Here is a 72,089-nt window from a genome sequence, read left to right as displayed (position 1 = left end):
GATAAGCTACGATTAAGTAGCGGCTGTACAGTGGGTGAGGGTAAAAAAAAAGTTACCAGGTAGCTGACGACGGGCTATAGACTGCAATTAAACCAAGTACCTGCTTGGTAAGAACTAATACGCGAGACAGTAATAATATGAATCATCGTTAACTTTCTATAAACTGTTATTTTAGGATCAGACAGATCGATTATGGAAAAGTGGGAGATACAGCCCTTCAAGTTCAAGACTTTCCCTCGTAACACTGTTCGTAATGAGTGGGTTAAGTTTAAACGAAACTTTGAGTATATAGTTGCGGCATCGGGGGAGACAGATAAAACACGCATCAAGAATCTTTTCCTAGCTAGAGCTGGGCCGGACCTTCAGGAGGTGTTTACTTCAATTCCCGGCGCGGATGTGACTGCAGATAAGGAGAAGAATATAGATCCGTACGCTGTCGCTATACAGAAGCTAGACGGTTACTTTTCACTTAAGCAGCACGAAACGTTCGAACGGAACGTTTTCTGGACGCTTAAACCGAATCATGAAGAGCCATTGGAGAAATTCATGTTGCGTTGCCAGGATCAGGCCAGTAAGTGCAATTTCGGAAGTACTGCGCAGGAGAGCAGGGCAATAAGTGTTATTGATAAGGTCATCTTATTTGCCCCGAGCGATTTGAAAGAGCAGCTTTTGCAAAAGGATTCTCTCAACATAGATGAAGTCGCGAAAATCGTTAGTTCGTACGAATCTGTGAAACACCAGGCACAGCTGATGAATCTTCCATTAACTGGGTTTTCGGAGTCTTTTGATATCAATGCTGGCGAAAGAAATAACGTCAACAAAATTCGAAACATCCCGATCAGAGAATGCATGAGATGCGGAAAAAGGGATCATTTTGCCAATGATCCGAACTGTCCTGCACGTGGTAGAGAGTGCATAAAGTGCAAACGGATTGGTCATTTTGCAGCACGATGTCGAACCCCTGCAGGAAAACGAAAGTATGCTGAAGAACCTAGACCCGGCCCTAGCAAAGGATTCAAGCGACAACGCATACATGAGATCGAAACCGAAGAGGAAAGGAAAGATCGGAGTTTCATATTTAGCATAAACGATGGAGGAGAATTTCTGTGGCTTAAGCTTGGGGGAGTGACGTTGCAACTATTGATTGACTCTGGCTGTAAGAAGAATATTATCAATGAAAAGGCCTGGGTGTACATGAAGAACAATGGAGCAAAGGTTTGGAACCAGGAGAAGCACTGCACCGAAGTTTTTCTACCATATGGCAAGGAAGCAAAACCGTTGTCCGTTCTTGGCAAATTTGACGCAAATATCTCCGTAGACGATGGAGGAAAAACCATCGAACAGGTTGCGACATTCTACGTTGTGGTTGGAGGTCAGCAATGCTTACTGGGTCGTGCCACAGCCATGAGTCTGGGTGTTTTGGTGATTGGATTACCGAGTACACACGGAGTTAGTATGGTTGAGTACACACAAAAACACCCGTTTCCCAAGATAAAAGGCGTTCAAGTTGAGATTCCTATTGATAAGTCTGTCGTTCCGGTGTGTCAACATCCTCGCCGTCCTCCTATTGCTCTTTTATCAAAAATTGAAGAGAAACTGACGTCTTTGCTTATTAGTGATATTATCGAACCTGTTCAAGGTGGATGTCAGTGGGTTTCACCTTTGGTAACTGTGGTTAAAGATAATGGGGATCTTCGGCTATGTGTCGATATGCGACGAGCGAACGTTGCGATCTTGCGTGAGCGCCATATCATGCCAACAATTGAGGACTTTTTGCCACGGTTCACGTCAGCAAGATATTTTAGCCGGTTAGATATCAAGGAGGCTTTCCATCAAGTGGAGTTGAAGGAAAAGAGTCGTTACATAACAACCTTCATAACCCACATGGATCTTTTCCGATACAAGCGGCTGATGTACGGAATTGTTATTGCTCCAGAAATATTCCAACGAATCATGGAACAAATTTTGAGCAGCTGTAAGCAAACGGTAAATTTTATTGATGACATCCTTGTTTTCGGCAGCACCGAGGAAGAGCACGATGTGGAACTAAAATTAGTGTTATCGGTTTTGAACGAACATGGAATTCTCCTGAACCAGGAGAAATGTTTGTTTAAGGTGGACCGCTTAGACTTTCTCGGACACACAATTTCTTCAGATGGTATCAAACCCTCGAACAGTAAGGTTGAAGCGCTTCAATGCTTTCGTACACCAATCACCTCAGAAGAAGTCCGAAGTTTCCTCGGATTAGTTACGTATGTCGGACGATTCCTTCCAAATCTAGCAACAATAACGGCTCCTCTTCGGGAATTGATCCGATCCGGCATTAAGTTCTCGTGGGGTAAAGACCAAGAGGAATCTTTCGTTAAACTTAAGGATATGATTGGTAACGTTCAGCAACTGTACTTTTTCGATAATACACTCCGAACAAGACTAATTGCGGATGCATCACCAGTGGCTCTTGGAGCTGTGTTGATTCAATTTGAAGGTCCAACGGATTGCCAGCCTCGTCCGATCGCCTACGCTAGCAAAAGTTTAACATCCACGGAGCGCAGATATTGCCAGACCGAGAAAGAGGCGTTGGCCTTGGTTTGGTCGGTTGAGCGGTTTTCAATATACCTGTACGGAAGAACATTTGAGCTGGAAACGGACCATAAACCATTGGAAGCGATTTTTCAACCAACTTCTCGGCCATGTGCTCGAATTGAAAGATGGGTGCTGCGTCTCCAATCCTTTTCTTTTGTAGTAAAGTACCGCAAAGGATCGTCCAACTTGGCTGATCCCTTGTCTCGTCTCGTTGAAAACCCGTCTTCCGAGACCTTTGACGCTGAGAGTAAATTCATGGTGTTGGCAGTTATGGAGTCCGCAGCAATTGACATTCAGGAGCTTGAAGATGCGACTAATACTGATGTAATCCTGGGCATTGTTAAGGAGTGTTTGCGTTCTGGAAGCTGGGAAAAAAAAGAAGTCAAACCGTTTTTACCGTTCAAGGATGAACTTGGGTTTGTTGGAGATTTGTTGGTCCGTGGGAACAAACTCGTCGTGCCGAGTAAATTGAAGGCAAGGATGCTTGATATCGCCCATGAAGGACACCCGGGAGAGTCTATTATGAAACGTCGTCTTCGTGATCGTGTTTGGTGGCCGGGTATGGACAATGAGGCTGTGACTCGAGTGAAGACCTGTGATGGCTGTCGTTTGGTAGGATTACCTAGCAGACCCGAACCAATGAGTCGCCGTCCGCTACCATCTGGTCCATGGATCGACACCGCGATAGATTTCCTCGGCCCATTGCCTTGTGGTTCGTACCTGTTGGTAATTATCGACTATTATAGTCGTTATAAAGAAGTGGAAATAATGTCCAAAATAACGGCCAAAGAGACAATAAGCAGGCTTGACAGGATTTTCACTCGCTTGGGATATCCTCAGACTATAACGCTGGACAATGCCAAGCAGTTTGTCAGCACGGAGCTAGAGACATACAGCAAACTACACGGAATCACTTTGAATCATTCGACGCCGTATTGGCCACAAGAAAACGGCCTCGTCGAACGTCAAAACAGATCTCTCGTGAAACGACTTCAGATCAGCGCTGCGCTTGGTAGAGATTGGAAACAGGACTTGCATGATTACCTTATCATGTACTATACAACGCCCCACTCGACTACTGGTAAAACACCAACCGAGCTTATGTATGGACACACGATTCGTTCGAAGCTACCTACGATCGGAGACATCGAGACAGCCCCACAGAACACAGAATTCCGTGATCGAGACCAAGAATCGAAGGGAAAAGGGAAGGGGGCAGAAGATACCCGTCGTCGAGCTAGAAGATCTTCTATCGATTCGGGTGATACTGTTCTGATGCAGAATTTAACGCCAAGTAACAAGCTTTCCACGACCTTCAACCCAAAGCAGTATACAGTTATCTCACGATCAGGCCCTCGTGTAACAGTTGAAGACCCTCAGAACGGAAAATCTTATGACAGGAATGTTGCACATCTCAAAAAGGCTGTGGACCTTGAGGCTGAAACCTTGGCTGAGCCAAATGTAGCATCCGATGACAACCATCAAGATCAGGCGCAGTTGCAAGCATCATCAGAAGAAGATTTCTTTGGCTTTGAGTCAGAAGAAGTGACTGAAGCACCAAGACTGACCATATCAAGCCGACAGCGTAGATCAAAGAAGAAACCGGCCCGACTCAACGATTACTACATGTAACTTCTTAAATTTAAACAAAGGGAGATGTGGTGCCGAGTGCGGCCCTGTTTTATGGTTCCTAATAAAAAGAGTATAAATGTAAAAATGATTAATTAGTAAAGTACGGGCCTGGGTGAGTAAATAGCGGGCAGTGAAGGTACGCGAGGAGTGTAGTGAAAACGTCGAGAATAAACACTTTGTAAAGCGTATGTAAATTGAAGTCCCTTTATTATTTATCACAACATCTCGATTATTACAGACATGAACAAAAATCTTGGTTTTACCATAGTAATTCCCTTACAAACTTCAAATGGTTTGTGCCATCTCAGTTTCTCACCAAATGGGTTCAATTTTGAGAGGTTAGTCAGGATTCGATTTGGAATCGTTTAAGTATTGTGGAGCGAAAAAGTCAAATTTTGCATCAGTCTAATGTGCATATAAAACATGGGGTGACACCCAAAAAATCCGCCCCGGGTGTCACCAGGGCACGCTACGCCACTGGATTGAACTATTCCACAAATGGTTTGGATGATACCCCGAACACGTCGTTAAGCATATTAACCATAACATTTTTATTAGAGAATGCAGCACATGTTTGAAACGATGGGTGATGATCCTCTGGAGAAGTTAATGCTTATAATGCATCGCCAGCATGATAATATAACCGATTACAAATATTTTACGAAAAGTTCGAATGAAAATCGGCCATCACTAGATGAATGTGAAAAGTCATTTAAAATTTAAGGCCGTACATAAATAATGATACAATTTGAAAGGGACCGGGGCTAATCACAAATTACGTCCCCATGGCAACTGAAATAAACACGAGTGGCCATACGTAGATTCGTGGCACGTAGAGGAGTACCAGAGTCCTTCTATTCTGGCAATGGTACTAATTTTGTCGGTGCAGCTTCGGAAGATCAACGAATACTGCGCGGCGTCATTTACCAATGCTAGAACGAATTGGCAGTTCAATCCCCCCTCCGCACCGCACATGGGTGGTGCCTAGGAGCGTTTGGTACGCTCGGTCAAAACGGCCATGGCAACTATCAGTGATCATCCCCATCATCCCAGCGACGAGGTGCTGGAAGACGTTGTACTGGAAGCTGAAGCGGTGGTCAACCCGTGGTATCAATCAACCCCCGACACCTTTGACCGGAGGAGTAGCAACGCTTCTGAACAGCTGGAAGCTAGCAAAGAATCTGGTCGAACAGTTCTGGAGAAGATTTTACATATTCTGCACAAACGATACTTTCCGTCCCGCCCCATTCATATAATTCGGAAGGAAATCCTGTGAGGGGTGAATTGAATACACTTTAATACCAAAATGCACAAAACTTAAAAATTCATAAATAACAAAAAAAAAATCAAAATACACCTTTTAAAGTCGGGTAGATGAATCGAAAATACTCAAGTTGACAGTCCCTTGGAATCTCTTCATCAACTTTCTCTTTGAAATAAATACTACAAATTTGATATGCTTACAAATAAAAAACGGAAAGAGTTAAGATAATTGATGATTGATCAATTAAAAGAACTAAATGTTCACATTTGTTCCGTCCACTAGCGGTCCTACGTCAAGCTTTCGTTCGTGCCCCTAGGCACAGACCCTTCTACTTTTGATCTAACAAATCATTCCATTTTCGTTTTTTTTACAAAAAATTTGTGATGATATCTGTATCAATAATTTATTAATTAAATAAATATGTTCATACAAAAGTGATAGAGGTATGTTTTATTGCACTATGCTTTTGATAAACATAAAACTAAAAAAATAGAAATTAACATGGACATAGCAAAAGAGAATTTGTCTTTGACAGTTTTCATAATCCTTTTCCATACCAAGGCTATTAAAATAGTTAGATAAGAAAAATTTTCTGAAGCAAACACAAAGCTGTTAATTAAGTATTATTTTTTTAATGTTTAATCACAATAAAAAGCTTAAACTCATAATTAAAAAAAAATTATGTATAATCTGTGTTAAACCTAGAAATCTGATCTGTGATCTGTTATTACAGATTCTTGGTTCTACAGACATTAAAACAATCTTTAGAAATACAGATTAATCTGTAGTTTTGGCAACCCTGCTCTGCAGTATTTTAGTGTGGGCGAGCTGTCAATTTGATAGATTTGTGTCAAAAAGTGAAATAAATGAAAGTCTATGAGATAGAAAAAAAAATATGACTTGTGCTGAAGATCTTTCAAATCAATACATTTTTTAACATTAAAGAACCCATTAACGGAAGATGCACTATTAATTTGGATTTACTTAGGACATTTATATATAACAACCATGCAACAAGTTCATCTACTGGGATAACTGATATAACTCAACGAATTGTTCCAGTTCGTCAAAGAAACCTGTCATTAGATTTTCTCATTGTCCAGAATCAATATTCAGAAGAAGAGTTTAAGGGCATCTAACGACATACTGGGACTAGTAAACTATCAACGATGATAAAAGAAGTTCATTTAGAAAGAGCTTTCTCTTAATGAGTTGATTAGAGGGTTGCCACGACACAAGGCTTGTTCGGATCAATTATAGAATATGACTAAATTTTTGCAGCAACTTTTCAAGCAGCTCAACTGTAATATATTTTTTAATAAAGAACTATTTCACCTTGAATTAATTACTAAATTACTTACAAGAAATAGTCCCCTCTAATCCCTCGTGCTACGACACTGGTTATGCTGCTGTTTTCAGTTCCAACACTAGTCCTAAATAGGTAAGTTTAGTTTCTAATTGTTTTGCTTCTAATCTTATTATTTATAGGTACTCACAATCAATCACTTAATTCAACTTGTTTACGGAACTATTCTGATAGTATCTTCAGCTTCTGGCAGGTAATCATCCGATTTAGAAAGTCAACCCTAATATTGAAATAGTTTATGTCACATCTAGTAAGTATAGTGCATTTCATTTTGTTTACTTACGGAATATTTAGCACTAAACTAAGAAAATACCACCTCCACAGAAAACTGATTTAAACTTTAGATTTGTTTGTGATTTTACAACTTTATTAAACAAAACTGAGCTCCTCCACTATCTCTTGGGTTTGTTTTTGTTTGTATCCTCCGTTCTACTTCTCCACGAATCGATGTAAACAATCAACGACGGTCCTACCGCTGTGGACCGGTGACGCATACATCTCGCTTCTCACATCTCACTTCACGGCAGGCCGGTCGCGAGTACAGCTGCAGCCCAGTGGTGTCAACACACCCCAGCCCATAACTCCGGTACCCGTTCATCAGTGGTTCCGGATTTACCATCAAGAACTTCCAGCACTGCAAGGTTGGCTACTCCACGCCGGAATACGCCTTTGCCTGTCCGTACGTCCGCCTGCCTAACTCTGCCGTCTGATCCTACGAAGACTTCCTCGACAATACCTCTAACCCAGCTTTTCCGGTTCTGTCCATCTACTACAAACACGAGATCTCCCTTCTTCAATGACTTCCTCTCAGCAAACCACTTGGTACGCTTGTTGATCGTTGGCAAGTACTCCTTGTACCAACGCTGCCACATCTGGTCCGCCAAGTACTGCGATCGCTTGTAAATGTCGCGCAACGCTTCTGCTAAGTCCACCGAACCATCTACGTGAACATCGACGGACTTGACCGTACCTCGAAGAAAATGGTTCGGTGTTAGCGCTTCGGAATCTGCTGATTCCTGGGGTACGTACGTTAGCGGACGACTATTTACCATATCTTCCGCTTCAGCCAGGGTAGTTAATAGAATTTCGTCCGTCAGACGTCTGCCATCGTCGAGTGCCTTCATCGCCTCCTTTACAGATCGAACCATCCTCTCCCAAATACCACCCATGTGTGGCGTACCAGGAGGATTAAAGTTCCACTTCGTTGTGCTACTCGTCACTGAATCCGCACATTCACTGTCAATTCGCTTCACCCAAGCAATCAACTCCTTGCTGGCTCCCTTGAAATTTGTCCCGTTGTCGGAGAAGATTTCGTCTGGAACTCCTCGTTTGCAGATGAATCTGTGAATGGCCATGAGACATGCTTGCGTTGTCAATCCATGCACTACTTCCAAGTGCACCGCACGTACAGCAAGGCACGTGAACAGGGCGATCCACCGCTTCTCCTTTCTTCTACCAACCGTCACTTCCACAGGTCCTAGATAATCGACTCCAACAGCACTGAAAGGTCGAAGCTGTCGGGTGATTCGCTGAACCGGAAGTGGAGCCATCATCGGGACCTCAGCATAACAGCGATTCACTCTACACCAGACACACTTTCTCATCACTTGCTGGATTTCCGTTCGCAACTTCGGAATATAAAACTTCTGTCGAAGCTCGTTGAAGACCGTTTCCCGATTTGCATGTCCAAACTTTTCATGGTAATATTGTACCAATCGTTTCGTCACTGCGTGTCCTTTCGGAAGGATAATCGGGAACTTCATATCGAACGGGATTTCGTCTGACTTCGCCATCCTACCATTCATTCGAATCACGCCACACTCGTCTACGATCGGGGTGAGTTTGTATAATGGGCTCCTCTTCCCGATCTGCTCTGGCTTCTGATTCGCTTTGAGTGATCCATTTCCCAGGAGTACCATTACTTCATCTGGGAACGCCTCCAACTGCGCCTGCCTCCACAAAATCACTTCCGCTCTCGAAAATTCGTCCTGCTGCAGTGGTCGCTGTACAACATTGTATTCCGCCTTAAGTAGCTGTTGTTGCCTCTCGTTCGCCACCATCGTTCGTAACGGAAAGCCCTTTACCTTGCGTCGAAGATTTGTAATGAATCTGATTACGCAAGCTGTGATTCGCAACAACTTACGCCAGCGCCATGTCACTTCTGCATCGATCACGGGTTCTGGAAACTCCTTCACTTCATGGTGCAGCAAGTATGCTTTCATTTCCTGCTCAGTGTTTGCATCCGGCAACCCCTCGGTCGGCCAGCAATCTTCTGGTTGGTGCAGGAAATTTGGACCATTAAACCACTCTCCTTCTGAATCCAATGGAGGACCTTGTCCCCACTACGTTAGTGCATCAGCCAGGTTCATCCGAGATCTAATCCATCGCCAATCCGTTGAGCTGGTTGTCTCCAAAATTTCTCCAACCCTGAATGCAACGAACTGCTTGTATTTTCGTTGATCCGAACGCAACCAACTCATAACTGTTTGCGAATCTGTCCAAAGAAAACAACGGTTTATGGAAAGCGAATGGTTGGATTTGATCGTTTGTAACATTCTTGCACCGAGGACAGCTCCCATCAGTTCCAACCGCGGAATGGATTGTAACTTAAGAGGGGCTACTTTTGATCGAGACATCACCAACAGGCATTTAATTTCACCGTCTACCATTGCACGAAAGTAGGCCACGCAGCCATATGCCTGTATACTAGCGTCTGTGAAGATGTGCAGCTCAAGCCTGTTAATTTCGGATGACCGCGTCTGTCCAAAATATGAGCGCGGAATGCGAACCCTCTCCACTAACGGCAAGAGATCCGTCCATTGCTTCCACTTGACCAAGCATGCATCGTCGACTTCTTCATCCCACTCGCAGCCCGTTCGCCATAAGTCCTGAACCAAGATCTTTCCATGTACGGTGAAGCATGAGAGTAGTCCCAACGGATCGAAGAACCCCATGACACAACTCAGTACAATGCGCTTCGTTGGTGTCTTATGACCCTGCAGGTACTCTTGTAGATCTTCGCGGTGTTCAGTCGAGAAGGAGAAAACGTCTTGACCTGGATTCCAAATTATACCGAGTACGCGTTCATTTCCAGTCTCTTTGTCCTGGTTGAAATGAATCGTCTGGACGGGTTTCGGTTCCCCAAGACTGACTAGGACTTCCTCCGAATTGGATACCCAGTTTCTTATCTCGAATCCCCCTTTCGAATGTATAAATCTCACCTGCTTTGCCCGCTGTATCGCTTCTTCGATGGTATCAACGCTGTCGAAGTAGTCGTCGACGTAGTGTTTCTTCACGATTGCTGCGGCGGCTTCCGGATACTGTACTGCAAACTCCATCGCGTTCTTGTTCTTTACGAACTGGGCGGAACATGGAGAACTTTTCGATCCGAAAGTAGCTACGTCCATAACGTAAATACTAGGTGCTTCTCTGGGATTCGATCGGAAGACGAATCGCTGTACTCGTCTGTCGGCTGGACGAATCAGCATCTGGTGGTACATTTCGCGGATGTCTCCACCGAAAGCGATCGGTCGTTCGCGAAATTGGCAAAATACGGTGAGTATACATACCAGCAAATCAGGTCCTGTGAGAAGTAAGGAATTGAGGGATATTCCTTTCACACTTGCTGCTGCATCCCACACGAGTCGTACTTTTCCCGGTTTCTTTGGGTTAAGGACGACGTTGAGTGGAAGATACCAAACTTTTCCCGGTTCGGCTTCTTCTAATTCTTCGGCACTTGCCAGATGCGCATAGCCCTTCTGCTGATACTCCTTGATCTGCTTGCAAACGTTTTCGAACAGCGCTGGTGACTTCAGCAGTCGTTGCTCCAAACATTTCATCCTGCGCGTGGCCATCGGATAACTATCTGGAAGTTCTGGCTCTCCTTCCTTCCACAGTAGGCCGGTCTCGAATCGATCGCCCACTCTTCTGGTGGTCCGCTCCAAGATTTCACGAGCTCTTCTATCATCTTCCGATTCTGTCAGCTTCACCACTACGGAGTCCTCTAAAGCGTACTGACTTTTCAGCAGATCATGCAGCTCCTGATTGCTTACTTCATCGTGATGTCCCAGATACACTTCCGCATTTGATAGCTGCACCTCATTTGGACCGTACACTGCCCATCCTAGCTTGGACCGCACCGCTATTGGCTCACCAGGCTTACCAACCTTTGCTTCAGTCGGTGCAAGCAAGTGGAGATTGTTCAGACCGATCAATAACCCCGGGCGTTGGTTTTCGTACGAAGCAATCGGTAGCCCTTGCAGTTTCTTCATCCGCTGACAGAGCACCGACGCACTTAGGGATTGCTTCGGTAGTAGCAGCTCGTCAACAGTTCGAACCGTGCCGAGTTGATGTTTCTCCTTCCCATCTCGTCCGGAAATGAACAAGTCCATTCGTCGGGATCCCTTCTCCACGCGCGTGATATCGGCTGTCCATTTGATGGTCAACTGTTCCTTCGTTCCTTGAACACCTAGCTGATCCGCCAGGGAACTTTCTATCAGAGTCACTGATGCGCCCTCGTCCAGAAACGCTAACGTATTAACCGACCGCTTACCGAAATACAATGTCACTGGTATCATACGGAACATGATGGTACTGGTGGTTCGAAAGTGTGCGTTGATTACCACGGATCCGGTGGCGGAATGCAATAGAGGATTGTGACGTTCCCGACATTCGTCGATGTTGCACCGGATCTTGAATTTGCACGGAGCGTTACCGTGATCATTGAGGCAGACAACGCAGAGTTTCCACTTTTCGACCAACTTCAAACGGTCCCGAAGTGTCCAAGCCTTGAAATCCTGGCAGAATCGCAGACGATGATCGGTCCGCTTGCACACTTTGCACGGTCTCGGATGATTCTCGCCGACGCCGGGGTTGGCCCTCTCAACTGCACTGTGATTGTAAAAATGAGCTCCCTTTTCCTTCGCTTTGCTCTTTCCGGCGTGCTCGTTGCAAACTGGCTTCGATTCTGCTCTGAAATCCATCTTCACGTTGGCCTCGCAAGCTTCTGCAACAATCTTCGACACAAAATCGGTGAAAGTACGCAGGTTCACCTTCCTTTTCCGATTTTTGTAGCGAACCCATTCACGCTTATCATGGGCCGGAAGCTTATCGACAAGATCCTGGATAAGAAGAGGATTAACCAGGTGCTGCTCTAAACCCGCTGCCTCTAGATGCTCGCATAATTGCTCCACAGCATTACCGAATGGAATGTATGACGCCAATTTGTCTGACTTCGGAGGATCCAATCGCCGCACTTTCTCAAGGTGACACTGTAGCAACTGTTCCGGGCGTCCATACAGCTGACGAAGTTTGCTTATGACTTTCGGCACCGATTTTGGAAACAGTAGCTGTCCTCGAACGTTTTCCAACGCCTGACCCTTTAAGCTCTCCTGCAGCCGAACAAGATTCTCAACGTCGGAAAACCCACAAGCATCGTTGGAGGCTTGATAGCTTCCAATGAACAGCGGCCATTCTTCAGGCTTTCCAGTAAATAGTGGAAGTCTCTTGCTGATTCCACTCCGGGCCGCCATTTGCGCTTTAGAAGGTGCCGCATTAGACTGTCCCAGCCCGTGAGATCTAACTTTTCCTGACTTATTTTTCTCTTTGCTCGTCTTCTTGGGTTCTTCTTCCTCGTCTTCTTCTTCGGTGGCCTCATCCGAGTCGCTTTCAGACTGCTCCTCACTTTCATCGTCACTGCTAGATTCATCAGACTCTTCATCTTCCTCTTCCTCCTCTTCTTCATCCGATTCGACCTTCTTGGTTTTCTCCGATCGCTTTTGGCTACGTATTTCCGGATTCTTCAACGATGTTCCCGCGGTCGACTGTTTCACGGCATCAGAAACTTTGTTCACCGATTCCTTTTTGTCATCTTCACCAGCGTTTAGCTTGGACAACTCTTGCTGGACTTGATTCATCCTTGCATTGAACGACTCCCGCATCTTCTTCATCCGGTCCAAATGATCTTGCTTGTCCTTCAGCGTCTTCTCCAACAACTGTTTTTGCTGCTGTAATTCCTTAGCCCGAAACTCGTTCTCCATTTCGATCCGCTGTTCTTGAAGGATTCGGTCGATTTCCATCCGCTTTTCCATCAGAACGCGTTCGTTCTTCAGCTCTTGCTCTTTCTTTTTCCGTTCCTTTTCAAGAGCTTTGTGCTGACGTTCCATCGACGAGCCAGACCTTCCGTCGGATTTCACGCTGGACTTATCCGAGTTGTCGTCGGTCGTTTTCTTCTTCTTTTTGGCACAAGTTTTGGAAGATTCTGCGTCCAGTTTCTTCTGGCTTTGGCAGTCTTCCTCAGGACAATACCACTTTGCGTCACTTTCGACTTCCTCCGTGACTCCCACGCACCGGTAATGGTACCAAACGTTGCACTTGTCACAACATACCATACCTTCATCCTCATCGGACACCGATCCGCAGCCTCCACAGGCGGTCTTGGTGAAATTCGCATCTCCCGGCATCATGTTTGAGGTTAGATCCTTTTCTCAATATTTCTTTTGAGTTTGTTCGGATCAATTATAGAATATGACTAAATTTTTGCAGCAACTTTTCAAGCAGCTCAACTGTAATATATTTTTTAATAAAGAACTATTTCACCTTGAATTAATTACTAAATTACTTACAAGAAATAGTCCCCTCTAATCCCTCGTGCTACGACACTGGTTATGCTGCTGTTTTCAGTTCCAACACTAGTCCTAAATAGGTAAGTTTAGTTTCTAATTGTTTTGCTTCTAATCTTATTATTTATAGGTACTCACAATCAATCACTTAATTCAACTTGTTTACGGAACTATTCTGATAGTATCTTCAGCTTCTGGCAGGTAATCATCCGATTTAGAAAGTCAACCCTAATATTGAAATAGTTTATGTCACATCTAGTAAGTATAGTGCATTTCATTTTGTTTACTTACGGAATATTTAGCACTAAACTAAGAAAATACCACCTCCACAGAAAACTGATTTAAACTTTAGATTTGTTTGTGATTTTACAACTTTATTAAACAAAACTGAGCTCCTCCACTATCTCTTGGGTTTGTTTTTGTTTGTATCCTCCGTTCTACTTCTCCACGAATCGATGTAAACAATCAACGACGGTCCTACCGCTGTAGACCGGTGACGCATACATCTCGCTTCTCACATCTCACTTCACGGCAGGCCGGTCGCGAGTACAGCTGCAGCCCAGTGGTGTCAACAAGGCTATCGTTAACGGATAGTAAGAGAATTAATTTCATCGGGCATTTGCTCTAAAATGAGAACACTGCACTCCGGTAAGTGCATAAATATTGCTTCTAAAAATCTTGTTATAAGAAAACTTACTACTAAAAACAAACAAATTACAATTCATATGTATTGAAACTCTTTCTCAAACTTTGAAAATGAATACACTGAAGTCTTTTTTTACACGGTTTTTTTTACGCGGTTTTTTTTTACACGCTTTTTTTTACACGGTTTTCCACGATTTACACGGTACGTTTTTAACGATTTCTCGACAACGATACAACCTATCGACTTGATTCCAATCACATTATCCGTTTCAAGCTATAGGTAATCGAATGGCATACTTAAAAAAAAATCACAATTTTTGGTGTAAATACAGAAATTTTTAAAATATGTCTATATGGACCATATCATGCTTTAATTACAAATGGCATCAAAATCCGATTTTTTAAATACATTTAAGCATGCGAAAAATCAAAATCTCGTAGGTTTTTTTTTACACGGTACGTATCCCCCGTGTAAAAAAAGGCCTGAGTGTAAACGCATTTTTTTTTTTGTAAATTTAGTTAGTTTTAAAAGCGTCTTGATTTTTTTTCCCGAGAGTCGAAAAATATCATCCCGAATTCCGGGATTTTTTCAAACCCGAGAAACATGAAATGAAATCCCCGGATTTTTTCGATCACTGTTCGAGCGTATTTTACCGAGAGTATCACATATTTCTTCACCGTTTGGACCGAGTTCTATGAGAAGCAGTTCTCCACGATTTGACACCGAAAATAAGTAAAAAAAATCCAGAAAATAGCTGATGTTTATAATTCTATAATAAAATGGAGCCTGGGATTGAATCCATCATCTTCTACTCAGTAATCAAAAATGGTCGCATCTTCTAGACTCCTTGCTTTAAACAAACCACTATGACTGATGATCGTTCAAGTCCTGAGTCATTTAGCTATTCAAATGGAACCTATCCACTGGGTAAATCCAAAACATCAATGTTAAAAACTTGAATAATAAAAAAAATACTTCTTTTAATAGTTAATAATATTACTTATTGAATATTTATTTATTTTTATTAAAAAGGCATTATTTTCTTAAAATGTTAAAATGGATGCCTAAAACCTGGCAAAAATCGTAGAACAGAACAACATGAGGTGAAATTTTAAAACTGCAATTTTTGCGATTCTGCGAGTCTTTATAGACGTTTTCGTGCTAAGTACAAGAGTCAAAATGGCCGAATAGCAGTATAAATTAGAATGATAAGTGATTACCCTAGCTTATGGAAAATGGAGACTGTCGAGTCTAATGTATTTTTTTCCAGTATGTCCTGGAAATGCTTAGTCGATGATGACATGAGGCCTTCATCTTGCACGTTGGTCCTATGCACACTATGAGCTTAATGGAAAAGAATGCTGCAATCAGCGTAGATTCAACGGATTATAGCCATCAAATATCGAGGGCTATGCTATTCATCATGGACTTTTAAGAGGGTGTAATAGAATGCTTTGTTCACTCCAAACAGTTTAATTTAAAATGCCGCAAACTACATGGTTACATTTTTATTAAATTCAACAAACGGCTTTAACCTAGGTGTTACATTGCAATTCATTTTCACCTTTGTTATTGCGTATACTGCGGTGAATTCATGGTTTCGCAGTAATAGAAAACAAAAAAAAAGAACAATTCAAAGCAATTCTACTGCTTTTCATTAAAAAGTATCAAATGAAAAAAAAAATAATAATACGGTTTGAGATATTCGGAGATCTTTGCGGAATAAAGTGAGAACATACTTCAAATGCCGAAATTACTGATGCTTGGAAAACTTGTGCAACCTCTTGTGAGTTGGCCAGTCTTTCTCTTGGCACTCTCGGGAACAGTACGACGTATTCCAGCAACAGTGCAGTATGGACTCGTGATCACAGCTTCTGCACTGTAAAAGAAAAATAATAACATTCAACCAAAAATTAACTAACAGGAATTTCCATTTCCTTGATTCCTACCCATTGCTTATGCTTCACGTCGATGATACGCATTTGGTACTCAGTTACTAGAGTACGGAGCTTTTGCTGCCAACGGTTAATGTCCTCTTGGAGCGCATCCGCGGCCAGCTGCTTAACCTTCTCGATATCATCCATCTTATCCATCAACGATTTGAGCTGTAAATGAATATTGCATTTGCAATTCATATAATGAGCTAAGTCTAACACGAGCAGTGGTTTTGCCTACCTTTACCACGTCATCCGAGTACTGTCGCTTCAACTGAGCTTTGATGCGAGGGCTTCGCTGTTTCAGTGATTCTTCAGATGGACCAGATTCAATAGAAATGCTTTCATTGCTTTGAACCGGCGTCATTACAGTTGAACTCGATCCAATCAATGGGACAATGTCGCTGCAATTTTCACACATAGGGTTTGATTGAAAAAAAATCTCGACCTTAGACATGTAATAAGAACTTTACTTACTGCTCAAGACGAAGACTCTTTGATGATGTGGGGGAGTTTTCATTGTTCTCAATCACTTCAATTGGTCGTTTCTCCTTCTGTCGAGTTGTTCGTTTCTCAACGCTCCTCTGAACGGTGTTTGGTGTTCGCTGCTGCGGAGTGCCAGGGCTAAAAGCATAAAAAATAATGCATTATAGTAAGAATTACAGGCTTGACTAACAACTAGTTGAGGCATTTCGATATCTCAAGTAACATTGTAAGTTTTACTGACGTCTTCAAAACTATGATAAAACCAAAAACCACGTAATCCCATATTTGGGACCAGGTCAAGGAATTTTCGGGTAGTAAAATTTCCCGACTTACTTGCGCATAGATATAATACCATTGTGCTTCTTGCAATACACGTACATGGCACTGTTATGACGCACAGGACAGTAAAGAACCCTGAACTTTTCTGAGGTTCGAGTACTCTAAATTTCTTCTAACTACTTTCTATGAGGCTCTTTAATTTTAATAAAGGTTTCCAATGCTGTTTTAACCTAATATGAAGCAATCAAAGCCTGAACCACCGGTAATGAACCAGCGTCAAATTAGACCGGAAACATGGGGCCAAGAAACGCTGGAGATGAAGTTTTTGCTGAAATTCATCCACGCAACGAGAAGCATTGGGCCAAAGGTGTCATTATCGAGCGTAAAGGAAACGTGTTGTATTGGTCCCGACCCATGTCTGTTTTAATGGGTGCGATATCCTACGCAGGTGTGGAAGCTGCCTTCCTGCACATTCGATTGCCGTCAATGGATGGGAATCGATGTCCGTCGGTGATTGGCACTAGATTGCGGAACAGAAACCGACGTTTAATAAAGGGAAAAAAAGAGAAAAAAAAAGAAACGTGGTGTACAATGTGCTACTGGACGATCCAAGACGCCGAGGACTTATTCGATCGCATGCAAATCAATTGCGAACCAACTGAGTACCAGCTGACGAACCAGAAGTTCAAGCCGATCCGATTTTACTGCTATATGTGCTGTTGGACTAATTTGGCATGAAAAAGCAGATATTGGCCCATTAGAAGAAGTACTACCTGTACCACCAACGGGTCCACCTTCAATTTTAGACGTCCCAGGCCCATCAGGGCTATCTCGAAGCGTTGCTGAGCATGAGCGGATTGTTCGAAAAAGACGACTACGACAAGCCCGAGAACCATCTGACAGGAAACGACATCTATTAAGGGGGAGACATGGGGCGACTCTATCTAAGATACAGGAAAAAAATTGCTTTGCTGTTGTAAGATGCTCGCACGCTTAGTAGATAGAAAGTAGTTTGATGAAGATGTTGAAGATTTCCTGCAAAAAGGTGGAGAGCGATGCAAGTAGATGGATTTATACACAAGAGATGAAAAAAGATCTTTCGTAGTTTCGTAGATAGTGTTTATAGTTAATAGTGTTTCGCTGAATACCTCTGAAATCCATCAGTAGTTTTTGAAATTCTCCGGACGAGTATAAACATCTTAATTGTTATCCATGGAACTAATAAGGTCGTGCAAGTTCTGAGAAGTTTTTTAGAGCTTTCCGAGTTTTGAGGGCTTCAGTTACTCAAATACGTTCTGATAACTAATAGAAACAATCTGAAAATGGACTCCCAGGAGGACTCCATCAAACACTGTGATCCTAAAAACGAGAGCTTTTAATGATTTCAGTTGTAGATATGCGTGACAAAATGACGGATGAAGTCATCGTGTACATTGGAAATTTGGCCTTAAAATGATCGGAACGAAATCATCAAATAGTTAAAACTGAAAGTTAGTTGAATTCGGACAGAGTGTTTCAGCGTTATATGGAGAGAAAAAAGTCAAAGTATTAATGGAATGGCAGTTTGTGGGGTCAGAAAAACCCTGCCAAAATTTGAAGTCATTTGGTTAACGGAAAAACCTCGCTCAAAGGGCATGGGAAATGTTGACTAAATGTATAGGGAACGAGCCACTTTCACATTCGCGGCTCTAGGTGGCGCTGTAGTTGGTCGATTTTCTTCGTGCATCAAATGTAGATTCTTTGGAGTATTGGGAACATCTTTGTTGAAGACCGGATGTCAATCTGAGATAACCCTGAAAAGTTATTAGCGATTCAAATGAACACCACCTGCCTTGCTTTCGGTGAGGGCCTAACGTGCTTTGTGTGGTTTTCATTTTCGTACAGGCATACGAATAGCAATGTTTGCATGGGTATAACCTTTTTGTTTCGCCACAAAATTGACAGTAAGTAGAAAAATGTGAAAATTATGGTATACTGAAAATTGGAACAGATTGGCCAAGAGGTTCCGGTATTATTCCGGGTTTCCGAGAGGCCATCCGGGGGGAAAAGTTAGCAGTCGTCTAGAACCAGGTGATGCTGGCAAACCACAGCAACAGGCATCTATGGGTAGTGCTGATTGATATTTTAGCAAAACCAACCCACAACCTGGTTCTAGATACTAAGTGTCCACCGGTACAACTGTAATTTTGATTATTATGTATTTTTGGTTAAAGTATGCCTTGATTTTTCGCTGTAACTGTATTAAATGTAGCAAAATTGTGATTTTTTATGTATTAGCTGGTCATTGGCTCCAAGTGGGCATCAGATGACTTGCCGAAAGATCCGGAACATCCGTAAAATTGATTGCTGCATAAATTTTATCAAAATATGTCTTGATTTTTACCTGTATCTATATGCGATGTGGGAAAAATCGTTATTGTTATTGGCTCCCAGTGATCCCCAGATGGAATGCCGGAAGATCCGGTACATCCAGAAAATTGATTACTACGTAAATTTAATCAAAGTTTGTCCTGATTTGACTTTGCAACTAGCTAATAGGTCATTGGCTCCCATTGGTCACTAAACAGCAAGGGCGTAGCCAGGTTTCGAATTAAAGTGGGGGGGGGGGGGGCAACAACATATTATGGGGAATTAGGTTAGACGCCGATAAGCTGATCACCAGTATACCGAACGCTATTATACCGTATGGATTACTAGGTCGATCGTCGTTTAACCGAAACTGAATTTTCTGTCATACTCCGGCATTTGTCATCGGTATTTTATGATTTTTTTTATAGAAATACAACATTTTCATTTTCATTTTGCAGCGTTTGGTGGGGCAATGGGAGCGCAAGTCATTCCACAGCCGAGGATAAAGGAAGGGTAATGGCTGAATAGTCTATGCGGACCACTTGAACGCCATGGGTAAAGGAAGGGATTGAAGAGGTCGGTTATTAAGGGGTTTTGAGGAAATGACACATAGTACTAGATTTGTGTTGCAAAATGTAAAGAAACCGAAAATCCATCTTGATATTTTAAAGCAACCATCAAAATAAACAGACAATATATGAAAAGGCTAGTTGCCTCCCTAAGCGGACCCCCGCATCCTAACTCTTTTGTTAATCTACTTAATGTTATTAGGCTGTCTAAATTTTCTTATTTGAGTTCTTTTGATAATTATGATATCTCATTAGTCTAATTTAATAAATAATTGAAATCTCTAATTTACCTAATCAATCATAACTCGTGCTAAACTGCTATGTAATCTAAAATTTAACGTGTTTCAAATAATTTTGACTTTGACTTTGATTTATGTTTATTATATCTTAGATCGACCCAGGTGACACCTTCAAGTGACTAAAATGCTTCACTTTGAAATTAGTTTCCTAGCTGATTTTAAAATTATATAAGGTATATGCTCCAACTACACTCACACGTTTCCACTATGTCGTCCCACAAAATTACGTATCGATATGTCACAATAGAAGCACGCCACCGTGGAAATCCCGAGCCATAGTTCAAACATTTATCCCAAACCAAAATGAAGCATATATGTTGGCACCACGGATCAGCACGTTCAGCATCACCCGTGAAAAGTTACCAAAGGGACGTAGATGAGTGACTTGCGAAGCGTTTACTCCGATAGGGCAGAGAAAGGTAAAATTTATTCCGATAGGGCCGCTCAATTGTATTCAATAGTAAACAGTGACAAGAGATAATTACGACTTGTGCATTGAAATTTCCTGAATTTGTGCTAAAATAATTAATAGAACCTACTGTAAGTACCCTGAATATGTTTCCATAACATACCTTACATCTAAATATTAAACTATACAACAGATACACAAATTGGAACAAAAAGCTGTTTAAGTACGGTGGATTCACTAAAGTAGAGGACAATAATTGTAGGTTAACCTAAGAATGTAAAATTTATCAACAAAAAAGTAAAACATAAAATTGAATTTCAGCTTAAAGCTAACTCACAACAACAATAACGAGTTTGACTCGAAGAGGTCCGAACACAGAATCCACTGCTGCAACAACAAACTTTAAGAATTATTTCTTGAAAGTAATTTCGACTTCTCAACCCTGAACTATTATGCCTGGAGTTCCACTGATGCCGGATGAAGTCCCAGCCGATGCTCAATGCATTTTATGCAAGCGACCGAATACGGCGGATGCGAAGATGGTCCAGTGCGATGGATGCAGCCGATGGTACCACTTTTCGTGCGCTGGTGTAGGTGATAGCATCGAGGCTGATGACCAAAGCTACCAATGTGTGTTATGCCGGCCAAGGGGTTCCCGTGCACCGTCGTTGGTAGGATCATCACCATCGACGACTGCAAGTGCAAGAGAGGCAAAACTTCAATTGGAAATGCAGCAATTGGCCGAGGAAAAAGAACTTCAAGCCAAGCTGATGGCAGAAAAGGCGAAACACGACCAGGAGATGCAGGAAAAGGCTTTGCAATTGGAAAAGGACAGGAGGGAAAAGATGATGGAGGATCTGATGAAACTGGAGAAGGAGTTCCTGGAACGGAAATTCAAGTTGCTTCACGCGCGATTGGATGAGGATGCTAAGGCAAATTCAAGAGCGAGTATGTGTAGCGGTGACAGTGCAGCCGATAGCGTCGATAAAGTTCGATGCTGGATCGACAACCACCAAGTGATCCTGAGTGCCAAATCTGGAAAAGTTATTTCCACTGGGCTCACATCGCAAGCGGGTGGCCACATCCTACCAACAGAATCGATGCCGGTAGCAAGCACAGCGCAAAACAGCTCGAATGTAGTTCCAGTTTCAGCAGTTACCAGCCAAGAAGTGGGATCGAAACCGGTTAGCACACAAGGTGTGTTTTCGAAAAACTTTGATGACGTCATCTCACCTATTGCGACCGTACACCAGGGAGGTTTCACTAGTGTCGCAGATCCAGCCCTATCACTTCCAACATTGCTTCAATCAACGCCCCGGGCAGCACCTGTGTCGCTGACGAGTATTCCAACTGTGCAGCCGACATTAACGTGGCAGGCGAATACCAATCTGATTCCGCCTGCAGTCAACCAGCTGGTTCCGGATTTAGGAACAACAGTCGGTGGCAGTACGATGTTTCCTCAGATTCCTGTACCGGTATCATATGGCGGACACAATCAACCACGAGAGGACAGACCTTATTGGATGGATCCTCGAGTTGGTCAGTACAATCCGTATGTAGTACCTACTTCGGACATGGTGAGTACTACCAGCTCAGAAGTTTTCACAAGAAGAACTGTAGAACCAACCAATCAAAACTATGTCCAACCATCACATACTTTCCAGCCAACACTAGGGCAGTTAGGGCACTCCGAAATACCTAGAAACGTATCGCACTTCGATTCCGATAGCTATTTCTTAAATAGGAACCAGCCTTTAAATTTTTCAAATCCTCTGGTGTCACAAAATGCTCCTTTCGCTGCTTCTCACACACAAACCGTACCCATGCTCTCGCAAACATGGGGTAATTCTCGACCGCCACTTCGTCCTCCTGTAGTGAGTGTCTCGAGTTATCAAACACCTATACCAGCTGTACCAAACCCACAGTTGCAGTATGGGGTGTTTCAGCCATCGTACGGCCCGAATGCGCAGCAGTTGGCAGCACGCCACGTTGTTCCCAAAGACCTTCCGTGTTTTACTGGGGATCCAACAGAGTGGCCGATGTTCTGGAGCAGCTATGATACGTCTACGCAGATGTGTGGGTACAACGATTCGGAGAACCTGATGCGACTGCAACGAAGCTTGAAAGGGGACGCGAAGAAAGCAGTGAGCAGTTTTCTTCTTCATCCGTCAAACGTTCCGGAGATAATCAACACGTTGCGAGTTCTCTATGGACGACCGGAAGCAATCATCAACTCTCTTCTGGCTGAGGTGCGAGCAACACCGACACCGCGACCAGAAAAACTGGGGACTATAATCAGTTTCGGCCTGGCTGTTCGCAATTTCTGTACGCATCTAGTTTCGACTGGACAACAGGTACATTTGACTAACCCGATCTTGATCGATGAGCTAGTCGAAAAGCTTCCAGCCAACATTAAGCTGGATTGGGCGATGCATAAGCAACGAGTGCAGAACGTGGACTTGAGGACATTTTCGGATTACATGAACGTGATCGTAACGGCAGCTAGTAGTGTTACACCAGTCACTGCCAAATCCGAAAAGTCGAAAGGGAAAGCCGAGATACACACGGTGAACGTCCGGAACGACAAGGCAACCAACAAGAAACCAGAAGCTTCCATCCAAACGGGAAGCGAACGTCCTTGTGTGGTTTGTCAAACAGCCGGCCATAAACCAAAAGACTGCAGTAGCTTCAAGTCGAAGACGTTGGAAGACAAATGGAAGGTGGCCCAAGAAGTTCATCTGTGTAGACGCTGCTTGTATCCGCATGGTAAATGGCCGTGCAAAGCATCAAACTGCGGGGTCAACGGTTGCCAACAACGCCATCACCGATTGCTCCATCCGGGCGATCCACGAGAAGGCAAAGCAGAGGGTTCGACTCCGGTGTCTGGCGTAATCTCCGTTCATCAGCAACATCACCAAATTCTCTTCCGTATTGTCCCTGTAGTTCTTCACGCTAATGGTCGATCGGTTCAAACCTTCGCTTTCCTGGATGGTGGTTCCGATTCTACTTTAATGGAGCGGTCTTTGGCAGAGCAGTTGGGTGTACAAGGTCCGACTTCTCCTCTGTGTATGCAGTGGACTAACGGGGTCAAGCGTGTGGAAGAAGAATCCCAGCAAATTCAGCTGAATATTTCTGGAGTTACTACTGGCAAGCAGTTCACCCTATAAAAGGTGCAAACCATCGATGGGCTAGAACTACCGCGACAGTCTATACATTTTGAAGAGCTGAGGAACAAATATCCGTACATGAGAGGTTTACCTGTTCGAAGCTACAACGACGCTGTTCCAGGTATCCTGATAGGTTTGGACAACACAAGGTTGAAGACAACGCTAAAGTTGCGAGAGGGCCGTGAACACGAGCCAGTAGTTGCCAAAACTAGGCTAGGCTGGGTTTTATATGGTCACTCTGGAAATGAAGTCAGAAGTTTATCACAGCGAGTTCTTCATATTCGTACCAAGTCCCAAGACAACGAATTACACGAGCTAGTGAAGAGTTTCTTCTCTATGGAGAGCGTTGGGGTTTCGGTGACACAGGCGAAGGAATCAGCAGACGACAAGCGAGCTAAAGAGATTCTACAAGCAACCACAACCAGGACTGAAACCGGCAGATTCGAAACCGGACTTCTGTGGAAGTTCGACAACGTTGAGTTTCCCAACAGTAGGTCCATGGCCGAGCAGAGACTGAAGTGTTTAGAACGTCGTCTTCATAAATCACCAACCTTGTACGACAACGTTAGGCAGCAAATCGCAGACTACGTATCTAAGGGCTATGCACACAAGGCAACTCCACGTGAACTGGATGAGATGGATCCGAAGCGGACGTGGTTTTTACCTCTGGGTGTCGTAGTGAATCCCAAAAAGCCCGATAAAGTCAGGGTCGTCTGGGATGCCGCTGCATCGGTGGAAGGCGTTTCCTTGAACTCCGTTCTTCTAAAAGGACCTGACCTGCTGACAGCATTGCAAGCAGTCTTATGTCGTTATCGACAGAAGGAGACCGCCATTAGCGGAGACATAATGGAAATGTTCCATCAAGTACTCATCATACTCCAAGATCGTACAGCTCAGTGGTTCCTGTGGCGGGACAATCCATCCGATCCGTTTCAAGTATACGTCATGGACGTCGCAATTTTCGGATCAACGTGTTCTCCTAGTTCAACGCAATTTGTAAAGAACCTGAATGCGGATGAGTATGCTGCGGAATTCCCGGAGGCGTCAGAGGCGATAAAGAAAAATCACTATGTAGACGATTACCTTGACAGCGTTGATTCTGTCGAAGAAGCAGTTCAGCTGGCATTGGACGTTAAGGAAGTGCACGAAAAAGCAGGATTCCTTATTCGGCATTGGATGTCGAACTCTCCAGAGGTGCTGCAGCGGATTGGGGAGAAGAACACGAAGTCGGTGAGGAGTTTCACCATGGACAAGGGTAGCAACCTGGAACGGGTATTGGGGATGGTGTGGCGACCACAAGAGGATGTCTTCGTATTCTCGATGACTTTCTGGGAGGATCTGCAACGTCTAATGGATGGATCCGTTGTGCCGACCAAACGCCAAGTCCTGAGCTTAGTCATGAGTGTGTTCGATCCATTAGGGATGATCGCTCCCTTCGTAGTTCATGGAAAGACGATAGTTCAGGAAGCGTGGCGATCCGGAATTGGCTGGGATGAGCCGCTACCTGCAGATATCGTACCCCGGTGGGAAAAGTATGTAAAATTACTTGGAACACTGGATATGGTTAAGATACCCAGATGCTACTTTCCCGGCTACAGCGCTGGAGCCTACGATTCGCTCGAATTGCACGTTTTCGTTGATGCTAGCAGTACTGCATACGCCGCCGCAGCCTACTTCCGGATAGTAGATGGCGGTAAAATACGCTGCAGTCTCGTGTCTGCAAAAACCAAGGTGGCGCCGATTAAGTTACTTTCAGTGCCACGGTTGGAGCTACAAGCAGCCGTAATTGGAACACGACTTATGAAGTCCATCATAGCAAATCACACGTTGCAGATCAAGCGCAAAGTATTGTGGAGCGATTCTTCCACGGTCTTGAACTGGCTTCGGTCAGACCCGCGAAAGTACAAGCAGTATGTAGCGTTCCGGGTAACAGAAATTCTGGATGAAACGGAAGTCAGCGATTGGAAGAAGGTGCCCACGAGAATGAACGTAGCCGATGAAGCCACCAAGTGGGGTCATGGACCATGTTTCGAAGAACAGAGCAGGTGGTTCAAGGCCCCAGAGTTCCTGTATAAGCCGGAGTGTAGCTGGCCAGAGGAAGCGGTAGAGTCGACAACAGCCGAAGAATTAAGGATGGTCCATGTGCACCAGCTGCCACCGACGCAGCCAGTCATCGAGTTCAAACGGTTTTCAAAGTGGGAAAGGTTAACCCGCACAGTAGCATTCGTTCTACGGTTTGGCTGCAGGCAGAAGGGCAAGGACGAATCAAAGAAGGACGGAGAAGTAACCTTGAGCAGTGAGGAGTGTAAACTAGCGGAGTCGACCGTGTTTAAGCTGATCCAAGCGAGTGAATACCCGGACGAATGTAAAATTCTGCGGAAAAATCACCAAGTGCAGCTAGAGCAACGTAAGCGAATCCAGAAGAGCAGTCGGATATTCAAACTATCTCCGTTTCTAGACCCAACCGAAGTCATGCGAATGGGATCACGCATCGCTGCCGCGGAGTGCGTTTCAGATGAAGCCAAGTTTCCTGTGATCTTGCCGAAGGATCACTACGTCACGCAGCTAGTGATTAACTGGTATCATAAGAAGTATAGACACGCGAACAACGAAACGGTGGTGAACGAAATGCGGCAGAAGTTCCACGTCTCAGAACTGCGAACAGCCGTCAAGAAGGTGGCAAGTTGCTGTAACTGGTGTAGAGTCTACAAATCGAAACCACAAGTCCCACCGATGGCTCCACTGCCTCCGGCTCGCCTTACGCCGTATGTCAGGGCTTTCACCTTTACGGGACTGGACTATTTCGGTCCGATCACTGTTCGCTTTGGCCGTGGTGGTGTTAAAAGGTGGGTTGCGCTCTTCACCTGCCTAGGAACCCGAGCAGTCCACTTAGAAGTCGCCTACACTCTGTCCTCCGAATCCTGCAAGATGGCAATACGTAGGTTCATTGCCCGCCGAGGTACGCCACAGGAAATCTACTCAGATCAAGGCACCAATTTCCAAGGTGCTAGTACGGAGCTAAGGCAGCAAATCGGTGCCATCAATCGGGATCTAGCGGGGACGTTCACAAACGTAGACACGCAGTGGAAGCTCAACCCTCCTTACGCACCCCATATGGGAGGCATATGGGAAAGGCTGGTGCGCTCAGTCAAGACTGGACTGGCATACATGGAGTTGTCAAAGAATCCGAATGAGGAGACCTTGGTAACTGCTCTAGCAGAGGTGGAATCCATGGTGAACTCGCGACCCTTAACCTATCTACCAATCGACAGCGAGGAATGCGCAGCCTTGACACCGAACCACTTTCTACTGTTGAGTTCAAGCGGAGTGGTTCAACCGGCGGTTCAGCCAATCGAGGAGAATATGGCATTGTGGTCGAACTGGAAGCAGGTTCAGGTAATGCTGGATCGATTTTGGGTGCGGTGGATCAGGGAATACCTGCCTGTCATCTCCCGACAACCAAAGTGGTTTGGAGAGGTCACTTCAATCAACATTGGAGATTTGGTTGTCGTTGTGAACGAGAGTGTAAGGAACAGCTGGATCAGAGGAAGAGTCACTCGGGTGTATCCTGGGCGAGATGGACGAGTCCGCAGCGCGGATGTTCAGACCTCAGCGGGTATCATGCGCCGACCGGCAACGAAGCTCGCTATCCTGGATGTAGCCAGAGAAGGAAGTATAGCTTAAGAGCACTTGAAGCAATACGGTCGGGGGCATGTTGGCACCACGGATCAGCACGTTCAGCATCACCCGTGAAAAGTTACCAAAGGGACGTAGATGAGTGACTTGCGAAGCGTTTACTCCGATAGGGCAGAGAAAGGTAAAATTTATTCCGATAGGGCCGCTCAATTGTATTCAATAGTAAACAGTGACAAGAGATAATTACGACTTGTGCATTGAAATTTCCTGAATTTGAGCTAAAATAATTAATAGAACCTACTGTAAGTACCCTGAATATGTTTCCATAACATACCTTACATCTAAATATTAAACTATACAACAGATACACAAATTGGAACAAAAAGCTGTTTAAGTACGGTGGATTCACTAAAGTAGAGGACAATAATTGTAGGTTAACCTAAGAATGTAAAATTTATCAACAAAAAAGTAAAACATAAAATTGAATTTCAGCTTAAAGCTAACTCACAACAACAATAACGAGTTTGACTCGAAGAGGTCCGAACACAGAATCCACTGCTGCAACAACAATATATAAGATTAGTTACAATACCATGGTGGTGTTTAATATTGTTCCCTGAGTAATACCACCTCAATGAAAACAACAACGAAAGCTTGTCACGCAAGTAGAAGGAGCACTGTTGGGCACTTTCTGAAATATTTCAATAGTATAATTCCCTTGCAAACCCAAATAAATCTATCTGCGTAAAAATAAATAAAATAAGAGTGATTTGCGGCAAAACCCACCAGTATCGCACCCAACGTCAGTGCCTATACGTAAGCGTACTACAACGCGGCTTTCAAATAAAGGAGTAACAAGTGTGATACTATCACTTCAGGCTAGAACTTTGGTTCTCTTATGCAATGGTTCATCAGAGAGGGGAAGCTCAGTAATCCTCATCGCATGCTCATGACGCTATTCTATCACGGCATGAGCCAACGATGCCAGACCTAAACCAACCGTCTTCAACGCTCCACTATGAAGCATAAGATTAGGCCCGCCCACCAACGTCCAGGTTAAAAACTAGCCAAGGGGAGGGATTTTTTTTTATAGAAATACAACATGTTTATAAATAATGTATCTTTTTAATTTCCATAGAAACCCCAAACAACATATTTTTTTATTTTTCCCTAGAATTTTCTTAGTAACAAGATTTTGTTTATCTCATTCAAATTATTGATAAAGATGACGGGAATCATGCCCAATAAAATTAGGAAGAAAACCAAAATTAATAATTAATCAGGATGGAAAAGCGATAAACTGGTTACGCATTGTTTAAGGAATCTAAAGCTTGCAAAACATTAAGATTAAAAGAATTGATTTTTTAAGGTTACGAACTCTTGTTTTGCTCGATATCTGAATTTTATTTTGCCTAGACAGTGACAGATTTTTAAAATTCGGAGTCTGATATAATTTTGAAATTTTGCATGCTTCGGTAAATGTTGAGCATTTCGAACATATTTTTTTTAAACGAAGACTTATAAAAGGATCATCTACATTACACTCAATGCAATAATAGTCCTTTTAATGTTGTCCATAAAATCAACTCTTAACTATTAGCATTTAGACAATTTTACAATATTTTGTGACTCCGACAATTAAGCAAAGCAAAATGATATAACATCTTTAGTATCCCTAATTTATTAATATTTTCAATAAACGCATAATTATAAAGATGTTGCGCGTTTTTTTTTTTTTTTTTTTTTTTGATGAAAAGGGTTTAATATTCCACAATTTGGTGAACGTTAAATACTTAAAGATTTCTTATTTTATCGAAGATATTCCCAAAACCTCATCTCATCTATTTATTTTTAACAATTCAGTGCTAACATTTGAAAACGGCACAAAAGCCATTTGTAAACAAATGGTTTGTGGGCCCTTTACTCACTACTTGAAGTACACCCACGCGACACAACAGCAACATCGGGTAGGAGAAATTTTCCCCTTCCTGACGATGCTGTTGGTTTGCGTGGGCGTTCTTCGGGTAGCGAGTAAAGGGCCCACAAACCATTTGTTTACAAATGGCTTTTGCGCCGTTTTCAAATGTTAGCACTGAATTTACCTACAAAAATTTTTATTTAGATTATTTCACAGATTTCTAAGAAATTTACCGAAATCTCAACAGCTGAACGTTCGGTAAAAAGTTTTACAGTTTTCCTGTAATTTTTTACAGATATCTGTGAAAAATTCACAGATATTTGTGAAAAATTACAGGAAATCTGTGAAACTGTTTACCGAACGTTCAGCTGTTGAGATTTCGGTAAAATTTTACAGATTTCTGTAAATTTTTTTAAGTGTGTACGTAAATTTGAACAAAGACCTTGATTTTTCTTTGCAACTGTATGGAATAAATAAAATTGTGATTTTTGATATAAGTTATCGTAGTGGGAACAACGGCAAAATTGCTGTTTGCCCCTTGCGAGTGAAAAATAATAGTTTTTTTTTATTATTATTTTGATGATTTTTGATACTACACCGAATATAATTATTTGTGGTTTGTATCCCTAATGTCAGCCAAAGTTTCCCTAATATTGGGCCCATGCATAAATTTCGAAGGAAATCATGTTTTGCCAATTTTTCACTAGCAACCACCATTTGTATTGTCCAGATGACGCATTGTTCTAAGACAAATTGAAGAACAGGAGATTTTCATCGATGGGATCAATGTTTAGATCCAAATACCAACATTAGAGCCCTCCACACTACGCGCGGCCGCCGAAACGACCGGCGCACCCAGTCTTATAGTCGCAACAATCCAGTTCCCCTATGCGATATAAAATTGATTGATTCCAAGTAATATTGCAAGTTTTATAAAGATTTAAAGAATCCTTCAAGACCAAATTAGGGCCTACAAGACTATGATAAAACCAAAATTGGTACTTGGGTTGGGTATATATGATCTTTCCCGGTTTGATGGACACCCCTGCAAGTGAAAGGGAAGATAATCTTTTGAAAACCGTTATGCGAGTCCCAGTGCATTTCTTTTGACGTGACTCTAGTCACTTGTTGATCAAACTAAGCCGTGATTTGTCTCTGCCTCTATATGCAATGTGGGAAACTGGAGTTTTTAATATGGCCAAAAGTGAAAATAAAATTTTTAACGGCTTAAACTTCAAATTGATACATCAACCGAATCGCACTTCATTGGTATACGAACCATAAGCGAAGATCAACAATAAAATAATGAAATCAGTAACAAAAGAGTCCATAATACAGTAGGGTGTTTCATTTTGGAAAAACAAAGTGTCTAAGTATATGAGCCACCCTCCAGTTTGATTCATAACCATAAAATATAAGTCTGTGCAAAAAATGGTAAAGATTGATGAAGGTTTTAGAGGTTGCGCAAATGGTTTGAAATTTGTATGGGAATTACAGTCAACTCGATATTCTATAACGCAATGGATTCAGCGGTTCCTTTATTATATCATGTATTCTTGTCTCCATAAGTCGATATTTCCACAAGTAGATCCTTTGGTCGATGTTGTATGTAATGTTATTTTGATTTTATAAATCGATACTTCAAAGGCACAGTTTCTGAATTCTATGATATTGATGTTAAAATCAAAGGAAGTTTGTAAACATGATGGGCCTTATTACGGGTGTCACTACACGGTGATAATGAAGTGATACACAAAATAAGAGCCGTGATTGCCGTACAAATCAAATGGGAATCGCTTCACCGTGACGACAAGTGACAAGTTTTCACCGTGAAGTGACTTCCGTAATAAGCCCCGATAACTGGAGGGCACAGACAAATGATTGTTCATACACTGGACTTCGTTGCACTAATTGCAACGACATTTAATCAAATATTTAACTACACGGTCAACCAGGCCAACTCAGCAACTGAATTCAATTGACTCAGAGCATTTTCTTTCCATACGAAATTTACACATATTAGGACAAACAGTTACTTAAACCCTACAGTAAAAGTATGGACGACTGTCACCACAAAACTGAAAAAAAAGCTGTTCCAATCGAGCAAAGCGGTGCATTTTGACGGTTCGATTGGAACAACTTTTGACAGACGTCCATACTTTTACTGTAGGGCTTTTGCAGTTACTTATAGCTAATGAATGATTGTGCTACATTTCCCCGAATGTCACTTCCCCGAACGTCATTTCCAGAACAACATGTGAAAAGGGCATACAATTTTTTTTTTTTTTAATACTTTATTATAGAGATTTTTAGCCATAGGCTAGTTCATCTCTAAAGGGCATACAAGCTTTTTGTAAACAAACCTTCTTATGCCCTTTTCTCGCCACACATATGACACCAACGCAAACCTTCAACATCACCGGGTAGGGGACACTTTCCCCTTCCCGATGATATTGCTGGTTTGCGTGGGCGACCCTCAGTTGGTGAGAAAAGGGCCTACAAAGGTTTGTTTACAAAAAGCTTGTATGCCCTTTTCACATGTTGTTCTGGAATTTTCCCGAACGCCATTTCCCCGAATCCCAGACAAACATATACCCCATTTCCCCGAATTCCATTTCCCGAATGTAATTTCCTCGAATGAAATCCAAAAATTTATAAAATATTTTGACTGTATTACATTTCTAAGGTTGGTTTCGCGAGCATTAAGAAGACATCTTTGAATATTGCAACAATTAACCTTAAAAGAACAGCTCATGATTAAAAGAAGGGAAAATCTCTGTTCAAAGTAAAACAATGGGGCGAGAGTTTTAGTGAGGCGGCGGCAGTACCAGAAATGGATGTGTAAAAATTGGTAATATATTTTTAGGACATTTTCCCTTCTTTTATACATCAGCAGTTCTTTCGAGAACTTTGGCAAAACTAATATCGATGATTTGACAGATTGGTAATACATTTTTAGGAGATTTTCCCTTCTTTTTAAATTTATTTAGGAGATTTACAGCCGTAGACTTTTTTTTATCCTTCTTTTATAAATGTTTTTTTCGAAAACTTTCTCAAAACTTGTGAGATTGACGGTTTGAAAAATTGGTAATGTATTTTGACGAAATTTTTCCTTCTTTTATAAACGAGCAGTTCTTCCGAGAACTTAGACAATGTGAGGTCGATGGATTTAAAAAGTGATAACATAGTTTTACGAGATTTTTTCTTTTATAAATTCAAATCGAGGAATTTGGCAAAACTTGTGAGATATATGATTTGACAAATGAATCGAGGAATGCTGTGAGTTTTACACTCACAACTACTGACAGCATAGCGCCACCTTCTATGGACGAAAAATAATGTATGCAGATTTTAACATTTTTATTAAATTTTCGTTTGTGGAGGCAAAACGAGAAAAAATATTTGGTAGGGGTGTTGCGCCATAACATAAGTCACCTTTTGTACCAATATTATTTTTTTTTTTTTGAAAGGGCCAAGAAAAAGACTCTAATTTAATAAAATAAACATTTTCCGGTTTTCTGCGTACAAAACAAATCGCCATAACTTCTGTTTATTACTGTCACCTGTTGAAATTTGGTTGCAATAATTTCCGAAACAAGTTTTGCTAAATTTCCCGATGAACTGCTTATGTAAAAAAGTAGGAATAAAAATATTTTACCATTTTGTCAAACCATCGGTCTCTCATGTTTTTCCAAAGTTCTCGAAAGAATTGCTCGTAAATAAAAGAAGGCAAAATCTCCTTAAAATGTATAACCAATTTGTCAAACCCACGATATTTTGCCAAATTTTTCGTGCTCTTTGGTTTTGGTCTGTCTTTTTGGTTTAGGATTATTATTCTATACATAAAAATGAAAATGCTTTTAACGGCTCAATACATTAATATAGGGGAAAGAGGGGCATAGTGAGCATCATGTGCTTTGGCAATGCGTTTCTAGCTACTCGAAGCAAATTTATTGGTAGTTGGGTTAATCTCATAAACCTTCCATTTGCATGGCTTGAAATTTAATCTGGTTTGCAATCTGCTCACTACGCTCATAATATAGTAAGAAAATTGCCAGCAATAACGGTTGGAAATTTCCTAACTTTATTTTCGGGGATATGGCATTTGGGGAAATGGCACATTCGGGGAAATGGGTATTCGGGGAAATGTCGTTCGGGGAAGTGACATTCGGGGAAATGTAGCACAATCCTAATGAATAACTGCAGGTTTTTCCAAATATGAGTAAATTTCGTATGGAAACAAAATGCTCTCAGTCAATTGAATTTAGTCGCTGTGTTGGCCGTATACCTATGCTTCAATGGTAGTACAAAGTACACTTTTACTAGTTGTATACCATAGGTACTGTAACAGCAGTAGTAAAGTAAATATGTACCAACCTTGCCACTATTTGCTCAAACGACTCCGATGCTGAGCTTAGAACGTCACTAGCTGTAGAAGCATTATGTCCTTTAGGTTTTCGGCCACGTTTCTTCGGAATTTTGATAGCCGAACCCGAAGCACCCGAATATATGATTGGTCCTATGCCTGCATTTTGCAGCATAACGCTGATGGGCTTAGCGGGCTTACTTCCGTACGCGTAGTAATCCTTAGGAAGATTTATCAAAGCCTGGTGTTTGTGCAGTTCATCCATAGCTTTCTGGAATCCTGGCTTTTTTGGGTTTATTTTCAACGCATCGAAATCGCTGTCAATAGGCTTGACATAGGCCGCATCTACTACGGCACGGGAATGCTTGTCGCCAAAAAAGCGAACATCGTACTTGTTATTAACCACTCGAATGACTTTCGCCGGCCAGTACTGATAGCCCTTATGCTTAGCATACACCAACTCATGGCGTGTAATGCATGGTCGGGCAAACCAATCCGGTTCAGCCTTTTCATTCGAGTGTCGGAAACAGTCCGCGCACTGATGGATTTCATACAAATCGTAAACGCAGTCCGTCTCCAGATACATCACAGCATTGTACTCCATGGAGTTGGCTAAAAAAAACAAACGTAATGAATACGATATTAGTCGAGACACTTTTTTCGACATTCGTTACCTCCATGAATGATTCCGATGTTGTGAGCTATGTCCAAAATATCCACACCAAATTCTTCCAGGCGCTCGTACTTTTTATCTTCGATTTTCTGCTGAATTGTGTCCATGGAAATAGGATTACGTAGCAGCAGCTTTTTGCATAGATCCATGTTGTCCACTACTTCCGAAACACGCGGTCGGTTGTTGAACAATCGAGTTGGAGCGTAAGTATCGTGGGGAAGCTAAATAGAACTCAGTTAATTGGAATGCTATAAGTATGGTTATCAGTACTTTTTACATACCCAAGATTTGTACTCCTGGAACACAAACTGAAGCAAATAGTTCAGTTCCCCTTGGCTCATGTTCGGCGGTGTGTTGTACACATTGTTACGCATCTGCCGACATGGGTAACAATACCTCTGGATAAACTCTTCAGTATCCATTATATGGCTGCCATTGTCCTCCGGTTTGATTGTCGGAGTGTTCAAGCGTTCTTCCAGTCGGCGATCAGGTGGTCGCACAACACCTACATAAACCAGCTCATCGATTTGCTGCTTACAGTCTTCCTGTTTGATGTCCAGCTCGTCGATTTCGTCTTTGACTTTTGAGTTATCTGGCATTTCAATATCCACCGAGACTGTATGATTCTCGTTGGCATCAACCTGAGGCGATGTCGGTACCGGCGAAGGTTCCGTAGCAACCGTTATCGGAGAGCTGACCGAGTACGCATCCTTATTGGAAAGATGAGGAAGACCGAAGTCGGATATGTTGACTCGTTTGTATTTGGTGACAAATTTTTCCATCTCCACATGTTTCTCTGCCAATGTCTTCACGCATCTACGATGGAATACGCGATGGCAGTCTACGCATTTCTGGACATTTCCTTCCAGATGACATTCGTAGCAATATACGTCCGGATGATTTTCCGGAAAAGAGAAATCGGATATATCTGGCAGCGAATAATGGTAAACCGATTTGGGCTTCGGTTTCTTTGGGTTCTCGACAATTTGGATCAAACCGTCGACCACCGCATTGCTGACATAAGATTCAATTTGATCTGAAGGAAAACACAAATTGATTTTATCAAGAAAACATTATGCATACACGGACACTTACCTCCAGTGCACGATGAAAACAGTTTATGTAGATGTTTGACCAGTCTGGTGTGTTCGATTTCCTCTCCGTTGGCTTCCCGGATAGCGAGCCACATGGACTTCAGCACATCCAACGGAGTCTTGCGTTGATATCGCTCCATCTTCGGCTAACTTGCAGAAATTTGAGATGTTTTCATATTTGAAAACAAAAGACCAAAAACTCAAGCTTAATTATGTGTACCACCCATGTTGTAAAATAAAACTTACATTTACAAATCGCTAACGATCGAAACAATAAATTTTAGTCAATTTTCCATGGGAACTACGCCGAATTTCGCTTTTTGATAATTTGGCGCTACTTTTGCCGAGATTACGAGCTATCTGCTTCGAAATTATCACGATCACTGGTCTCGCTGCTCGTTCTTTGCTTGCTTGGAACGAATTAGTGAGAAAGGGAAAAAAAAAATGGCAAACAAAAAACCAGACTCGAAAACAGTCGGTGGGTTTCACACTGCATCCAGTTGTTTTTTTCACATGTGAATGCACTACACTGAAAAAAAAACTCCCGAAAATTGGCAAATCAAAGTTGACACTCGTGGAGAATAGAAGAACTATTGGCAACTCAAAGTTGGCACTAGTGGAGAATAGAAGAACTCCGGAGAACTTTGAGATTAGGGCGTAATTGGTTTTGTAAACAAACACGTCAATCGCCGATTTCTCGCAAATTAAAGCTCAATCTAAAAAATTAACGGCACAAACAGGTAGATAAATGATTGCTCTATCATTTGGTATGATTTGTTTGCGAGATTGAATTTCAATTTACGAGAAATCGGCGATTGACGTGTTTGTTTACAAAAGCAATTACGCCCAAATCTCAAAGTTCTCCGGAACTATGAGAGTGATGACGAAATGTTGATGCCAACCGGCAAATCAAAGTTGACACTCGTGGAGAATACAAGAACTACACGGAACAAAAAAGTTTTTGAATATTACATCCAAACTGCTGCAACCAGGTCAATCCATCGGTTTATTGTTTATTGTTTATCAGTCAACAGGTAAAATGTTTACCCCAATGACACTTGTTCTACACGGTTGTGTAATATAACGTTGTACCACAGACAAACAGACGTAACTCTTCTTTGTGTATCTTCGTTCACGCATTTAACGGTTGATTTGAATATTATCAGTTTCGCGAACTACTCGCCGCAGCGCTGGCATCGGATCACTTTGACGTTTCTATACATTCTATAGAACTTTCATGCAATATTGTTTGCGAGTTAGGGAGCAAGCTTGTTTTCCGCGAGAAGCCTGAAAGATGTCGCTACTGAGGTCATATGTTTTGAGAAACTATGTTTTCAAGAAAAACTTTTTCAAAGAGTTACGTCTGTTTGTCTGTGGTTGTACGATCACAAACGAAGTGACAGACGGAGAGGCTCAAAACTTTGGTGACTAACCTGCTATTGCAATTTTTCAGTGTACCACATGGCAACACCACTACTACCACAAACGAAGTTACAGACGACTAACTGGTGAAGAAATCCATTCAAATAATGTGGTTCACTGTAATAGAATTTTCTTGGAAGCTTGTGCCATCATCCACCAGATGGGTTAGTTTTTTTGTTTTGATTTGAACAAAGTTGATTTTGTGTACAATGATTCTTTGACAGTGTGCAAAGAGTGTATCATTTCGTCATTTTTTTATGCATTTCAGTTTTGAGTAGAGTGAAAGAGATAGAACCAAAACATTCTAATACATTTGGTGAAAATGCTAGTACAATCCAGTAGTAGTGTTGCCATGTGGTACAATCCAGTAGTAGTGGTGTTGCCATGTGGTACACTGAAAAATTGAAATAGCAGGTTAGTCACCAAAGTTTTCGAGCCGCTCCGTCTGTCACTTCGTTTGTGCTACTACTGGATTGTACCAACAATCAATACGAAACTAATGATTTTAAATTGGCTCACTACTTGACTAGCCTATTGGTCCCAAGCAAATGATTAACGTACCCCATTCTAGTCGAAATTCTAGTACTACGCAATGTTTGTTTTGATACTCTATGAAAGTTTGACAGATAAAATGAGGGGTTATTGGTTTTTCCTATGTTTCGAGGGGTGATTCGACAAGCTTGGGACCGAAGATAGTACCAGAGGTGAGCCAAAAAGTTGAGCACGTTTCTTTGGGACCTACTTGTCTTAGAGTTACCTCTATGATTGTACCACATGACAACACTACTACCACAAACGAAGTTACAGACGACTTTCTCCGAAGAAATTAATTAAAATAATGTGGTTCTCTGTAATAGAATTCTAGTCCACCTTCCGCTCCTCACCGCCAGGTTCGCTAGTATTTTTGTTTTGAATTAATTCAAGTTGGTTTTGTGTGCAATGATCTGGCAACTCGCGTTCTCGCTCGCATTTACGGGGTGCTGTTTTCTCACTCATCGAAGGAAATTTTGATTAGAGTGAGAAAGTAAGAAATAGTCAGTGCGGGAGCCGTGTGCGTTACTATAGGTGCGGCAGAAGGAATGTAGTCGACTCTTTCGTTCTTACGCATGATTCATCGTTACGTTACACTAGATTATGCATAAGAACGTTGTGATAATGAAAGAGCTGACTTGTTTCCTGCTGCCTCATCAATCACATTGATCACAGCACTTGCGATTCTCCATCGGCTCGTCTCGCTGCGCGTATGTGTTTCGCGAAAATATTAATTTCAGGAAAAAAAATTATAAAAAAAAAGTGAATATCTTCCGAATCCTGCGTAGAAGTTCCGTCTTGTCGCGTCAAGAATCCGTGGGCAGTGTCGAAATAGTGTGGCACATTCCGCTGCCTTAAGTCGCTGGAAGCACACGCGTTTCGAATCTTTACTATCTCCCATCCGCTGACTCCGGAGAAGTTACGAAGTGAAAAATCTCTTGTGTGAATATTTTCCATCTTTCGTCTCGCTACGTTTCTTCCCACTGTATACCTCTGCTCATAGTTCCGTTCAGTTGGCAAGTCAAAAAACCATTCTATCAGTATTTCACGGAATCATCTTAAAATCAGCTTAAAATCGGGAAACGAACGGCCGTAAAACCATATTGACAGACGGTAGCATTTAGCCGTTCCCGAAAGTAGCAGGTCAACTTCCGTGAAGGCCACTAAAAGGAACAATCTAGTCGCCGCACTTCATTCTGCGGAACTTCTCTGCCGTTCTGGACGGCAGACGACACTATTTGGAGCACCAGAAGTAAGCGTCTATCCAAATAATGGCTCTCAGTCAGACGTCGGTGGTGAGTCATCATTAAAGTCATCATTATTTCATATATCAGCTTGAATTACGTTGATCGATATTACATTTTTTTTCTGTGTAGTCTGACCCTAAATAGATACTGCCAGCACCATCACCATTCACATCGTCATCATAATTTTCAGCCAAACCCGACAGCTGCTCCCCCAGGAAAGAAGACACACATCGTACGCAACAACTACAGCATCCGCAACGGGGAGGTTTTCGTGGAAAACAAGCTAAGTGGAACGCCAAAACTACACCAGCAGCAGCAGCAAAGACCCAGGGAGGACGATACCGATGACATCACCGCCGAAGAAGGACTGGTTATCGAAATACGTAAAGCACTACATGCTGTGAATGAAGCGGAGCACCCGCAAAAATAACCTCATCTCGCAGAAGAATGCCAACGTAACAACAAATCCTTCGGATATGCTGAGCAGTAAGTTGGGACCGCTGCCTTCGCTTTCGCCGCCGAAAGTGTACGTCAGCGATTGGCCCGATATTCGCCATGAAGATCACCGAGAAGAAGTGGGATATTCCCGCCGTACAACGTACCATGGTTACATGGTTTAGATCGCCACGGGCTCTAACCTATCCGGAAGCAACTTCTAAACTAATGTAAACTGTCGTAAGGATGCAAATAAATAAGAGTTTATAAGGGAATTTCTGCAATCGGTTGTGTTGGTGCTTATTTATTGGTTGAAATGTTATGAAAGAACATATATTTAGATGTATAGTTTTTATGTAAATATTTATTGTGAAGTATGCGGTTTATGTATTCGATGCCATAACGTATTAACAATAAAAAAAACTTTAAGAAATCATTTAGCACCCTACAATGCCGGACCAATCGCATGATACAGATACCACAGACAAACAGACATAATACATTGAATATTTGTCACTGTAAAACATCGTCGCTAAAACATTACCGCCATCTGTTGAGTACACTGTGGTGGACACTACGCTGAACAGATGGTGGTAGTGTGTAAACGTCAAATGCAAGGGAATTGACTATGCGCGCCACAGGTGGTGGTACTACCAACTACGATACTTTTAAATTTTCCGTTAAATGCTTGTTCGATGAACAAATTTCGAGTGTTATGTCTGTTTGTCTGTGCAGATACCATCTAAAAAATGTCTCGATTTAGTTTTAATAGTAAAATGTCCTCCAATGCACCTCCAATTATTCAAAATTGAGTTTTTTTTGTTTACTCAATTTTACCTAGCCCCTATTCTGTATTTCGTTCGAAACGAAATTCCTGAAAAAAAAAAATTTTGTACGAGAATTTCGTTTTGAACGAAATACACAATAGAGGTGATAGTTTCGGAAGTAGTGCGCATCATTGTGCGAATACATCGCACTACTTTCGAAACTATGTATAACGTATAGAACGAGAGTAAATTCAACTGTACCGATGGTAAAATCTATTGTAAATGATTGTTATTTCAATAAATAAAATAATCATTTGTTTTCATATGCCAATTATTTAAAAATAGCATCTCTACACAGACATAATTTGGATTGGGCAGAGATATAAAATGTATAAGCAATACATTTCATGTTACAAGTCTGAATCGATGTATATAGATTATATACATTTTCTATAATTTTTAAAGCATAACCACAAACCTATTTTGGGCCGATCAAGCAGAAAACATCAAATAAATCCATGATTTCAGAGTTAACAAGTCAATTATGGGTTTGGTACGATACTTTAGTCAATTAGCTATCGAACAAAGTCAATGCGAATGCGTGATTTGAAGCTTTGCACCCATAATTCACAAAAACAAAAGAAGCGCTCCGACCGAATCAATTTTTATCTTCATCCGATAGGCCGAAGTGAATTCATTGGCGTTTCAATGCGTTAGCCGAGTTTAGAATCCGTAGGCCGAGTTTGGCATCAAGAAGCAGTGTTAGACTTTTGACAATATCTCAACGATTTCTCTTTATTAAATCTTACGGTACGTACAGAAAGGTAAATAAATTTGGAAGCCATCAGTAAGAATAACATTTCGTTTGATGCTAAACTGTGCTAGATTAAGAAAGACTAAGTGCGTGTTTTGCTTAATAGACCGGAAAGGGGGTAGTTAACCCTACTAAAAATATCCACTAATTATATGTACTGCTTGGAAGCCTCACCCAAGCTAAGAATTATTTCCTACTACCACAAACGAAGTGACAGACGACTTACTGGCGAAGAAATCCATTTAAATAATGTGGTTCACTGTAATAGAATTTTCTTGGAAGCTTGTGCCATCATCCACCAGATGGGTTAGTTTTTTTGTTTTGATTTGAACAAAGTTGATTTTGTGTACAATGATTCTTTGACAGTGTGCAAAGAGTGCGTATCATTTTGTCATTTTTTTATGCATTTCAGTTTTGAGTAGAGTGAAAGAGATAGAACCAAAACATTCTAGTACATTTGGTGAAAATGCTAGTTCAATCTAGTAGTAGTGTTGCCATGTGGTACAATCATAGAGGTAACTCTAAGACTAGAAGGTCCCGAAATAACGTGCTCAACTTTTTGGCTCAGCTCTGGTACTCTCTTCGGCCCCAAGCTAATCGATTCACCCCTCGAAACATAGGAAAAACCAATAACCCCTCATTTTATCTGTCAAACTTTCATAGCGAATCAAAACAAACATTGCGTAGTACTAGAATTTCGACTAGAATTGGGTACGTTAATCGTTTGCTAGGGACCAATAGGCTAGTCAAGTAGTGAGCCAATTTAAAATCGTTAGTTTCGTATTGATTGTTGGTACAATCCAGTAGTAGTGGTGTTGCCATGTGGTACACTGAAAAATTGAAATAGCAGGTTAGTCACCAAAGTTTTCGAGCCGCTACGTCTGTCACTTCGTTTGTGCTACTACTAGATTGAACTAGCATTTTCACCAAATGTACTAGAATGTTTTGGTTCTATCTCTTTCACTCTACTCAAAACTGAAATGCATGTGGTACAATACAGTAGTAGTGGTGTTGCCATGTGGTACACTGAAAAATTGCAATAGCAGGTTAGTCACCAAAGTTTTCGAGCCACTCCGTCTGTCACTTCGTTTGTGATATAACCGATTACAAATATTTTACTATTCGGTTCATTAATCGATTATTCTAATGAAAATCGGTTATCACTAGAAGAATGTGAAACGTAATTTCAAATATAAGGACCATACATAAATAATGATACAATTTGAAAGGGACCGGGGCTAATCACAAATTACGTCCCCACGGTAACTGAAATAAACACGAGTGCGGACCGGTAGATAGTACCAGAGCTGAGCCAAAAAGTTGAGCACGTTTCTTCGAGACCTACTAGTCTTAGAGTTACCTCTATGGTTGTACCACATGACAAAACTACTACTGGATTGTACTAGAATTTTCACCAAATGTACTTGTTCTATCTCTTTCACTCTACTCAAAACTTAAATACATAAAAAAAATGACTAAATGATACACTCTTTGCACCACAAACGAAGTGACAGACGGAGCGGCTCGAAATTTGATTTGACGCACTTACATTTGAAATTTTCGAGTGTACCTCACGACAACACTATCTACTTATATGTACTAGCTTGAAGTAGTTGATGCTATTGGGGCACCGACAAACCGACATGAATGATCATACAAATTACAAAGAAAATTCTGATCAAAGCACAAAAGTAATGACATCTGCCGCCGTGTTCGCGGAGAATATTTATCCTAGCCACGGACACGCGTACAAAATTTATGAGTTGGTTCGTGTCTAATCTATTTAGGACAAATTATTTTTATCTAGATAAAACATTTCTATGGTTTTGACAAATGGGATCACTGCATATTTGAATCGGCCGTTATGGATTCTCGATCAAGAGTTAAGTTTAAGTTTCATGTCGGTTTGTCGGTGATTAGGGTACCGCCTGTTTCTCTAACGAAAATTGAAAGGGAGAACCTGTTGTCCAACAGCATGTCACCAACAATCAATGCGAAACTAACGATCTCCAATTGACAAATCCAAGTTTCAATTGGCCACCATGGCGCTGCAATCGCAGCGGTGATAAGTCCGAAATAATGTGTCAAACTGAATACATTTTTGAAATTTCAACCAAAAAACTATTATTTTGTATTTATTCTAGCGAGTTTCTATGGGAGTCAGAACATGATCCGAGCAAAAAAGTAGTACTCGTAATAATGGTATATAATTCTGAATTTGATCGTGCTTTGTTTCGAAAATATCTTCCAAATAAACAAACATCATCCAGATCACCCAATTCGTCCACCGACTAAATCTATTGCCACTTAAAAATTAATTTCAGTCGGTGTATTAATCAACAGATTAAATCGTTTTTCGTCGAGTGCTACACCGAGCAATCGGCCTATTTAATAGTTTTTCGTCGATTTATTTAGTCGATCAACTTTGTCTGTTGTTTATTCGGCAGATGATTTCAAACCTTAACATGTTTTCAGTAAATTATAAGTCTTGAAGTAGCTTTTTATTTAAGAACAATGCATTACAAAATAGTTTTATGCATTTTGTACAAGATTCATCCATGCTGACAAGAAATTTTCATGAAATTACATTGAAACTAAATAATTTTGCAAACAATCAATGAAATTTTCAAGGGCTGTCACAGACTTATCACCGTCGGTTAGTGCTTATTCCTGCCACCAGGCGCGCATGAGTTTAAGTTGGATTTCTCAATTGGCTCACTCCTTGACCAGCCTATTGGTCCCAAGCAAATTGACTAACGTACCCCATTCTAGTATAAATTCCAGTACTACACTATGTTTGTTTTGATTCACTATGAAAGTTTGACAGATAAAATGAGGAGTTCGTTGATTTTCCTTTGTTTCGAGGAATGCATCGATTAGCTTGGGACCGAAGAGAGTACCAGAGCTGAGCCAAAAAGTTGACCACGTTTCTTCGGGACCTTCTGGTCTTAGAGTTACCTCTATGCTAATACCATAGAGGTAACTCTACGACCAGAAGATCCTGAAGAAAAGTGCTCAACTTTTTGGCTCAGCTATGGTACTCTCTTCGGTCCCAAGCTAATCGATGCATCCCTCGAAACATAGGAAAATCCACGAACCCCTGTTATTTGTTTTATCGCGCGTTCGAAAGTAATTTATAGTAAGAAATATAAAATCATGCTAAACATAAAATACTTTTAAGATAAACTTGAAAATCATGTTTAAAATAAACGTATTTATTTACGTTTATTTTAAACGAAGATATCAAACAAAACAGAAATATTCGTGTTTATTTTCAAACGAATATTTTTTAAATAAACGTAACATGATTTTTATTTTAAACATTGATGTCACATGATTTTGAACATGAAATACGTTTGAAATCAACCTAGTTTATTTTTGTGGACAGAACAAACTGAGTTTACGTTTATATTTATCTCAAATATTTTTATTCCGATAATATTTTTTTCTGCGTGATATGAACATGAGCATTAATGATATAATAATAATGAGCACTATACAAAAACTATACGAGTTTTACCATGGATGAGCCTGAGTTTTATTATACAAATAAGACTCGTGCTCATAGTTTGTCATGCAAAAAAAAAAATTTGTTCTTCGCGGCAGCTTTCAATTTCGTCCGCTTGGCCGTGCTTATTCCGCTCCGTCGGCCTGGTTTTTTGTTGTTGGCCATTGGCCCTCCAACGTAGAACCGAGCGATCATATTATAAATCGTAGATTTCTTGTGGCCCTCCGTCAAAAACTACCTCGCCACCCCCGATTTCGGATGCTGTCCAAGCATCCGAAAGACATGCTTCCGGAGAAAACACTGTTCCGCAACCTTTATTGTAAACAAACGAAAACACACTGAGCACGAACAACGCCCACAAAGAGGAGAACAAAACCACACAGTTGATTTGATAACTAATTGAGATTGCGTGCTTAACCAAAGTAACCATACAATCAGGATAAAACGCTGTCCAGACTGAGCAGTTATAACATGTTATAACGGTTGTTAAATAATTGCAACACAGAAACCACCATCAAGATAGCGCTATAACATGTTATAACTCTGTAGTCTGAACGTACTATAATGCAAAAAGTGCAATATAATACCAATGACATTTATATAAGGTCTGGGCCAGCAGGCAGCTTGCTGGTGTTAGAAGCAAAAATGTTGTAAACATTGCTGAACATCTGCGAACAGATAGATACACACTGAAGTCTTTTTTTACACGGTTTTTTTTACGCGGTTTTTTTTACACGGATTTTTTACACGGTTTTCCACGATTTACACGGTACGTTTTTAACGATTTCTCGACAACGATACAACCTATCGACTTGATTCCAATCACATTATCCGTTTCAAGCTATTTGTAATCGAATGGCATACTTAAAAAAAAAAAATCACAATTTTTGGTGTAAATACAGAAATTTTTAAAATATGTCTATATGGACCATATCATGCTTTAATTACAAATGGCATCAAAATCCGATTTCAGTTCAGCTTCGAACCTGTTCGGATACGGTTGTGTATAAGTTTATTTCTGTTTTGTGCGTGCGTTCGCTGATTTTGCCAGATTAGCGCTGGCACTCTGCCTCCCGGACGGTTATACGTGTGTGATTGGTGGTTTTCTCGCTTTCCGAGAAGTTTTGGAATCGAAAAAGAAAACGTGATGCATCATGTTTGCAGGCATCAGAAGAAGTGTCGCTATCTGCGTTGTTTGTTTTTTTTTCTTCGCTTGTGCTCCCGGTACAGAAATTTGTGGCGTCGCGTGTGATAGTTTTTGATTTCAGTTTGTTTACGCGTTGTATGATTTTGTGAGCGGTCGCTTCGTGTTCGCGTCATGGAGCAATCGACTACATTCGACCAGAGGATTGATCCCCGTAGGGCGGGTCTATGATCGGAGCTACTACACCAAGCGTGACATAGCTGCTTGCAAGGGATTCAGTTGGACTGATTTGGTGAGATTGTTCCATTTTTCTACTTGTGTCTATTTAAACTTAATTTCTATGAATGCGTATCGTTTGGAATCATTTGATTCGGATGAGACTCTTAACTTTTATTTGTTTACATTGTGTTTCAATTGGTATTCTTAAGAACTTCATAAAATAAGGTTTCAATATTTAAATTGAGCAGATCGACTAGCCTGGTGGCTGCCGCTTTTGCTTACTGAGTAGAAGACCGTCGGGGATCCACATTGTAAAGATTCCCTATTTTCAGCTTTTTTACAGGCTGGAGTTGTTGTTTGAACCATTTAGTTTATCAATTTAATATATCTGTATAACAATTATTCACAAGCATTCTTCCAGGTCAATTCAAGAATAGTTTGATGATGATAAATCTTCCTAATATTCACATTATATGACCCGATCCTGTCAATCTCTCCGCGCATCAGACTGTTATTTTTCAATAATTCCACATAATTGTAATTTCATACCTTCCTCCTTCAAGATGAATGTTTAAGATACACATACTTTGCTAGCTGACAAAATGGGGTCATTGCTGTATAATTATTCTCTTTTTGCAGCCTTCATTCAGACTGGATCTATTGATTTAAATTATTTGAGTTTTCTTCCAGCTCTTTGATGACGGAACATCACTAGATTTATACTGTGATGATTCACTCTTACAGTTTTCACCCTGGTTTTGTCTGTTGATTTGATTTGTTTGAATTGGTTTTCAGCTCTTTTGTGTTGGCAGTCGCGGGCGATCAATTTTGCTCATGCTCATGCTCTAAGTTCATTTTCAGCATTTCGATGATGGAACGTCTTCAGATTTATATTATAAGGGGGCTTATTACGGATGTCACATCACGGTGAAAAGTTGTCACTTGTCGTCACGGTGAAGTGATTCCCATTTGATTTGTACGGTAATCAAAGGCTCTTATTCTGAGTATCACTTTCTTATCACCGTGTAGTGACACCCGTAATAAGGCCCAATGATACACCATTTGGTTTTGGCTTCGGGCAAATCCAAGTATAATGCATGATAACACTGATTAATTTAACACCATGGTCGCATCACTTATCAAGGTGAATCCTGATCCAACGAACCCAACTTACTAACAAAATCTCCTTTTCTGTGTCTTTTGTTGGAAATTTCAGGGTTACATCTTCCTTATTGGGAGCTGAGGAGACATAGAGCTGCATCATATTGTATGTAAAATAATTATTATTTTCATTGCGGAATACCAGTTTTTTTATCCATATAAATGTATTTTCATTATTACGTATTTTAATGTTCTGATATATTTCATTTCTCCATTACATATGTTTACTATATATATAAATAAATACTGGGTTGGGAGGGAGCATCAGGGTATCATTTGACCTGAAACTGGACGATTGGAGTGGTATGACAACCGGAGTCTAGGAGGGAATAAACACTATCATTTTCTTTATCCTACCGATTCGATTGTGATGGTGTGAATTCTACTCCAACAGTTTCAGTGAGATTGACGCGCCCTTCTTAACAAACCATCCTGTAGGAAGCTTAATAAGTATTGCGAATTGCGTTATTCGATTTGTTGGATCGTATCGTTGGAAGGAGATTCTTAAATTCCCGTGGATTTCGCGTAAGTGTCTCTGCTTACGGGTCCACCCCACCGTTTTTGGCCCTTCATACAGCGATATTGTGAATTCAGATCGGTAGCTCAAATTGATCTTGCTATTAAGTGGAGCTGCATACAAGACAAGATCTTCGAAGGGATGGTGGCTACCTTACATACATACATACAATGGCATCAAAATCCGATTTTTTAAAAACATTTAAGCATGCGAAAAATCAAAATCTCGTAGGTTTTTTTTTACACGGTTTTTTTTACACGGACCGTATCCCCCGTGTAAAAAAAGACCTGAGTGTACGTCACTGCCGACATACTGAGAACAGATAGAAATACGTCACTGCCAACAGCTGTTTCGTGTAAAAAGATAAACATTGCAATATAATACGAACACCACTAACCATTTGCACATTTCACTAACACCAATAAGCCCTTTGTCCCAGACCTTACATAAACGTCATTGATATAATACTAATATATATGACTAAGGGATTGTCCATTAATTATGTCACACTTTTAGGGAGAGGAGGGATTTTGGAAGCTGTGACGAGCAATACAAAAAAAAATAATGTCCATACAAAAAATGTGATAGAGGGAGCAGAGGGTTTGGGGCCAAATTTGCGTGACATAATTAATGGACCTTCCCTAATGTAAAAATGTAAACCTCTATATCAGCCTTATATTGCAAAAAAGGACTCATGGCATCAGAAATGCAGAAACTGCCCTGTTTTAATAATTTTCACAATAGTTTGCTCTTTTCACACAGAAATGTTTGTCGTCAAGTGCGCGAGGTGTAACGTATAGGAAAATGACGCTAGTAATTTGATTTACTGGTGTTATCAGCAGTTCTGGGATTTTGTTTGATTACTGTTCAGTAATGAATATAATGAATAATGAATACTGAAAACTCGGTACTCTATTTTATTGAGTTTTTTCATTCATTGTAAAGTTGTTATTATACGGTAAATTTAGAACTTGCTAATACCGTATTCAGTAGTTTGTTCGCGAAAGCTGCTGACCATCAGTAGTTTTATTGAGAATAGCTGAATGATCGGTAATTTTTGTCATTTACAGTTACAAAACTACCGAACATGAAAACCGTGATTAATGGTGTATATCCAGCGGTTAAAACTTTCTATCCTGTGCTAATGGTAAGGACATGGCTTTCTCTACAAACAGCTATAATAGGAGGCGAAATGTGTAGATAGCATTTTTATTACAATACAAATACAGTAAAGGACATTCAACGCTCCAGACCAAAGTACAAATGCATACTTTGCTGATAGCTCATGGTACTCAGCTAAATGACTTCATAGCTCCCTCCAAATAAGATTTGCTAGGTGACTTCCATTCCTCCATCGTAAAATTTTCGCATCATATTTCTCTGATCGTTTGGCAATGGCAGCGTTCAGTTCATCATAGCAACTATACCCATCACGTGGGCAGGCATATCCATTCTCAGTCAGTCGCAGCATTGGACATACATCGTTTTTACCATCTCCTATATAGAAGACTTTATCATACTCCGTGTTGGCTTCGTTAAATTGTTTCTCTAAAAAATCCTCTAAAATTTTTCCTTTACAGAGGTTCTTTGAGCTTAGACTGCATTCAGTTTGATTGTGGAAGGAATGCACTTCCAGTAAGCCGTTGCTGTTGAATTTAGCCGGGTTTGTAAATGTAGTGTGTATATATTTCTCGATGTCATTAAAATCGTTCCAGGCCTTGATGAATTCGGAGTTAGAATCGCTTATGATGATAATATGAAAATTATTCGCAGCCATTTCTTTGATGCACGATTTTAATCCAGGTACTTCAGGGATAGCACGAATAGCTGATTTAATATCAGAAGGCGTGAAACCATTTTGATTCAATAGACGGAATATTCGCTGCATAAATGGGATCCAACCACAACTACGTACTATGCTCTTGATTTCCGGTGAAATCAAACTTTGATCCAAAAGATCCCGCACGACAATATCTGTGTTGTATTCGCTAATAGTGTGATCGAAATCGAATACTGCCAGTCGTCTCAGAATGCACCCTTTGGATGATATCATGTTGTCCTAGAAAAGACTGCTGTTGTTGATCATTATATAAATAGTTTGTTTATATGCACTCATGCGATTATTTTGTTTATGCGAGATCCGCTACGAACAAAACTTAAAAAATAGTACCGAAACAAAGATACATGCATTGAATATCCTCCTACGCTGAAAGCATATGCAATTTTTGACGATACCTTGCATTTAGCCAAAACATGTTTATTGTAGCGTGAAAGTAATTGTGATCAAGCATTTTGTTTCCCTTTTGGTATCCTTTTTCGTGTAAACAATCTTACAATAGTGTTAATCGTAGTATCAACGCAACTGTACCATCCTCACTACACCATCCAATAAAATATAATATGACACCTATCTTATTTTTGGATTTCAACTTCAAGCTTTATTTGCCTGCTGATTATTGCTGTACTGATCAACGAGTAAAATCTAGCTTGTACTAATTTAATTAAAAGAAAAATACTGCATTATTGTCACTTACAAATATTCGAATACCAATACTTACAATTAAAAATCTCTCGAGAATCAATATTATCACACACAAAAACCTGAGATCTCAATTTCGATACACTTTGTTGGAAATACTGAACGCGTTGCCGGTTCATATACGACTGACAGTTACAGGTTTATTTATATTTTATTGGCGATCTTACGATAACATAAAGCGTCACTTATGGCAAATACACTCAAAAATATTAGTAAACATAGATTTAAATTTAATCATTTTATAGTTAAACACTTTTTACACATTGGAGAGATAAGTTTTTTTTTTCAAAATTATACTAAGTCCAAATAACGGCATGGAATTCGTCCAGTGTATATAAAAATAGCAAAGTTTCGTCATGTCAAACGAGTCAGAAATTGTTTTATTTTCTAATATTTTTTCGCGTCGTTTACGGTTTTTCATATGTAGATCGGTTCGAAAGTTTTAATTTCTATCCATTTAAAACTGTTATATGTAGTATAGGCTTTTGAAGCAAATTTCTCTTTATTTTCATGTAACATCTAAGTGAAAATTGCTCAAAGTGAAAAGATCTCTCCCCAATCCACTAGAAAGCAACGTAAATTTTATAGAACTTTCTAAGTGAATTTTATTACACTTTCACTTAAGGTGATTCCCTGTAGCGTCCTTTTTCGTGTTACACTTCGCAATTTCACATGTAAAAATAATAAGGTTTCTGTGAATGCACGTAGCTGAAACAACTACTTGTTGTTTACTGCGGAGAAGCAAGCAATGTCTGAATTTTGCAGATGTGTAAACCTCGTAGATCTTGAGTTGTGTGCTCTTTAAAATGTGAGATGTGTTGGAAAAATGGACTCTACAAGGAAACACCTTAAATTTTAGTAGCAATCCGTAGCATCCAAACTGTTGTTAGGCATTCTAAAATGATTTTTTGGAATATTAAAAGTAACTGGATAGATATTGGTTTATTTATATTATTGTTCAGCTTAATGCAGATGGTTTCTTAATAGGGGAAAAGTAGTTGCTCTGAAACACAACCCTAATAAAATTTGTATGGTTATTTTGCTTAACGACGTGTTTGGAGTATCATCCAAGCCATTTGTGGAAAAGTTCGACAATTTGGGTTATCGTTCGTTTATGGTATTTTTTTATTAGGGAATGTATCCACATGCCGAAATTGAGCTCTCAAGGACGTTGTTTACCCCCTGACGATAATAGGTTTAGGTATTGCCGAAGCCAACTTTTCCCCTATATATTTACTCGTTTAAGCTTATTGTCAATCCAATGTAATGCAACAGGGAAGCTCTCCAGGTAGAAATTTCTTGCGTATTCCAGCCACCCCCAACCAGCTGCACTTCCTCTGCCAATCTTTCGGGTGAGATGGTAAGCAAATCAAACTCATCGATTCCTCGTTCTACAAAAATATATGATTAGTAAATGGTGTATGATGACGAAAATAGAACAACTTACTTGTCAGAAAATACAACAAATCCAATGGTAGTTGCAAATCTAGTGAAATGATCTTACATGAAATTCACGTGAAATTTATATACATTTCATCTAAGTTTCAAAGCTTATCACATTGCTTTTAGTATGACTTGTGATGAATTTTATTAACGTCATAATTTATAATATCTATAGGTTACGTGTTTTTTTCAAGTGAAATTTATGTGACAAATTTTTTGAGTCTACGATTTGACAGGTAGCAAAACGTCATTACCATTTTTCACATCATTTCCATCTGCAGACCATGGTCTACCGTCACTTAAATTCATCAATACTAAGTGTGAATACTCTCTCTTTATTCCAAACTATACGTCGGTCAGGAGAGTTGCGATTTAGCGTAACTTTTAATCTATTTAGATTTCACAATCTGTTGAGTGTAGGAGAACTAGAAAAAATAATGATGGTATCATGATTTTGCTAAAATATTCCATACAGTGTGGCACTCCAACCCACTACAGGAAAGTCAAATAAATATTACAATTCCAATCAAACACTTGCATCTTCCGGGATCTGTTCCAGAGTTTTCCAGAAGTCATTTTGGACTTATGGTTATGACTAAAAAACTCCATCCCTAGTACGAATCGTTCGTGACAACTTCTATTCGACTTATATCAGTCATAAACAGGCTGCTTATACTTTTCGAGATGGAAATGTGCTACTTGGGTTGAGTGTGACACGTTAAATTTCCACAGCAAATCCAATTGAATATTATTACGATGCCAATATAATATGACGCTAATGTAGTAAACCTTCCAGGATCTGATTCAAGGGCATCTTTGGGGAAGTCGAAATTAATCGTTTTTCATATGGTCGCTTGTATGAAAAAGTTGTTCCCTGTAAATCATTTCAGACCAATGAGTGCGACACATAAAATCATTATAGAAATTATATTGTATATTTTGAATATTACATTAGATGAGCGGAAAGAGTGGATCATGGATTAAACCTGGCATAATATTGTGGAGCTTAGCGAAGCAAAAACCGCGATAGAGATTGGGTGGGAACCAGAGGAACCAACAACGAAGCCTGTCAACGGTAGTCGGCTCTATATAGAGAAGGAAGTAAACGGTAATTGCAGACGGGACAAGCGAGTGTGGGTGGACTCCCTGATCGACGAAGGAGAGATGCAGCAACAACCGGCTATATCCACCTCCTCAGCGATATATCACGACGTCTGATTGGAGCAAGGATGAATCCAAAGATGCCTATGAAAGACGCGACTGGACAGTTGCTTACTGACCCCAGTAACCAGCTGAAACGTTGGAATTGTAATATTCACTTTGGCTTGTTATGTTGCACTCCATGGAATATTTCAGCCAGGAACATTAGTTCAAAATTACTCCGAATGCCCTAGTACCCCGAATGGCCATTACCCCGAAATTAAGACAAATGGAAGAACAGCAAGGGATCAAAAGAAGGGTACATTTTTTAGAAGGAAATTTCGTTTTGGAACTTAGGTATACTGAATACAAATGATAATTTTTTATTGGAATTTAGAAGCACTTAATTTGCTAATATATTTATTTTGTCTAGGTACATATAAGAGCATTTTTAAAATTGATTCATGTAAATCAGTGAAGCAAGAGTTCACTATGATTCGCGAACTTTTCCCTACGCATAGCGCATTATTGTGTGATTACTACGCAATCACAAAAGGCCGAATCACGAAAGGCCAAAAACACAAAAAGCCGAAAAAACTACGAGTTTTTTCGGCCTTTTGTTAATTTGTTAATTTGTTTTTAATAAATTATATTACATTTTTAAAATAAAGTTAGAATTATTATTATTATGCATCTTCGAAATAAAATATAACGGAAGCTACTTAATAGCCATTCGATTTTCGTAATGAAAATTAAAAAAAAAAAACTTAAAATTTGGGCAGCTTTATTTTTATGTTTGTTTGAGTGTTTAACGATGATTTAATGACAAGATGGCTTCGTTTTTTGTGAATGCGATTCAACGAGGCGGCTCAGTTGTAAGAGCAGAAAGGCTTCAGATTGTGAACAGCGAACAGCAAATTAAGTGTTTCTAAATTCCAATAAAAAACTATCATTGATTCTATAACATTCCCCAGAAAACCATTCCCCAGAATGCACCTTTTCTCTGAAAAGCTTTCCCCAGAATGTACCATTCCCCAAAAAAGCATTCCCCAGAGTTTATCATTCCCCAGAAAAGATGATGAAATTAGTAATTTATCACTTTTTTTTTGGTCATTTGATATTATATTTCAGTTTTATATATTACAGAACAGCTTAATATACATATTTTATTTATTACAAAGCGCCAATGCAAGGCCCAGAATATGGATCTCTCCATCCATTGACGTAGAAAAACGTAGTAAGCTTAATCCTTTCCGAATATTTCAGAGTTTTAGGCACAATGATTTTTCTAATGTAAGGCGTCCATAAATATACAGGTCCGCAAGTATCTTGCACACTGATAAATACATCTTCTGAATACAAATTTTCTCGATAAATTTTACACATTTGATTTAATATATTTTTCATGATTAAACTCTCTGATTAGTTTCACTTTACTAAATTGATGATACACTAAGTTTACTTTTATGGAACTATGTATTTATCAATTCCAAACCATTTTAAAGCTCTTTAGAAAATGACAACCTTCAATTTTTCGAGCACTTCGTTCACCATTTAAAAAGTCAAAGGGTCTAATATGCAATCCAATTCAACCAGTCGGAAACTGTTAAACCTTATCAAAGAATTGTTCGACCTGAGTTGAAGAATTTCTCGTTACGGATTGAAAAATCGGTGTATGGAACGTTGAACTATCGATTACAAATTTATAACATTATTCCACACGTTATTATCCCAAATGGTCATTACCCCGAATCCCTTGCCAAAAGCTATTGATTACATATTTTCCTTATATATTCTTTATCATATATTTAACGAATTGATTATGTTCTCTTTTGTATATTAAAAGAAGGGAATATTCCCTTCTTTATCGTATATCCAAAGAATAAATTATTTCCTATTGTTATATTTTCAAAGATGGGAAACCCCCTTGAGCCATTGAGGGGCTGTTCATTAACTACGTAGACAGTTTTTTTTTTTGGATTCTTGACCCCCTCCCCCCTTCCCCCTGCGTAGATAATTTTCAATACAAAATTTTTAAAATTGGTATGGACCGTGCACAATTGCCAACCCCCCCCAAACTGTCTACGTAGTTTATGAACAGACCCTAAGAAGTTTTTCTTTTCTTTTTATATACGCGAAAGAAGATTCCAGGAGTGACTATAATAAACAAAAATAGTCAATCTAATACACTGGAGTCGCTTTTTACGCGGTTTTTTTTTACACGGTTTTTTTTTACGCGGATTTCGGAATTTACGCGGTTTTTTTTTACGCGGATTCCGGAATTTACGCGGTTTTTTTTTACGCGGATTTTGGTTTTTTTTTACGCGGATTTCAGAATTTACGCGGTATATTGCTTTTTACGCGTTTTATTCTTACACGGTCTTTTTTTACTCGGTTTTTTTTTACGCGGTTTTTTTTTACGCGGATTCCGGAATTTACGCGGTTTTTTTTTACGCGGGACGTATCACCCGCGTAAAAAGCGACTCCAGTGTACATGGCATACTTTTCTGGGGAATGGTTCATTCTGGGAAATGCTTTTCTGGGGAATGGTTTTCTGGGGAATGGTTTTCTGGGGAATGGTTTTCTGGGGAATGGTGCATTCTGGGGAATGAGATTCTGGGGAATGGTTTTCTGCGGAATGGTTTTTTGGGGAATGTTATAGAATCCTATCATTTGTAATCAGTATAAATTAGAAAAGGAAATTTCCTTCTCAAAAATTTACACTTCTTTTGATCCCTTGCTGTTCTTCCATTTGTCTTAATTTCGGGGTAGTGGCCATTCGGGGTAGTGTACTATTCGGGGTAACGGCGTTCGGGGTAGTGTATCGTTCGGGGTAGTGTACCGTTCGGGGTTATGGCGTTCGGGGTTATGGCGTTTGGGGTTATGGCGTTCGGGGTTATGGCGTTCGGGGTTATGGCGTTCGGGGTTATGGCGTTCGGGGTAGTATCACAGAATAATTATAATACCACAGACAAACAGACGAAACTCTTTAAATAAGTGTTCCTTAAATATATCGTCGTTCAACTCACTAACGACATCTCGCGAGCTATTCGCGGAAAAAATCTTGCTTGCCAAGTCTCAAACAATATTGCATACAAGTTCGAAAGAATGTATAGAAACGTCAAAGTGATCCGATACTGTGGTGGAGGATTCGCGCAACTAACAATACAGTACTTGTTCGCTAACTGGGCTACACGGAGAACAAATTATAGCAGACACAATTATTTTTCCGGTCAAAATAACTATATTGTTCAATTGTTTTAGAGATAACCCGAAACTATAGTTGATTTGACTATATATAGAGGGCAACAACTATAGTCCATAGTTGGCTCCTCGGTTGGCTCAACTATATTTTTCAGTAGATGAACAAACGTCAAACTCCAAAATACAACTATGCTTTAGTTGATTCAAGAAAACTATTGTTAGGAAAGCAACATTTTACAATGTTTAAGGAAGTTTGTTTTGCTTCTTTATCGATCTCAAAAACATAACTGCAAAATCATAAAAAAGTGACCAAGAACATTTAACTTAGATTTGAACCGTGTTCATCTGCGTGAGAGCCAGCTATCATATCGCCTGTTCTACGCATCACAAGTTAAAAGTGTGTGGATTTATGATGATCACTTGAAACCAAAGTATATAAATAAATTACATTTGGCGGTTGTTATAATTGATCAAAGTTATAGTTGAATTGAGTATAAGATGAACAGTTGAATCTATTAGGTAGATATGATTGAGTTGACGGTCGAATTAATGTTGAAATAACTATAGGTTTCTTTAAAACAACAATATTTTTCCATGTGAAAGTAACTATTAGGATTGTTATCTTAACTTAACGAATTTGTTCTCCGTGTAGCGCTTGGTAGATTACCTTTTCGTGCGTTACTGGCAATAAGGTCTACCACCGAAGCCTGGTTCGAACTACTTCAAACTAGGGAAACAGAATTATTTTGTAATCAATGGAACACATCTTAGTCTTTTTTACTTTGTATGTCTTGTTGAAAGTGAAAAGACTCGGCTTTGTCCACCGAGGATGATCTTGAAACAAGGAAAAAAGAGCTAGGTAGTTATTTTTCATCTACGTGATTCCTAATCTTTTATTCGCTGTTCTCTAGTTTGAAGTGGTTAAGACTAGGATTCTGATGCATGACCATCCATGCATGACCGATGATCGGTGTTATTGCTTGATTTTGTTGCTAAGGAATCCGTTTTTGACTGCAAAAGGGCGCGCCTTTGGAGGGTGTTCCAACACTCCAAAGGGTATAAAGAGCGGGACTTTACAATTAATGTCGGATCCTTGCGATAAAGGCAAGAATGACAACTGTATCAAAACCGATTACTTCTTCATTTCTCAATAGTGATCTGCCCATAATCGCATATCAGTCCCACCGTTGCTTGATTTCCTATTCATATGGGACTATTATGCGATTATGGGTAGTGATGGAGTAATACGACATGCACTAAACAAAGGACACGGGGTATACCACAATAGATCAAATAACTGGTCGCAGTGGATTTATGTCCCGAACAGGCCAGTGAGCGAATTCCACTCGTTAACTGGGCTGACTTGTCAAACGTCAAAAAACACTGAGGGGAGCTTCAATGGATTGTTTGATCGACGTTAATAAAAATTCATGTGCATTGAATTGATACAGTGTAAAGTTTTTCATTATTATTTTCACAGCATTCAATCTTGCTAGTTTAGAAAGGCTTAATGCTTTGCTCATAACGCTTTTAAGTCGTGATTTCAGTGTGAAATGAAAATAATTTCAAATTTATTTACATTATCACTTAATATTCCATTCGAATGCCCCTCACCAATTATGATAACTAAATGTGACGACTATTTTTGACGTATAACTGTTTTTTTTTAACTGGGCTACAGCCAAGTTAACGAACGCCCAGTTAAAAAGCAGCCCAGTTAAAGATCGCCCAGTTAGCGAACAAGTACGATCAAACGATCAATGCGTGTACGACGATTGCGGAGAAAGAGTTACGTCTGTTTGTCTGTGGTTATACAGTCTACACTCAAAAAATTTATCACATGTCTAATGGATGAAAACCATGTGAATTTCACATAGCTTTCATGTGATCACATAGCTAAAAATCCCACCACAAAATCACATGAATATTATGAGGCCGATGAAATTCATATGAAAAATCATATAAAATTAACGTGATCGCATAAATGTTATGTGAAATTCAGATGAATTCCATTAATTTTGTTTATGGATGAAAATCATTTGCGTTTCCAATGGAAGCTACATGAAAACTATTTTCGGTGTATCTATTTAATGTATTTTGAGCTTTGCCAATGTGGCACTGGGTACGTATTGATTCATATTGATCTTATTTTTAAATTTTCATGACAAACACGGTTCAGGGTTGGTTTTATAAATGTGCAAGACTGTTGATTAAGTATTTCTATGTGACATACGTGCACCGTGTTACTACCACTAACAAACCGGTATTTTTTCAAACCCGCAAAATTATGATTTCCGGTTAATTATTATAAGTGGTCGAACGGGAAATTGATTTCCGGTGAACAGTGTTCCGAGTATTATCGTAGACTCAATAATAATATAGTGACCGGTGGATGACGACCTTACAGTAGCAAACAGCAAATTATACAAATATCTTTACTTGTCATTTTCTCAATATGACGATTTTCCAAATGGGACTAATATACGAGTACCTGTAGTAAAGGTAAGGTACATAGAATACAATACATTACTGGACTTCAGTAGGCCCATTTGGTTGAGTGTGTCTATCAAAACCACTTTGAATCAACATATAAATAAAGGGTATGGACATTTGCGTCATGTGGTATTCAAACTTATTGGAAAGGCTGGTTCTTTTAAGTCCTAGCATACAATCAATGAAACCATTTTTGATAGGATATAATGCTTTCCCATTCTATACATAATATACTACTAAAAGTTGAAACCCCACCTTGAGGTCACAACTACATGCTCACCCGGACAGTATCGCTAGGTTGAATTCACTCACTTTGTCACGAATATACTTTTTGTTTTCTTCGATCTCCACCAGTAGATTATTTCTTAAGGCTTGAAGATTGGGCATTTCGTTACAGTCGCGAATATTCAACATTGACGAGAAGTAGTTGTCCCAGACAGATTTCCGGAAATACCGTGGCATTCGTGCTTTGATGTTCCAGTTGACAATATCCTTCTGAACTTCCATGTACATTCCGAATAGCATGACATGTGTTGTTCCAGCAACACCGTACAAATCAGGCTGATAAGTCCACGGCCTCTTCTCGAGCATTTCAATGCAGGTGAAACATTCCGTCGTTACAACCTTAGGGATATGAAGCTAACGTAAGACAACACTTTCTGGTTAAGACTATTCTTCTTCTTACCTTTTTAAACGTTGTTTCTTTTGGGAAGAGTTTGAGATCAATAGAAACACCGAAATCAATCAACTGCACACACGGTATCGTTGCATCTAAATCAATACTACAGGACGAAAAATAACAAGATTAACATCACTATCTAAAGCAGAAAGTATAAAACATACGGAGACATTAGCAGAAAATTGTCAGGTTTGATATCAGCGTGGATGATCATACAGCTGTGCAGGTGGTCTATGATCGAAAGTATCTGGCTGGTGATGACCATCGCGATAAACTCGTCAACATTTTTGTTGGTCACCCGTTTTACCACGTTACAAACATCCAGAATATTGCCGTACCGCGAGAATGGTGACACTAGAATGCTGGCATTGTTCCCCACGATTGCGTAGTCCACGCTCATCAGCCCTGGTAACTGGAGAACGAAAAGAATAAAATGCAGGAAATAAAGAATTAGAGCTAGCATGATATTTAGGGTAGAGATAATGACTTGGCATTCGAGTTTTATTGTTCTTGGTTTTGTGAGTCAATATGTATGTTAATATGTTAACCTATTATCACAGACAAACAGACATAGCACTTCATATTCTGTTGATCGTTTACACATTTAACGGTTGATTTAAATTATTGTTAGTTGGTAGTGTACCCACTGGAGGCGCTCCTATTCATCTGCTTTGGAGTTTGACGTTTGCACAATATCGCCATCTGTTGAGCACAGTGCCCTCCACAGTGCGGTCAACAGATGGCGATAGTATTTTATGAACGATGCTTTACAACCAATAATATTCACAATATTATGTCTGTTCTCTTATGCCAAACGTGACACAATCAAAGGGACTCAGTGGCCTAGTGGCGACCGATTTTGCTTACTGAACAGAAGATCGTGGGTTTTATTTCAGGCTCCTTTGCAATACTGAGTTGATAAGTTTGCATCATTCGCATCAAAAGATCATAAATTGTGTTCGTTTGAATTTTGAAAAACAATTCATTACATCAAAACTACGATAGCATCACTTATCAAGGTGAATCATGATCCAACGAACCCAACCTACTAACAAAATCTCCCCTTTGTAGGGACGCAGAGGTAAACACGGTCTCCAAAACAACTCAGTTCACTCTAATATTCCTACCCTAGTCCTACCTGAAACTTGTACAATGAGAATGGACGGTAGCTACCAGCCTCTTTCAGTTGATTCATTGCCTAATTTAATTGATTCTGATCAATCACGGAATAGCAACCTAGCTACGCTAAGCTTTTGATGGTATTTTGGCATTTTTAATACTATTTTGAGAGTGTTCAGAACCTTTGTTTTTAATACTTCTTTGTTGTTTCATGGCAACTCATGGCAAGTTTCAATTACCCATCAAGTGTTTAAATACCATTTTTGTACATTTTTGGCCCTGTTTTGGACTGGTTGACATTTTAGCGCCGTTTTTAAGTTTTAGAACATGTGATTTTTTTGTGTGTGCTTATTTAGTGTTTTGGCCAAATACTTCAGTTTGGATGCTTTAATTCTATTTTATTTATGGATCTCAGGTAATTATGCAGTGTTAAGGATTTTTTGACATAGGACTAAGTCTTTAATTTCTATACTGGGAGTCACATAAAAAAATCAAAATTCAGACATGTAACGAAAAATCCCAAACACGGACGCAACGATAGAGCGCAAATCGAACAAACGCCACATTGCGCATGCTCACATGAGCGAGCTCAATGCTCGGTTAATCGCTCACCATTTCACCAATGAAAGGAAAGGAGGAGAAAAACAGCGCCAATAAAAACGCTTGCCCAATCGTTTTCTTCGTCATTTGCTTTCGAGCAACGGACGGATAAGCGTCGGACACGACGTATGAGTGGAACGTACTTATCGCACTAATACAAAGACGACGCCACATTATTTCTATTTTTAATCTGTATTTTCACCGTAAAATCTTTTCAATCTGTTTCTGGCTGACAAAAATCTGTAAAATAATCTGTATAAATTCTACATATAGTATGATCTTATTGCGGAACGTCGGAAATATACTTTGAGTTAATTTGAAGTTCAGAAATAGTTTGTTCATAGTTTAGAATTTTGAAGAATGACTTAAATTTGCTTTCTAAAGAATAAATCTATTTTGTCGAAATCCTGAATCTTGATTTTTTGTGAGTGATTTGTATCTTTTTTAAAAGACTAAATATACAAAAAATCAAGTCACAGTAATGAGACACAAAACGGAAAAAAATTTAACGAAGAATCAAAAATATTTTCGTAAAACTTGATTTTTTTAGATCCGAGATTGCGAAAATATTTGTCAGGTCATTTGTTTTTTTTTTTGCTCAACAATTTTAGAAAATGAGAAATAAGCATTAACATTTTATGAAGTATTAGTTGTAAAATTTATGTTCGATGTTTCATTTTCTGAAATTCTTCTAATCAAAACAAATTTCAACTTTATCTAATCATTTGGCAGATTAAAAGGACATTGAATTCGCTGGCTGTTGCTCGAACCAACTATATATACCTAAGTGTACTCAGTATTTTTTTGTGAAAAACTTTGGGATAGTTTCATCTGTATTTCTTTATTTGCAATCGTGTTCATATGTTTTATCAACTTTATTGTATTTTGTCACAACACATAACTTTTATTTAGATTTTTAGTAGAACTGCATAGAATATTCTTTATTTCTGATATTACGCTAGTCAAATGTCAAAATATCCAGTTGACGGTTCGACTCACAAACTGTAATCAATCAGCTTGTGGGTTGTTAAAAGGGCTTGTTTACCGATTCGACAAATAAAAAAAATTCACAGTATCTGTCACCATGTGATATGGTTAATTAAACAATAGGAATGAAAAGCAATCAGAAATAAGAACATCTGAGCATCAGAAGTCCGTTCAAAATTAACGTAGATAATAAAATAAAAAGTGAAAAAATTGGGATTTGGTCAGGTCCTTTTTTTTTTCCTTTGGTTTGTTTTTTCCGTCGATCTTGTTTTCCGTGCTGAGCACCAATGCCACCGACGTGCCAAGGAAGGCAGCTCTCCCACACCTGCACCCTACCTATCGACCCATCAACTCATGAACCGGGGACCAACGGCTTTACTTCCCATCCGAAGGAAGGCGTGATCAGAGATTTAATGCCTCAGAACATCTCGGCGGCGCCGACTGGGATTGAACCCAGGCCTGCTGGGGTGAGAGGTAATCACGCTTACCACTACACCACCGGCGCCTTGGATGGTCAGGTGCTTGTACCAACTCAAAAGGAAGAAAGGATTATTTATGGATATTACTAAATACATTCCAGAGTTAAACATATATTCCACTTATTTCAAAAATCTGAAAAATCTATATATGTAAAAAATCTGTAATCTGTATATACAGATATCTGTATCAAAATGTTGAGAAAAATCTGTATTATTACAGATAAAGCTGTATATGTGGCATCACTGAGACGACGACCAAAGCACCCACATCTACCGGAGGAAAGGCTTCCCGCAATAGGAAGCATGACTAGGCCGCCGTCATCCGGTCGGCATCGACTTGCACTGGTGTGGCCACCATATGAAAAACAACCGACCCTTTTCAATTCAAAACGTAACGAGGTAAAACTAAATGATCAACATATTTGTTCCGCCCACTAGCGGTCCTACGTCAAGCTTTCGTTCGTGCCCCTAGACACATACCCTTCAACGTTATTTTTTTTTTTTCATTTTTTTAGTTTTTTAAGGTAATTTGTTAAGGTAAAATTTTAGAACCGCTGAGCTAAAATATTCAATGCCAACAGCTTACAGCTAATGTTAATATCTGTTTCTGTACTCACAATATCTTCATTGATTATACGACTCCTCAGTTCCAGACACACATAATATTCCCACAAATTAGCAGGTCGTTCTTGCTTCATTGCTACTATTTTATTAGAGGTGAGATTCTTGGCGCTGTAACAAATTAGTAACTCATAAAGAATATATTTTTCATTCAACAGTTCACCTCATACCTGTAGACTGTGCCGTATGTGCCTTCGCCGATCTTCTTGTGTATCATGAACTTAGTTCCACGAATGTCCACGGTCATACTCCTTGATAGCGGTTGAACTTTGTTCACCAGCGAACATGTCGGCTGTTCCTCGATGTAGCTCATAAAGTCTAGCTGTTCCAAAAACGCAACCTGCAGCTTTGGATCAAAAGGGTCAACCTCACAGGCTTGAGTCTGCTGGTAGATGAACTGCACCGTTCCATCTAGATCAACCTCTTTTTTCATGTACCGATTGTTGGCTGGGTTAAAATGCTCGTCAATTTCGTCCCATCTCTGGACCGTTTGGACAGGCTTCGCTTGCTTCTGCACATAGATACTCTTACCTAGGTCATCGCTATCGCCGTCATCCAATTCAATAATGGGTGGTGATTTGAACACCGGAGCTGGTACCGTGAATCCATCAGCATCAATCTTCTTATCGTCCAGATTCATTTTTTTTATCTCCATTTCATTGTAGCTGATGTCAAAATCGATACTAAGCAGCGGTTTCTTCACTCCAGGGCTTATTTCAGTTTCCGTTTTCTCCGATGGCATGCATTCTGTGAACTGATCCGGAAGTAAGGTGGAATTTTTGATGTTGTTCATATGAAGGGAGAAGATTTCCGTGTTCAAATCTTCAGTAGATGTTCGTTTCGGTGGCGATGGGAAATCGGCTAGATTGATCGCTCCCATGACGCTTTGAATAATAATCGGCTTGGGTGGTTGGGTTGATGTTTCCAGCCTGATGGCCGGTTGTTGTTTCGTAGATGCGTTTTTGAGCGGTATTTTCGGTTCAGGTGTTTTTTGAAAGTCTGCCAAATCGAAGAACGAAGAATTCTTACGTTGTGATGGCTTTTCATCAACATTTTTCGATGGACTCTTTGAGGTTTTAGTTATGGGTCTCTTCGGGGATGGAGTTCTAGCAAGTAGTTCGAACAAAGAATCGTCGGCTTTGGCTGTCGTGGCCGGGAGCTTTGGTGGGGCTTCAGGCTGTTTTACCAAAAAAAGTGGCACCGTATTGGTTCGTTCAGTGGTCATTTTGAAAGACATTATAGAATTCACGCCCGGTTCACGCTGAGGAAGATGGGAGATGTTTTTACGGAGCAAGTTGCCTGTTCCGGTAACCGTGCCTTCTTCCTGTAACTGAAAGAGTGTGTTCTGGTTTGTTTCGGCGTCCAACAATAGTTTATTCTCCTTATCGTCTGGAATTTTTGGTGGCAAATCGACTTTCGAAACCAAAGGTACGTTAGCCATCGTTTCAGTACTATCAATGTGAATAACGAAGGGGCTAACTGCGACGGGTTTTGCTAAAGCTCCCTGCTCTTCTTCGAGAACGGTGAATGGAGTGTCGGAGGATTTAGTTGTCGTCGGATTGGTTATCGATTCCGGAACCTTGAATACCATATCTTCTTCTGTTTTACTTCTCGAAGCTGTTTCCATAAGCATAATGGAGAGATTCTTAGCGGCTTGTTTCATGTGTTGAATTATGACAGATCGTTCATCATCTAATACTGCTGGCAGGGGTGAGATAATGTCTCCTAAGGGAGGAGATGAAACGGAGGATTTTGTACTGCCGGTACCGGAAATGGTACTATTTTCTGTACGCTCCATAATTGTTGACAATTGCTTCGGTGCATGGGTAGAGTTCGAGGCGCATGGTGTAATTGATTCAGGCTCAGCATTTTCATCGTTGATTTTAACAGGCTGCATTTGAGCAAAATTTTCATCCTGCTCTTCCTGATCGTCCAAGCAGAGATTCTGACCTCGTACGTCGGACTTTCGTATAGCACCGGAGTTTTTCAGTGCGAGCGGAGTACTTTGACTTTTAACGAACATGTTGAACATTTGCGTGGAGCATGACTCGTTGGGATAATAGCTGTTAGCGTCTTTGTTATCAGTTGGTTCTTCTTCATCCAAAAAGATCGGTATCGTAAGTTTGGATTTGGGTTTCGCAGAAGGCACTGCAAAAGCCGTTGCTTCATCTTCCATGGATTCATTTTTTACCGTTTCCGGCTCTAAATCTTCCAGCGACAACTTTTTCTGTGGTGCAGATTTAATGTCTGGTGAATCATAAGAACGTCTCTTGTAAATGTCCGATTTCTTAATAGCACCGGTGTATTTTATTTCATCTTTATCATCATCAGTGGGTGCATTCTTCTCCACAATTGTCGATTCGTCTGTTTCTTCCTCGCTGATTTTAATCATATTCGCTTTGGAAGGTAATACTGATTTCCTACTAGGACCAGCTTGCATTGGCGCCATGCTGAATCTTGGTGGAGCAATCGATACACGCTTCGTTTGGACGATCGTTTCATCCATATCTATTCGCAACATATCGTCGTCATGCTTATGATCGATGTAACCTGGCAAAGAGAAGGCGAAAAAATAAAGCTGATTATTATTCAAAGTAGTTTTTTGTGATTTAGGAAATTAAGAAAACTAGCTCATAAGACTACCAACTACCAACTGAAAATTTTCGGAACTTAATTGTGGGAAAATTTTCTTCGGACGAAAACTGCAGGATGCATTTTTTAAAGCTGCAAGTAATGTCCCGTAACGTGGGTCCCTCCCCTTGGCTAGTTTTTGCACCTTGCTGTTGGTGGGCGGGCTTAATTTCATGCTTTATAGTGGAGTGTTGGAGACGGTAGGTTTATGGTCGGCGTTGCTGGCTCATGCCGCGATAGAATGGCGACATGGGCAGGCGATGGGGATTACTAAGCTTCCCCTCTCTGATAAACCGCTGCATGAGAGAACCAAAGATCTAGTCTAGCAGTGATAGTATCACACTTGTTACTCCTTTTATTGAGAGCCGCGTCGTAGTACGCTTACGTATAGGCACTGACGTTGGGTGTGATACTGGCGGGTTTTGCCGCAAATCACTCTTATTTTATTTATTTTTTACGCAGATAGATTTATTTGGGTTTGCAAGGGAATTATACTATTGAAATATTTCAGAAAGTGCCCAACAGTGCTCCTTCTATTTGCGTGACAAGCTTTCATTGTTGTTTTCATTGAATTATTACTCAGGAAACAATGTTAAACACCATTTTTGTACATGGTATTGTAACTAATCTTATATGTGCTTCATTTTGATTTGGGATAAGTGTTTGAACTATGGCTCGGGATTTCCACTGCGGTGTGCTTCTATTGTGACATACCCATATGTATTTTTGTGGGGCCACATAGTGGAAACGTGAGAGCGTAGTTGGAACATTTACCCTATACAATATACAATTTAAAATTAGCTTGGAAACTAACTTCAAAGTGAAGCATTTTAGTCACTTGAAGGTGTCATCTGGGACGAACAAAGATATAAGATAAGATATGTAAAAGCCAGAAGTACTTGAAACACGTTAAATTGTAATTTAAAAGCATGGGTTATGTAGGTAGATTAGAGATTTCAGTTATTTATTAAATAAACTTCAATTATAGAATTCAGAAAGTTAATTAACATAAGAGATAGGACGCGGGGGGTCCGCTTAGGGAGGCGACTAGCCTATGAAGTTGTATAATAAATCTTCCTATTTAGTGTATTTGTTAATTACAGACAATGTCAATAGCGAAAGTCATATCTTCAACCAGGCGCTTACGAACAAGTGAAATTTTAGGAAAGATGTGTTAAATATGTTGATAGGTTTGAAATAAGAATTAGGATTGTTGTGCTTTAGTTTTCGGTAAGGTATGATGTGTCAACAAAGCCCTTTTGAGCAAATTTTCAAACATCAAATTGATTGAGTGATTTATTGAAAGACATTGCGTTGCGAAAATTGACAAGCCATACATCTAACATAGTAGTAGTAGCAGTGTCGCATAATCTTATCACAATTGCTGCAAATAATGCTTGAGGGGCCAGCAGGGCTGAATACGGATCAAAACTAACATAACTACTAACACTAAAATGATCCCGGAACTAACACTTATCCATTGCACTTTTAGCTATTTATTAGTTTTATTTTTCTACTAAGTCATCTATGCTTTTTTCTATTGTTTGGATCAAGTACAACTAATACTAATCTACCTTTATGTATGTTTTACTCCCTTTTAACCCATTATCTTTATGAATGGCGAATCATATGACGTGAGACACGTACAAGCTGGAACTCAAAGAATTACTTCGAACAGGATGTCAAACAAATTCAGGACCAATCCAAATGAGACCAGAAACCAACAAAGCATCGGGGAGTTATATATTCTGGGAGAGGTATTTGATAAATAATCAAAAAGTGGTAAGTTAAAATCAGAGCCAAGGATCATGAGAGGTAATTGTCAATAATTCATTAATTAGTAGAAATCTCGATAACTTTTTCAAGGGAGCGTATTGGCTTTTGTAGGCGGTGCGTTTGGTCGTCGATTTGGCGTAACTGGTGGCTCGCCCACGCATGCTGGCACTATCATCAGATAGGGGAAATTTTCCTCTACCTGCTAGTGGTGTTGGTAAGCGTGTGCGAGCTGCTGGTTGCGCCCGATCGACGATCGGATGCATTGTTTGCAGGAGCTGGTGCTTCCCTTTGAAAAAGTAATCGAGAAATAACCATATTATCCTGTAATTGATATTACTATTTTTATATATCAATGAAATTAGTCATGACAGAGTAACAGATGGGGAAGGACAATAGACACAAGTTGACACAATAAACAAGACAAGTGGGGGTTAATACACAAGACAAAATGACAAAATAAGTGACGACAGAAGACAAGACTGGGACAAAATCAACATAAAAAAAAAAGAATGCGCAATTATATTATCAAAACTATTTGGATCAGCACAAAAACAACAGTGACCAAATGGGCACCATAGCCTAGGAACGTCTGTGTGTTGATTTAAAATAGAGGCTCATAGAAGCAAAATTTATCAATAAAAGGGGTCCAGTGTAGAGTTTTAGCAAGTTGCTGCCACTGGATCACTACAAAAAAAAAAAAAAAATAAATAAAAAAAAAGTAATGTCCCGTAACGTGGGTGGATCACCTTTTTGTGGTATGCTACGGGATGTAAGATCTACCACCGATTCCTAGTCCTGGTTATTTCAAACTAGGGGAACATGATTTTTAAATAATCGAAAGAACACATCTTAGTCCTTGTTACTTTTTAAGCTTTGTTAATAGTGATAAGTCCTCGGGTTGCCTGGAGCGAGGATGATCTTGAAACAAGGAAAAAATGAGTTACGGAAACTCATGGAAACTATGAAGCAAATAGAGCAAGTCAATATTTTGGAAATCATTCGACAGCCATTACTCGTATTCATCGGACGTGTGCTCTTTCTGCTCTGCTTAACTTGGTGAAATATTGTAGCGAAAATGAGTGTAGTTCGTAAAAACACACTCGTTGTTGACTTTAGTTTCCTTCCAGTTCGTCCCAATACGGTAAAAGTGCAAAAATTCTTCAAGAACAATATTAAGCTTCTAATACGTCCGAAATTGTGTTTTTATTGAGATGATAGACAATAAAGTTGTCTTGCGCTATGAAAAGGCGCACAACTATAAACACGCGATTCTCTGTGCGAAGAGTGAGTTCAAAATCCCGGTATATGTGGATTGTGAAGCAGTGACCGTTCGAGTGCATGACCTTTCTGTGGCATGGCCACAAGCCACTGTTATGAACCACATGGCAAAGTACGGGACAGTGATTTCCAGTCGACATGAGAAATGGAAGCACTACTTCCCAGGATTCCTGAGCGGTGTTCGAGTTTTGCGCCATTCCATCATACATCACGGTTGACAACGAAAAAACGTTTGTAACGTACGACAAGCAACCAAAAACGTGCCGCCATTGTGGCCGAGCAGCACATCCCAAACAGAAATGTAGCCTCATCGAACAATAGCACCGCTCTAGCAGCACCACCAACCAAGGGGGTATTCAGTCTCGCTGATTTCCCGTCGATGGATATCGAACAAAACCAGCCAACGACATCGGGTCAATCATCTCCTGCTTTCACCGGGTTCTCAGCAGAAGAACAACAGCGAAACACCGACAATCAAACCGAGGATCATCACACTTCAAACGTTGAAAGCAACGACGAAAACTCTAGCACCAGCTCATCAAACGCAACAAAGGATTTCATTAAAAATACCAACAAACGCCGGTTGTCGAAGCGCAAGGAGAACGAAAAAAGAAAGCTCGATCAGTGCACCCAGAAGACTGGTCAGCAAACAGATCGTTTAGAGGAAAATAATGCAACTTATCAAATAGGGGATAATACGTTTTATTTGAAAAATAAAAGCGGGAAGGGATCTAATTGTAAATAATGGTCATCGGTCCAAGCATGGTCTAATATGCGAGAGGGCCTTATAAATAACCGCAATAAAAAAAAAATTTTGGAAAGTCTCACTGTGTTTTATTGGTTTATTTTGGCGAAAAAATGTTCGCATTGTTTTCCCGGATATTTCTTTAATTTCTCGGTTTCTTTCCGGTTTCCCCGGTTCACTGGCCACCCTGATATTTCAGTCACGCAAATTGCTGCAACCTTTCGGGACATAGCGTGCTAACCGCCCCTTCTCCCGATCTCACTATTCAAAATGAATAATACCGAAAAATACCTTAATAATTTTACCCACCTAAAGCCTAATTCTGTGCAGTTTTTTTTCCCAAAAATTTGGTATTTTGTAATCGTAAAATTGAACATATTTGTAGTTCTGACCTGAACGTTTCAGCTCAATTGATCATAAGAGAACAAAGTTAAACAAGTTGACAATTTTGTATGAAAATCGGCATGCGCTGCTATCTCGAAATCTCGACAATACACGGCGATATTCAAAATTCTGCTTATGCTCTGTTTTACCAATTTAAATATTAAAATCGGTGGTTTCGAGACATAGCTCACCTTGCACCACTTTCCCTCTCCGACACGAATGCCACGCTGATGGTAAAGTGTCGTTAATAAATAATAATAATAATAATAATAATAACCACTTTCCCACAACTCCCGATCTGGTAAATGTTTTACTGTAAAAAAAATGCAAAAAATAACTTACGCTTGATCTTCCCGTCCTTCCATTTTTGTAGCTGTATCTCTTCAAGGGATATTTCCTCCTCGCCCGAGTAAAATTCGTTTACCTTGGTTTGAATTCCTCGGATGCTCGTTTCATCGATAACTGGCTTTTCCGTATTTAGATCATCACCCGGTTTAAACTTAAACTCCCATACATGATACGGATGCAGTCGGATTCCTGCTTTTGCCCCGTTGGCCCAAATGGGATCGTAGCGTTCCGTCATTTTGTTGACGATTCCACGGCGCTTGAAGTACCGATAGCCATGCAATTCTTCTGGGCAGAAATCTTCCTTCGATCCAAGGCAATAGAGAGAAAGTTTATCGTACATTGGAAATCCCGACGGTTTATCGTCATCGCAAACAGCAAGTTCGAATGCCTTTTGCGGGTAATTTTCACGTTTGTGCTTTTGTGTCAGCTGAATGCCATGGCTCAGATTATCGATCAACAGTGGAATCGGTTGATACTCAACAATATCCTCGGATATTTTGAATGATGGCCCATGTGACGTTCCAAACAAGGGTCCTCGTTTGTGGTGTCCTTTTGCATTGGACCAAGGGCCTGGCTCACGAACATTTTCCCGATCTCGGCTAGCATTCACCAAAGAACGAACAATCGATTGATTTCCATTGGAAGAATCCGTAGCTCCAGTGTACACAGGTAAACCGTTGACATTCATTGAACCATTAGGGACGTTCTCCTGATTTACAATTCCGGGATTATAGCTTTTTATAGCAAGTCCTGTCCTAACGCTGCCCACATGCTTCCTTTGGTGTGCCTTAAGTGAAGTTAGAGCGGTTCTGCGTTCGGCTAAAGTAGATTGAAATTTAATCTTTGAAGATTCATCCTTATGCAGCAATCGCTGAGACATTGAAAATCCAAACTGTCTGTGCGCCTGCTCAATGTCTTCCTTGGGAGTAGCGCCAGCGTCTAACGCTTTTCTGAAAATCGACTCCGTTTGGGCAAAATTATCTTCTGCATCATAATAGTAAGCCCAGCCTACGTACAATTCGGCGCACAGAGTTCCAATGCCACGGTCGTAAAGTTCCTGATACAGCTCCTGTGGGGAACGCTGGGTATCGATCTACAAACAATTTCAATAAAAGTCATTGAATAGAAAACAATATATATATATCGCTGTAATCTTACATATTTCATGCAAAGTTTGATAAACCGATGGTCCTGATGGTAACGCTCGTCATTTTCAAATTTAGCAATGCAACGCAGAAGAATCTCACTGTTGGCCGATGAGTTTCCATTGCTGAGAGCAGTTTGTTCTATCCAACAGATATATTCATACCACGGTTGCAGCGGATCATTGCCTTCGTATGTTTCGATTCTCTGCTCATGTGCCCTACAAAAACAATTTTGTAAACGTGTTTTTTTTTTGCTGTTGTCTGATGACGACTAAGACTATGGTTAGTCCATCTTGCCAAAACGTATGTTTATGATGCAAACTATTCCCCATATCTTACCTTCTTTCTTCGGCTAGTTGCGATTCCGAGGTAAGCGCAATCTCTAGCTGCTCCATATTTCTACCCCCACGTAAGGGTTGAATATTTTCCTTCGTTTTTTCAAGGTCCTCCATTTTGGTTTCAAAACACCAACTACGTAAAATCAAAGCAAGTAAATCTTTTGATTCCTACAACTAGGCGCGTCGATATAGATCAGTGCACGGTCCCTAACCTCACTTTTTGCTCCCTATCATTTTGCTTCTGAGTAAAAGAGATAGCAACGAATGGGAGCCAAAACAAACCACCCAAAACTGTCAAAACTTACGGGTGAGAGAAGAGTGCGGCAAATCTTCGTGAACTGATCAATAGTGAAAAATTAGTTTATAATATTCAATAAATCCACACAAACTCGCTGTGAACGGCGACCACGGGCGACCGTTGTCGTTCTTTCTTCGTTTTGAACTTTGGCGATGTTTTCTAGTCTAGGAGCTGTCAAAAGGCGTGGCGATGAATAAAAGTAACGCAGTAACGAATTCAAAAAGTAAACCAGGGGTCACCAAACGGCGCAGCGGGATTCGCCGTTTCTTTACACGGTAACCAGCGTAAACACATTAATGTGTAAAATTTCACACATTTCGTGAAAAAACGGGTCTACTCATAAAATGTGTAAACTGCGTTGTGTAAACCCATCAAACGTCAATTGGCGAATCAAAGAAAAGCTAAAACTGGTCATGCGACGCTTATTTTTCAGATCCGCAATTACATAAATGATTTTTTTTCCTTGATTTGTTTTCAGTCGATCTTGTTTTCCGTGCTGAGCACCGCAATGCTGCCGACGCCAGGAAGGCAACTCCCACACCTGCACCCTACCTATCGACCCATCAACTCATGAACCGGGAACCAACGGCTTTACATACCGGCGGCGCCGACTGGGATTGAACCTCGGATTAAACTCAGGCCTGCTGGGGTGAGAGGCAATCACGCTTACCACTACACCACCGGTGCCGCTACAAAAATGATGATGTACTAAAAAATGTCATGCCTTTTGACAGATTTCAAAACGTCATTACCATTTTCACCCACTCGCCATCTTTGAGTCAATCGC

The 72,089-nt window shown here is 40.3% G+C and overlaps 4 protein-coding genes across 6 annotated transcripts; all 4 read right to left on the bottom strand.

Moving 5' to 3' along the window:
• Nucleotides 1–7,405: 7,405 nt before the first annotated feature.
• Nucleotides 7,406–8,905, bottom strand: LOC135702068 (uncharacterized). The gene has a single exon (XM_065223057.1). It carries the CDS (start codon nt 8,903–8,905, stop codon nt 7,406–7,408), a length of 1,500 nt encoding a protein of 499 aa, XP_065079129.1.
• A 6,699-nt stretch (nt 8,906–15,604) lies between these two features.
• LOC135702078 (zinc finger MYND domain-containing protein 11) lies at nt 15,605–35,692 on the bottom strand. 3 transcript variants are annotated; one of them, XM_065223069.1, is made up of 9 exons: nt 35,537–35,692; nt 35,292–35,440; nt 34,478–35,232; nt 34,198–34,417; nt 33,535–34,135; nt 16,523–16,669; nt 16,287–16,449; nt 16,061–16,216; nt 15,605–15,990 (listed from the first exon to the last, which is right to left on the bottom strand). In XM_065223069.1, the coding sequence occupies exons 2-9, from the start codon at nt 35,428–35,430 to the stop codon at nt 15,865–15,867; spliced, it is 2,307 nt and encodes a 768-aa protein (XP_065079141.1). In that variant the 5' UTR covers nt 35,431–35,440; nt 35,537–35,692; the 3' UTR covers nt 15,605–15,864. The 3 variants fall into 3 exon arrangements, with proteins under 3 accessions (XP_065079141.1, XP_065079140.1, XP_065079139.1); XM_065223068.1 differs by having other exon boundaries at nt 35,292–35,436; XM_065223067.1 differs by lacking the exon at nt 35,537–35,692 and having other exon boundaries at nt 35,292–35,521.
• A 12,538-nt stretch (nt 35,693–48,230) lies between these two features.
• Nucleotides 48,231–49,699, bottom strand: LOC135702073 (pyridoxal phosphate phosphatase PHOSPHO2). The gene is made up of 2 exons (XM_065223061.1): nt 49,614–49,699; nt 48,231–49,114 (listed from the first exon to the last, which is right to left on the bottom strand). The coding sequence occupies exon 2, from the start codon at nt 49,106–49,108 to the stop codon at nt 48,362–48,364; it is 747 nt and encodes a 248-aa protein (XP_065079133.1). The 5' UTR covers nt 49,109–49,114; nt 49,614–49,699; the 3' UTR covers nt 48,231–48,361.
• Nucleotides 49,700–57,229: 7,530 nt separating this feature from the next.
• Nucleotides 57,230–71,190, bottom strand: BubR1 (Bub1-related kinase). Its single transcript, XM_065223082.1, has 8 exons — nt 71,006–71,190; nt 70,680–70,884; nt 69,516–70,614; nt 62,530–64,909; nt 62,356–62,470; nt 58,718–58,965; nt 58,560–58,656; nt 57,230–58,498 (listed from the first exon to the last, which is right to left on the bottom strand). Exons 1-8 carry the CDS (start codon nt 71,116–71,118, stop codon nt 58,151–58,153), a joined length of 4,605 nt encoding a protein of 1,534 aa, XP_065079154.1. The 5' UTR covers nt 71,119–71,190; the 3' UTR covers nt 57,230–58,150.
• Nucleotides 71,191–72,089: the final 899 nt, after the last annotated feature.

The sequence above is a fragment of the Ochlerotatus camptorhynchus genome, unplaced genomic scaffold (assembly GCF_037179485.1).
Source record: "Ochlerotatus camptorhynchus isolate MF236.1 unplaced genomic scaffold, CSIRO-AGI_Acam_v1.1 ptg000184l, whole genome shotgun sequence".
Lineage (NCBI taxonomy): Eukaryota > Metazoa > Arthropoda > Insecta > Diptera > Culicidae > Ochlerotatus > Ochlerotatus camptorhynchus.
This window is presented reverse-complemented; position numbering and strand designations above follow the sequence as displayed.

Coding starts and splice junctions, on each gene's coding strand:
- LOC135702073 (XM_065223061.1), bottom strand. CDS start 49,108: ATGATATCATCCAAAGGGTGCATTCTGAGACGACTGGCAGTATTCGAT.
- BubR1 (XM_065223082.1), bottom strand. CDS start 71,118: ATGGAGGACCTTGAAAAAACGAAGGAAAATATTCAACCCTTACGTGGG. Junction 70,615..70,679: donor TCAAACTTTGCATGAAATAT/GTAAGATTACAG, acceptor AATTGTTTGTAG/ATCGATACCCAGCGTTCCCC. Junction 64,910..69,515: donor GAAGGACGGGAAGATCAAGC/GTAAGTTATTTT, acceptor TCTCTTTGCCAG/GTTACATCGATCATAAGCAT.
- LOC135702068 (XM_065223057.1), bottom strand. CDS start 8,905: ATGGTGGCGAACGAGAGGCAACAACAGCTACTTAAGGCGGAATACAAT.
- LOC135702078 (XM_065223069.1), bottom strand. CDS start 35,430: ATGGAGCGATATCAACGCAAGACTCCGTTGGATGTGCTGAAGTCCATG. Junction 35,233..35,291: donor GTTTTCATCGTGCACTGGAG/GTAAGTGTCCGT, acceptor GTTTTCCTTCAG/ATCAAATTGAATCTTATGTC. Junction 34,418..34,477: donor TCCAGGAGTACAAATCTTGG/GTATGTAAAAAG, acceptor AGTTCTATTTAG/CTTCCCCACGATACTTACGC.